This window comes from Accipiter gentilis, chromosome 24, assembly GCF_929443795.1.
Source record: "Accipiter gentilis chromosome 24, bAccGen1.1, whole genome shotgun sequence".
NCBI lineage: Eukaryota > Metazoa > Chordata > Aves > Accipitriformes > Accipitridae > Astur > Astur gentilis.
This window is the reverse complement of record NC_064903.1, coordinates 23,632,234-23,699,679: the sequence shown is the minus strand read 5'-3', so window position 1 is coordinate 23,699,679 and position 67,446 is coordinate 23,632,234. Positions and strand designations below refer to the sequence as shown.

General features: G+C 56.1%; 1 protein-coding gene across 1 annotated transcript; it reads left to right on the top strand.

The window, feature by feature from the left end:
- Positions 1 to 20,975: 20,975 nt before the first annotated feature.
- Positions 20,976 to 53,109, top strand: NALF2 (NALCN channel auxiliary factor 2). Its single transcript, XM_049827756.1, has 4 exons — positions 20,976 to 21,940; positions 44,370 to 44,541; positions 45,120 to 45,819; positions 52,154 to 53,109. Exons 1-3 carry the CDS (start codon positions 21,122 to 21,124, stop codon positions 45,542 to 45,544), a joined length of 1,416 nt encoding a protein of 471 aa, XP_049683713.1. The 5' UTR covers positions 20,976 to 21,121; the 3' UTR covers positions 45,545 to 45,819; positions 52,154 to 53,109.
- The last annotated feature ends 14,337 nt before the right edge of the window (positions 53,110 to 67,446 follow it).

Here is a 67,446-nt window from a genome sequence, read left to right as displayed (position 1 = left end):
CAGCCCTGCCTGCCTGCCGGGGCCAGCCCTGCCCCAGCAGCACCCGGACCCCCCCTGCACCCACCGGTGCTGCTGTGTCCCCCTCCACGGCTTGGAAACCCAAGCTCTGCTTATGTCCTTGTCCTGCGGGAAGCTCATTAGACGAGCAGGCTAATTTTTGTCCAGACTTCGCATGAGCCCAGCATTGCCTTGGGCAGGGGCTTCTGCTCTTCCCAGCCATCGCCATACGAAACGGGTGTCACTGCATCCTCCAGGCAGCCGGAGAGCAAGTTACGGGGCTCATCTGTCAGCACGAAGCCAACTCATGCGTAACTGCCACTGAATTCTCCCAGAATCGCAGCAGCTCCCATTAGCGCTCTCACAGGATCACTAGCTCCAAGCCTGTACGAAGCACCTTCAGACAGATATGAAAACCAAATTCAAGTCACAGGTTTCTTGTTTTTTCACCAGGAGCTTTTGCAGCTGCTGCCTTCCAGCCTTCCTTTGCAAGCACAAGAAAACGGAGGCAAACCATCCCGGCTGCATGCGGAGTGAACGCGGAGCATCCGCACACCCCCCTGTGCCGGGGGGGGGGACTCGGAGGGTGCAGGATTGCAGGAGCAGGACGCCGTGGCTGGGTGCTATGTGCTGCGACCCAGCGGGGGCTCAGCACCCCCCGGCACCGCTGACACCCAGCCCGGTCCCACCGGTCCCACCGGGAAGCTCCGTGTCCGTACACCGGCAGTGCCGACCCTGGCGCAGCCCAAGGACGGATGCGATCGTTCATGTCCTGTTTAGCCCCAGCCTGTTTACGGACCGCCAGCAGTGTTTACCGGCCCACCCGGACCCTCTGCAAACCGGAGGCAGCTGCAGCTGGAGGAGGGATGCGGGAGGGGGGTTCTGGGATGCTCTCCGGAGCCGGCCGTGCGGGCGGCCCGAGGAGCGAAGCCTTGTTTATCCTGCTGTGGCTTTCCTGGCCGAAACCCCACGGCTGAACTCTGCACGGGGATGCATGGAGCGCTCTGGCTTGTTGGCTGCCGCAATCTGTGTGCGTGTGGAGATCTCGAGCCCCTTCCACGGGAGAAGGACAGATGTGAGGGCTGCTAAAGGCAGGAACGTTGCTCGGATCCTTCAGCCAGCAAAGCCAGGCAGGTTTTTATCCGGCAGCTATTTCCAATGCCACATTATATGCTGGTAGCGTCGTGGAGAGGACCCCAGAGCTGTGTCACCAGCCGGGGCTGGCTCCTGCAGCACCCGCTGTACCTGCAGCATACCGGGCTCTGCATTTATAAGCAACAGATTTGCTCTGCCTCTTAAAGAAAAGCCCCTCATAAAAACTGCCAGCCCTGCAGAGAGATAAGCAGTCTCGGGGAGCCCTTGGCTCAGAAAGGTGCCGTGGAAGGAGCGTCTGTGACGGAGAGCCAAGTGTGGGGGCAGCAGACGGAGGGGGACGCTCTCGGGCCACTGCAGAGCATTTGCCAGCCCCCAAACCCCATCTCTGAAGCCCTTCTGGAAAGCTGCGTGGTGGGATCTAGTGCAGCACAGGGAGCACGAAGCCGCGCTCCTGCCACCTCCCCACGCAGCTCCCCGCGTGGGACTGTGGCCATCGAGGGACCCCAGCGGTCCCAGAGCATCAGAGACATCCCGGAGCGGTACAGCAGCTGCTTTATCGCTGGTTTCTAGAGCGGGACCCGAAGGGCAGCACAAACACACACACCAACACTCACACAAACACACGCGCGGAGGCATCGCCGCTCACAGCACAGCCCTGACCTGAATTTGGAGCTGCTGGATGAGAGGCCAAAAGCAGCTGCCTCCCCTTTGCTGTCCCCCAGGGTCTCATCCCTCTGTGTCCCCCTCGGGCAAACGCCACCGGACCTGCCTGCAAGGCTCTGACACAGGCTGGTAAGGGCTGATAAGGAGCAAGTCTCATCGGGACAAGTGTTGCAGGGGAAATTGGCTGCGGGAAATCGCAGCGTGTGGGGGAGCTGGGAGCATCTCCCATCAAATGAAGCCTCGGGAGGCAAAATTGCAAAGTGGGACACGGCCGCTCTTCCTCTGCAAGGCGTCGGGCTCGGGCGGGTGGAGCGTGCGGCAGCTTCACGTGTTTAAACAGTCATAAAAGCTGGGGTGGGGTAAATTCCCTTTAGAGCAGCAAGGGCAGAGAGCAGCTGGGGCAGCCCCGGCCAAGGACGGGGTGGGTGGCCCCGCTCTCCTTGCTCCGTGCTGCACCGGAGCTGGGGGTGGCAGAGCCCCCTGCACCCTCCCTATGCGCAGGGCAGTTTTAGGGGTACCTTTGGGTGCTCCGCAGCTGTGCTAAGCAGAGCAGCAGGCGTTTTGGGGAAAGGCTGATGGAGCTTCAGGCAGCTGGTGCAGGATGGACCAGCCCAAAGGCTGCTCTAAGTTACCCGATGGGCCGGTTTGGGCTAGAGCTGGGGTGAGGGTGACCCCTTCCAGGGTGATGCCAGGGTGCTGCAGGCAATGGATATGGGAAAACAGCCACAACGCTCAGGTTAGAAACTGCTGTGAGCGAACGCCCTTGCTCAGGACCGATTTTAGGGATGCTCTGCGTCTTTCTGACTCGCTACGCAGCAAGAGCAGGGGGAACCTGGGCTCGGATGCCAGCGCGATGCCGCCGGTGCTGCGGGGGAACGGGTGAGAGGAGAGGGGTGGGAACGCAGGGCAGCACGGAGAGGAGGCAGCGCGCTCCCCGCAGATAAGGGAGGCTAAAATGACTAGTTTTACACGCACGGAGATACAAAAAGCCAAACCGTGGAGGATAATTGCTCAAAAAAACAAAGGGGCGCTTCATATTTCTTGGCTCCCTGACAGAATTAGCACAGTGAGCGTTCCCTGGCTTTCCTTTCATTCTTCTCCAAAAACATCACTTTCCTCGGGGGGGGACGACGGGGGAGGGAGTGGGAAAGAAATGAGCATCGCCGGGCCCCCGGCAGCGCATCGCGGCCAGCTGCGTGCGGGGAGCGGGGCTCTGCCCGCGCCCCTTCCCGGCTGCCCCCGCAGCCCCCCTCGCCCACCCGGCCCCGTTGCCCTCTCCCAGACCCCCGTGCAGGGGGGACAGCCGTGCCGGAGCCCAGCCCGGCACGCCACGGTCCCCATCCCACCCTTCCTCGCCGGCAGCTCCCAGCAGCGCCCGGGCTTGCGCGTGTCCGCCGCAGAGGTGGTATCGAGAGCGTCGGGGAGGCAACGTGCCAGCGGCGTGGTCTAATCCACCAGTCTTGGGGAGGCAAACAGCTGGGGAAGAGCCTCGGAGGCTTTTTCCCAAGCTCGGAGAACTCTCTGAAGCCGTGTGCTGCTCGCCCCCGTACCCAGGTGTCCTTTGAAAGGGAGCAGGCAGCCCTGGCTCCCGGCAAGCCGTGGCACGGGCAGCACCGGGGAGCGCCCGTGCGGCAGGGCAGGGCGAGCGGGCTGCGTGCGGGGGCTGCTGGGGAACGGGTGGCCAGAAAGGGCGATTTATTACAGGACTTTGAGGTGGAAGGTCACCTGCTACCAAAGCCTCAGCCTCGAAAACGAACATTTATAAATGGGCAGGATGGCGGGTTTAGCGCTTTGGTGGAAGAAATGGTGTAAAAGGAGGGCGGCAGGCGAGGCGGGGAGGGGAACGGGATGGAAAAATGAAAAGGCAAGGGGGTAAGGTGAAGAGGAGAGCGGTCGTGCTGGACATCACCACGCATCACCCGCCAGCGTTCCACCACGGGGTGACGGGTCCGGTGCCACTGCCCCAGCCCAGCACGGCAGGCTCAGCACCCTGGGTGCCAGGGCATCCTTGGGATCCAGGCACCTTTTGGCTTACCTCAATAAAAACGCACACGTGAAACCCTTTTATTTATCAGTCCCTGCTCCCCAGGTCTAGTTTAAAGATGCCCAGTGCCACCCGTCCCATGTCCCTGCCACCTGCAAGCCCCATGGGCACCCACCGCAGCCCGGCAGCAGCCCCATTGCACCTCCAGCTCCCTCCTCCCCATGCCGCAGGGCTGGATGTCAGTAGGGTCCCAGTGGGTGCCAGGAGCAGGGGCAACAGCCGGGGGTCCCCCCACACCCCCCCAGCAGCCCTGCTCACCCTCCACCCCTGGGGCAGCTCAGTGGAGGCTGCGGCTTTTCAGGCCTCCCCATAAAGAGTGTTATTCAGAGCTGGAATTGAAAAGCTTAAGTGTAAAAGAACGCTAAAGGGAGCAGTGGAAGAACCGGATTTTCTTTTATTTGATTTTTTTTCTTTTCTGAAGGATGCTGTATTGAGCCGAACATGACAAATATGCCAGGAATGTTTGCCCTCAGGGCCTGGGAGAGCAGGGAAAGGCCCAGAGAAAGGCACCGCTGGCACCTTATCAACACACCAGCCCCACTGTTTGAGCAAAAACAAGTGCCAGGGGCAGGCCCTCGGGGCGGCAGCTACCCGCACCCCAGAGCAGGATACCAGCGGGTACAGTGGTGCCAACCCAGCACACGGGCACCCGCTGTGCCGTGGGGGGCACATCTCCCCAGTGGCAGCCCTCCGGCTGCACCCAGGGCAGCCCCATGCCCAAGCCCTGCCTCGTCTTCCAGGGAAGAAGCTGCAGAGCCGAGCAGCGGCAGCGGGCGATGCGATGTGGGGTGTGCAGCTCCCCGGGGTCCGTCTCCCTCCTGCGTGCCCCAAGGGTGTGCCAGCATCATGCCCCGGTCCTCCCCATCCCTCCTGGGCTCTTCTGCTGGCTCCCAGCAAAACCCTTCCCAGAGAAGCATCCTCTTGGGAAGAGCTTAAAGCCACTTGCTTGGTGCTTTTTAGGATCTTGGTGTTTGCACCAAGGAAAGAGCTGCCGCCAAGCTGCCACGCTGCTCCGGAGAACCCCGGCCCAGCTTCGAGGAAGCCATGCGCAGCGGGCTGGGGCCGGGGCTAATTAACAGTCCTCGTTAAAAATATATTGTGGTTGGTTTAAACAAGGTTCCCCCAAGCCAGAACAAGCCGGTGAGGGACTGCAGAGAGATAGCGAGTGAGCGAGGCGGCCAGGGAGGGGGAGGTGATGCCTGGGTGCATTTATTTCTTTATTTACTTCCATTTCTAAAATAAAATAAAGTGCCTCTCTGTAGCTGTAGGCGCCCTAACGTCTATTAAAGTACCACATAGGAAATTGTAAAGTACAGGAAAACAACCCAATCAGCCTGACCCCTTAACAAACTCCAGCCATAGCCAAAGTTGCAGAGTAAACAAAGCAAAGCTGCCGCCGCCGCCAAGCATCACCCGGGCGCTGGGGCTGCGCTCCCGGCCCCGCCGGTGGCTGGACGGCCCCGCAGCCCTCATCCCGGTCCCCAGCCACGGGGCTGCCCCCGGTGCTCGCCGAGGATGCTCCACGTGCCGCCTGTCCGAACGGAGGATGCTCTGCTGCCACGGCTGCAGCATCACCCCCAGGGCCGGCATTGCCGTGCATGCTCCGGAGAGCATCGCTCCCGGGGCGCAGGCTCGGCAGCAGACACCGCATTTCAGCAAAAACCCACCTTCGCCCAGCCCCGGGGCAGCACACGCGGCCCCTGCCCCTCTCCGGGCTGCGAGGAGCGAAGGCAGCTGGGCTACGGCATTGCCTGACCGCACTCTTCCAAGTTTCCTTGGCCAAGAAGGGGATGATGTTAAATGAGTCAAGCGTTGGCCTGAGCACTGGGGTTGGGAGGGTAATGTTTTCTTCAAAGTCAGATGCTTCTTCTCCTCCTCACTGGAGATGATGATGCTCTGGGCCAGCAGTGAGCCTCGTCTCTCATGGACAGGGCAGGACTGGTGTGCCTCTGAGCCTCGGGGTTTGTCCCAGGCCCCCTGAGCCCTCCTGACACCCACAGAGGGGCACCGGCACCGCTGCAAGCCATTAGCATCAGTCCCACCGAGGTATTGCTCCGTTTCCCTGGACACCGATAATTCAGCCAGAACCTGAACAATTTTCTGTGCATAATAGCCCGAAATTTGCTCTCAGCAGCAGGCTCTGAAATCAGCATCCCAGCAGAGACAGCCTGGATTAATCAGGCTGGCCACAACTCGGAACAAACCTGCTGATTAAGCCTTGGCAGAGGCGGCGGTGTGTGCTAAGGGCCTTCCCTTCGCCTCCTGAACAGGCACAGCACGAGGGTTCAGAAATCTTTACAAAGCGATCGAGCGCATTCTTCCGGAGCCGTCTGCCACCAGCGCTGCAGCCGCCTGCCCCGTGTCCCCCACGTCCCCCACGTCGCCCACCGCGGGAGCCACAGGAGCACACAGGAGGTGATGCGGGGCCACTGCCCCGGCTCTGCCTCCGCGGGGAGGGTAGCGGGGTGCCAGGAGTGCTGCAGGGAGGTAGGAGCCCTGTGCGCCCGAGCTCTCTCTGTACAACGAGGCTTGGGGGGGGGGGATGTTCCTGATGACCTCCACGCTCCCCCTCAGACCCCGCAGGGCTAGAGACCCCTCTCCTTTCTAGGGACTGGGGGAAACTGCTAAAGGAAGAGTGCCCGGTCATTGGGATTCAAATCACGGGACTGGTGGATGCTGCCTGGGGCACCCTCATGGTTAACGCAGCCGCAGACCCCACCGCCAGGGTGCCGGTGCCCCTGGCTGGAGTATAGGGGGAAAGGAAAGGAAAAGAAAGGGGAAGGGGAAGGGGAAGGGGAAGGGGAAGGGGAAGGGGAAGAGAAAAGGAAAGGGAAAGGGAAAGGGAAAGGGAAAGGGAAAGGGAAGGGAAGGGAAGGGAAGGGAAGGGAAGGGAAGGGAAGGGAAGGGAAGGGAAGGGAAGGGAAGGGAAGGGAAGGGAAGGGAAGGGAAGGGAAGGGAAGGGAAGGGAAGGGAAGAGGAGGAGAGGAGAGGAGGGGAGAGGAGAGGAGAGGAGAGGAGAGGAGAGGAGAGGAAAGGAAAGGAAAGGAAAGGAAAGGAAAGGAAAGGAAAGGAAAGGAAAGGAAAGGAAAGGAAAGGAAAGGAAAGGGGAAAGGGGAAAGGGGAAAGGAGGAAAGGAGGGAAAGGAAGGGGGAAAGGGGAAAGGAGAAAGGGAGGAAGAAGGAAAGAGGAAAGAGAAAGAGAAAAGAAAGGAAAGGAAAGGAAAGGAAAAGGAAAGGAAAGGAAAGGAAAGGAAAGGAAGGAAAGGAAAGGAAAGGAAAGGAAAGAAGAAAGGAAAGGAAAGGAAAGGAAAGGAAAGAAGGAAAGGAAAGAAAGGAAAGGAAAGGAAAGGAAAGAAGGAAAGGAAAGGAAAGGAAAGGAAAGGAAAGGAAAGGAAAGGAAAGGAAAGGAAGGAAGGAAAGGAAGGAAAGGAAAGGAAGGAAAGGAAGGAAGGAAGGAAAGGAAAGAAGGAAAGGAAAGGAGGAAAGCCTCGGGGGTACTTGGAGCAACTCCACACTTTCAGCGCCGGTCCCAAATCCAGGTGCTGCTCTTGTCTCTCTCTGAGCCTCCCCCTGCACACTGCGTCCCACACGTTCTCCTGCTGACCCTCCGCTGCCCACGGGCTACAGCAGGCACCGCACGGATTGGTGGCATTCCCTGGGGCATCCCAACCCGCTGCCCCCAGGACATCCTCCTCTCTCTTCCCCCCAGAGAGGTACTGCCCAAAAATGCCCCGATACCACCTCCTCTCCCTCCAGGCAGCCTGGGCAGCCCCTGCCTACAGGGAGAGCGTGAACCATTTTTTGCAGGATAGTCGGCAGTTGGCCGCTGTGCTCAGGGCCGGGCAGCCCTGGTGTCTTGTGTTTTCCTGGGGACCCGTGGGGTCACCTGTGCACCCTTCACTGATCCGGCCCCACTGCCGCAGGGACCACACTGAGCTGGGGGGGGGATGTCAGGACCCTCCTGTGCTACCTGGTCCTATGGTGGGTGCATGGGTGGGTGCGCAAGAGGGGCAGCCCTGCAGAGCGGGAGGCGGGACGCCTCCTCCATCACCACGTTCTCTCCTCCTGGAGAAGCAGCAGGATGTTTACATGACGGTTTCTGGCTGGTGAAGGACACACAAAGCCTCAAAAAAATAAAATTAAATAAAAAAAAAAAGAAAAATCCCCCGTTGTTCCCTCCAGCAGATGGAAAGTAAACACAGCTGCTCTGCTCACCCCGAGCAGGGTCCGTGAACCCCGGCCCCCCTGCCCTGCCCACCCCGCAGCGGTCCCCATGCCGAGCCGGTGAGGATGCGCTGCCCAGGCAGCCGCACGCCCATGGGCCAGACCCCACGGCAGTCCTGAGCCCCCAGAGTGGGTGGCAGCGTGGGCAGGGGACACCCAGCCTCCCACGCTGGGTGATGGGTGCAGGTGCTGAGGCAGTGCTGCCTGCGCCGGCGAGGGGACGGGCTGCGTGGGAAGGGGTGTCCCAGCCCCGAGAAGCCACCCTAAAGGGGTGCCTGTCCAGCTGGTCCGACCTCTGCTCTTTCCTTGCAGGAAGGAATGGATGCGCAGACCCCTCTGGAAGGAGATGCGTGGGAGAGCAGCGTGACCCGTCACCCTGCGCAGCCTGGGGACAAGAGCGGCGGAGGAGGGAGCGGGTGTGCGGGAAGAGGACGCGCTGGTGAGGGAGGACGCGGCTGCCCATATCCACGTGGAGGATGGGGTGAAGTGGAGGTTAAACATCAGGAAACACTTTCCGGCTCTAGATGGGATCTGGGCGGCAGAGCCTGTTCCCGGACCGAGCTGTGAGCCACCTCTGCGGGGACAGGCTGCGGCTCAGCGGGAGGCTGGCTGGGGGGACCCCCGGCACGGGCTGCATGCCCGCCACACCACCGTGGCTGGGATTTCCCATATCCTTTATTTCTTCCTTAATTTTAATGCAAGCAGTAGCTCCTGGCAGCAGGGCCTGCTGCAGCTCCTCAGCTTGCAGAGGTCCCCACCCCGTCTGACCTGAAACTGAGGAGAAAGGAAGCATTTCCCATATTTACTATGCAACGGCATCAGCTCCGGGGCAGAGCCGTGAGTGGGAACCTTCGCAACTGCTTCCCCCAAAGTAACGCTCCCGGTTCCGGATTTAAATCAAGCGCAAGGATCTCTAAACCCCACGCACAAGCAGAAAAACCAAATCCCCCCCCGATTTCACCTTTGCCATGATTCGCTCGGCAGAGTTTTAGGAACCGGCATCAGCGTCCAGGTCTGGGAGCCCTGCGAGAAACTGGACTGTGCTCGGGGCTGGGGGATGCTCAGAGCTCCAGGGATGCTGGCCAGGGATGCTGCCAGGGATGCTGCCAGGGATGCTGCCAGGGATGCTCGGGGCTGCCAGGGGTTCTCTGGGCTGCTCGGGGCTGGAAGAGCGTTGGAGGCTGGCAGGGATGCTCGGGGCTGGCAGGGTGTTCAGGACCGGCAGGGATGCCGGGGGCTGTGGGGATGCTCGGGGCTGCGGAGTGCTCCCGGCCAGGATTTTCGGGGGCTATAGAGTGTTCCCTGGCAGGGCAGGGGGCTCCGGGGCGGGGGGGCTGCTGGCAGGCAGCGCAGAGAGTGCGGGGGCTCCTGCCCGGGCGGCTTGCGTGGAGCTCGGCTGTCCTCTAGTGCACGCCCGGCTCCATGACACGGCTCCGTGGGGCCACGGCCGGGCAGGCAGGGCAAGGCAAGGCAGGGCAAGGCAGGGCAAGGCAGGGCAAGGCAAGGCAGGGCAAGGAAAGGCAAGGAAAGGCAAGGAAAGGCAGGGCAAGGCAGGGCAAGGCAGGGCAAGGAGGGAGCCCTGCCCCACCAAGACCCACATCCCACTTTTCAGCCTCCCTCTCCCTCTCAACCTCCACATTTCGGGGGGGGCTCCGCTAATTATTCGGCATCCCACTCTTTGCCCTTCACTTTTTTCCCCCGCTTCCCACACCCCCTTAGGCTTCTACCCCTATTTGGCCTCAGCTTTATATTAGCCTCCACTCTTTTTAATGGGCTCCACTTTTTCTTTAGAGTCCCGCTCCTTTTCAGCCCCCCATTCTTCAGCGGCCTCCACTCTTTGTCAGACTCTTTCAATCTCAGACTCCATTTCATCCTAATATTTTATCGGCCTGCCACCCCTTTTCAGCCTCCGCTTTTTCCTGGCCTCTACTTGCCCTCCAGCCTCCCACTCCTTTTCGGCCTCCACTTTTTTTGACCTCTACTTTTCCTTTGGCCTTCTACCCTTTTTAGCCTCTCCATTTCTTTCCCCCTCCCACCCTTTCTTGGCCTCCTACCCTGTCACAGCCTCTCTTTTTCCTGATCTCCCAGCCGTGTTTTGGTCTTGCACTCCTTCTCAGCCTCTGCTTTTTCTCTGCCTCCAATTTTCTTTTTGACTCCACTTCCTTTCCAGCCTTCTCCCAGTTTTTAGCCTCCATTTCTTTTTCAGCCTTCTTTGTTTACTCCATCTCCAATCTTTTTTGGCCTCTACCTTCTTTACTCAACCTCCCACTCTTTTTCAGCCTCCCACTCTTCTTTGGCATCCACTCTACATCAGACTCTTTCAGCCCCAGATGCCATTTCCCCCTACAATTATCTCAGCCTCAAACTTTTTAGGCCTCCACGTTTTTTTCAGCCTCCCACTTTTGCTTGGCCTCCTACTTATTTCAGCCTCCAATCTTTTTTGACCTCCAACTTATCTGTCTCCCACTATTTTGGGGAGGCTTTTTTTTTCCCCGACGGGCGGGCAGAGGGATGCAGCAGCCACTCACACGGTGCCTGGGGAGTGTCCTGGTTTCAGGTGGGATAGAGTTAATTGTCTTCCTCGTAGCTGGTATAGTGCGGTATTTTGGGTTCAGTATGAGAAGAATGTTGATAACACACTGATGTTTTCAGTTGTTGCTAGGTAATGTTTAGACTAAGTCAAGGATTTTTCAGCTTCTCATGCCCAGCCAGCAAGAAGGCTGGAGGGGCACAAGAAGTTGGGAGGGGGCACGGCAAGGACAGCTGATCCCAACTGGCCAAAGGGATATTCCATATCATGGGACATCATGTGCAGTATATAAACTGGGGGGAGTGGGGCTGGGAGGAGTTGCCGCTTGGGAACTAACTGGGCATCAGTCAGCAGGTGGTGAGCAATTGCATTGTGCATCACTTGTATATTCCAATCCTATTATTATTATTATTATTGTCATTTTATTGTTGTTGTTATTATTATCATTGTTATTTTCTTCCTCTCTGTTCTATTAAACTGTTCTTATCTCAACCCACGAGTTTTACTTTTTTTCTTCCAATTTTCTCCCCCATCCCACTGGTTGGGGGGGAAGTGAGTGAGTGGTTGCATGGTGCTTAGTTGCTGGCTGGGGTTAAACCACGTCAGGGAGCCAACACAGGCATAAGGTAGGGGGAAAGGAGAGACCTAAGGCAGAGGGATGGGGCTGTAAGACCCTGAGCAGCCCCACCTGGGGATCCCCACCCCTGCCTGTGGCTCCATTTAAGCTCAGCCTGGAGCCCTTAGCCCCTTCCTCACCTTGGTGCAGGCACGCCTGCCTCCAGCCCTGCCTCCGGAGTGGACCTCAGCTGTGCAGGTAACTCATCTCTGGGGTGGGATGTGGATGTCCACTGTGGCTTGTCTCCAGCCCCAGCTTTCTCCTGGGGGCCTTCAGAGCTGTGTTGCGGCCGTGCCTCCAGCCCTGCCTCCCTTTGCTCCTGCCTGGATGGACCTTGGGCCTGGATGGACCTTGGACCTGGCTCGGTGCTTGCCTTGGCTGGGGCTGCTGATGGGATGAGCTGTGTTGACAGCATTTGGCTCTGCCTGCCCTGGGGGGTTGCACCCTGTGGGTGAGGGTGCTGCCTGTGCTGGGGTCACCCCTGGCTCCCAGCTTGGCTGTCCTTGGGGAGCAGCCACCCTTCTGCTCCCCGGTAGGGCTTTGGGGCAGCAGGGGCAGCTCCCACAGCCCTTAGCTGTGCTCCAGCCCCATCGAGGTGACACCAGCCCCGTCCCCGCTGGGGCTGTGGGCACAAGGGGAGGCTCTGTCACCGCTGCCATTGCTGCACAGAGGGACACCCAGCCCTGAGCCACGGGGATGGGTGTGAGCCCCCGGCCCTTCACCACACTGCCCACCCGCTGGACTGGGTGCTCTGGGCTGGTTTTGGGGCTCCCCTGGCCCTGGTGCCCCCACACTGCGCCTGCTCTCGCACCGCACCATGTCCCTCCCTGCTGTCCCAGGGTGATCGCTGCAGGTTTCAGCAGTGGTTGATTGCTTTAGTGGGAGCGCCTGCTTGGCGCTTCTGCCGGGGGCTGTGCTTGGCTGGGTGAGAAGGGTGAGTTGCTCCTGCGTATGATGCACACCGCAGAGATTAATCCTGCTGGGCCAGCCTGGGGGCTCTCCCGAGAGGTGAGGGCGCTTTCTTCCTGCCCTGCCTTCCCTAACTTGCAGTACGCTGCATTCCCCTCTCCGCTCATCCCCCCTTTCCCTCCCTGCACGGACTTTGTTTTCACCACAGCCTTCTCCATTCCTCAGCCCGACTCCTGATGAAGTCCTCCTGGAGTGCAGGGAAGCCTTGTTTCCTGCTTTCCTCCTGGGACCATTTCTCCAGCATCCCTTGGGTTTTATTATATTGGAGACAAGAAGACACTGTAGAGTGGGGCAAATGCTTTGGCCCTTTGTGGAGCAAAGGGATGGGCAGCGCAGGGATGCAGTGGGGTGCAGGGGAACCTGCCACCCTGGAGGAGCTGGGAGCCCTGGGCACACTGCGAGCGGGAGACGGGCACAAAGGTGTGGGAGGCAGGTGGCCAGCATTCAAGGCAAAGGGCGAAGCAGAAAACAGCACGGATGCGTTCACAAGTGTTGTTGGAGGAGAAGGAAGAACTAGAAAGCAGCACACGTGTGTTTGCGAGTGTCGTTCAAGGTGAAGGGTGAACCAGAAAACAGTGCGGATGCGTTCATGAGTGTTGTTTGAGGAGAAGGGCGAACCAGAAAACAGCGCAGATGTGTTCGCGAGCATCATTCAAGGAGAAGGGTGAACCAGAAAACAGCGCGGATGCGTTTGCGAGCATCATTCAAGGAGAAGGGCGAACCAGAAAACAGCATGGACGTGTTCGCAAGCGTCGTTCAAGGCGAAGGGCGAACCAGAAAAAACAGCACAGACACGTTCACGAGCGTGCGCTGGCTGAGCACCTGGGCAGAGAGGGAGGAGGGGGGTGCAGCACCTCTGCTTGCACACGCGTGTGAGCAGCGTGCGTGGCCCGAGCACACCCAACCCACGCCGGGAGCCGCTGCCGGCACGCGGCGTCTCCGAGGGATGCCCACGCGTGGGCGAAGCTTTGTGCTGGGGTGCAGAGCTGCTCCCCGGGGTGGTGGTGGGGGGACGACACACACGACACCCCGCAGCGCCGGGGGAGCCGGCTGAGCCCCGGTGCCGCTGCGCGGCCGCGCAACTGGGCGCGCAAAAAGGGCGCAGCGGCGGCGGCGGCGGCGGCGGCCCGCGGGAGGGCAGCAGAGCGGCGGGGATGGCTCGGCTTCGCCCGCCGGTTGCAGGGAGCCGGGACGGGGCGGGGGAGAGATGCTACGGGGAGAGGTTGTTGCAGACGAATGCGGGTAGCCGGCCCGGTGTTCTCAGCCGGAGCCTGGGGGACACCCGCGGTCACCCCGCGGGGACAGACGGCGAGAATGGCACGGGGGGAAAGAGGGAAGGCGGCCGGCAAGGTGGGCAGAGTTGGGTACTGGGGAGATAAACTCAGGCTCTAACCCAGCGTGGCCGGAAAGGTGAGGAAAGGGAGGTCGGAGGGTTTGGGGAGCAAAGGGTGGCTCTGTGATCAGAAAACCAGCTGGCCAGGGGCTGTGACTACTGGCAAGCAGCCAGGCTGGCGGGGAGGATGCTCTGATCAAGTCAGATGGTCAGATCCCCTCTTCTTCCTAGGCAGCTCCAGCACCTGCCATTGCTAACGAGGGCTTCTTCATCTTTAACCATCAAAGAAAATAAAAGGGAAATGAGTAGCCACCAGTGTTGTAGGTGCCACCTTCCCTCCTGTGCCGAGGCATGAACCTGTCCCGGCCCAGATGTGGCTGAGGAGCAGATGTGAGGACCCTCACTCCAGGGCTCCTTTGCTCCAGTGGGATGAGCTTCTCGCCCCAGCAGCCGCTGGTGCAGAGACACGGGTCTATCAGCCTGGCTGCGGGCTGTGTGCCGAATCTGATAGGCATGCATGGCCTCCCCCTTGCCAGCCCCCTCTCCCACCCCCACCGTCTTCAAAGCCAGTGACCTGGCAGTGGTTCTGAAACCCGGGCAGAGCCTCCATGCCATGGCTTGGCATGCAGCTCAAAGGCTCAATTAGCAACATCTGCTTTTGTGGGCTGTAAAACCCTCTCCCTGCTCCCCTCCCTTGCTCTGAGCACTCACAGCTGGGAGCAGCATGGGGCTGCAGCCAGCCCAGGCCAGGGGAGCTGTGCCGGGCAGCCACAGAGGCTGTCCCTGGCTGGGCGGCTGCCCTGCCGGCATGGCGTGGCGTGCCACCTCTGCCACCGCTCTCCTGACCCCTTGGATCCAGAGCCTGACTGGAACTGGGGGCAGCGGAGCAGGTGGGGGGCATCCAGGTAAGAAACATCAGGAAAGGAATGGGAAAAGCCCAGGGTGGAGGTCTGCAGGGGGAGCAGATGGTGCTGCATCCCACCCCACCGCTGCTCCCCTCTGAGGTGGGGAACCCTGGCCCGTACTGGGGTGCAGGGCAGCAGGACCTGGTGTGGGATGGACACAGGTTGGGGTTCACACAGGGAGGACCCACAGGAGGCACCTACTCTGAGGGCAGCAGCACCGGGAGGGCGATGAGTTCTGTGCTCTCTGTCCATCCCCACTCCTTCCTTCTGGAGATACTGGTGTGGCGCCAGGCTGGCCGCTTCACCCCGTGATGCCTGGGCTGCAGAGCGAGCAGCTGGGACAGGCTGGGCAGAGAGGACCACCCTGTGCTGGGCCCCAGGGGACCCAGTCAAAACGCTCCCAGCAATGCCGTGGGGCAGGCAGAAAGGAGAGGTGCTGGGGCGAGGGGGGTCAGAATGGCCTGTCTCCTGCGGGTGTAGGATGGAAACCCAAACTGATTCCTGCCTCATCGATAATGCAAGAAAAGGACCCAGCGAGAGGGCAGGGAATGAGACAAGTAACAGGGAGATGGGGAGCTCAGCCATACTCTCTTCTCCAGCCTGGTGAAGCACTGCTCTGGCACGACACGAGTGTATGAGGTCTCAAGCAGCTGCTGGGTCCCTCTCGCCACTGGCACAGGCTCTTGTTAAGGTGCCACCATTACAACCCCCCTTCTGGGAGCACCGGCAGTGCTGGGAGCCCAGCCCTGAGGGCTCTTCATCGGCTGCCATTGCTGCCACAGCTGCCACCTGCACCCAGCAGCTCCCCTCTTTCCCAGGAGGAGAGGCTTGCGACCGTGGCTATTCCCAGGAAGGCAGCTTCCCCCTGGGCTCTGTACCACGGGTCCCGGGACGCGGGGCTGTGCTGAGAGGTGATGTGGCAGCACCAGCCATGGGACCTGATGGGAAAACCAGCCCGTGCCCTGGAGAGCAGCTGAGAGCCCCCACCACCGCCCATTGTTTGGGAGCTGAAGAAATAGGAGCCCTTGCCCAAGGAGCCGGGGGCCTGGCAGGTCTGGCCAGCAACTCAGCTATGTGGTCTGAAGGCTTTCCCAGGAGGGCCGTATAGAATCAGGGCTGGACGCTGTTGACATCATCCCGGGTATGTCTAGAAATGCGACCAAGCGGCGCCGCACGAGGGCCACCGAGGTCAGGAGGGCGCAGAGCCAGCCTGGGGATGAGGATTTGTGAATGAGAGCAGTGTGGGCAACGCCAGTGGGGTGAGATAGCGGGGTCCCCCCTGCAGAGGGGCTCCCTGAGTCCCCGTCCCTGCAGGCAGCCGTCCCCTCACAGCTTGGTGCAAGGCAAGAGCAAGTGAGTCCCATGGGCGATGCCGGGCAGGAGACTACTGAGGTCTGACACCAAAGTGGCAACCCCTGGGCACCAAGGCATGGCTTCCCTGCCTTTGCCAGCCTCATTGCAAGGCGGCGCAGGTGTGTACATCCACTTCTTGCCCACCTTCCGGCTGTTCCATCTGATTGCACCTGATTTACTTGCTGCCAGAGCAAGGGCTGCTGTGGCTGGGGAGCTCTCAGGGCCTCTCTCTGTCTGAAGTAACCCCAGCTGCATTCTGGCTGCAGCAAACCATCCCACACTGGGGCATCCCTTAGGGGATCCCCCTGAGACCCCAGCAGTGCTTGCTCCAGCTGCGGGGTCCCTCACCTCCCTCCTGGCTGGGAGCTGATAAGCAGCAGGGCTTGCTAGGTCTGTCACTGCAGATGTGCGATCACGACGCAAGGCTCATTCCAGCTCAGCGCATGTAACGCTCCTCCGATGGGGAAAGCATCTCCTGCCGCCAGCCTTCAGCGGGAGCACAGGGTCTGCGCTTCAGGGTGGGATTTCAATGACTCTGAGCCAGACATCGGCCACCGCAGCCAGGCAAGGAGTAAAGGGAGGGGGCTGCAGAGCAGCACCGGGAGGCAGGGAAGGGGTCTGGGCAGGAGAGTTCACACACACACCCACGCATGCCTGAGCCCAGCTATACCCTATACTGAGCCCTGGCAGAGGGGAGGGCAGAGTCCTGCGGCTCAGGGGCTTGGCTGCAGGATGCACGGGACTGCTCCTGGGTCAAGCCCTCGGGCAGGACTGCTGCCCCTGTGATTCCTCTGGCTGCAGGTCCTCCCTCTGCCCCCCGAGGCAGGGGCTGGCAGTGACCTCCCAAGTCTGGGCTCTCCTCTGGGGCTGCGCCAAGCAAGGATTCTCGCTGGGCACACGAGGTTACCTGCCCTGGCCCACCCTCTTGCTGGCTCAGGCCCCAAAGCAGCCGGCCAAACTCTGTCTCTTCTCCATCTGACTTTAACCACAGCGAGCAAAGGTTTCCCTGCCCCCTGGGTATTTGGGGCTGGTCTGGAGTGGCCCTTCCCAAATGCTGGCTGGGTGCAGAGGCGGTTGCATCGCAGCACTGTGTGTGCCTGTGGCAGGGTGACGTGGGCGCATACACGTGTCTGGTGCAACCGTCCCCTCTGCCACCCCATCGTGTCTGAGTGTCTTGTTCACGGTGCTGCGGCTGTCCCTGGGGATGTATGTCCCTCGGTGCCTCTGACTGCTGCTTGGAGCTTGGGGTGGTCCTCCTCATCCCTTCCTCTGGTGCCTGGGCCCCCTCCTGTTGTGGTTAATAATTTGCCTTTCCCAGCAGAGCCTCGAGATCCCATAAAAGCGCATTGTGGAGAGCCCTTCACAAAGACCAGGGCAAGCCTTGTCTGCTGCAGCATGCCGTAAGAAAACACCGGCCTTACGCTGGTGGTGACTTCCTTGCTGGCTTAACCCCACCTGAGGGTCTGCCTGATTAGTCAGCTAGCTGATTAGCATCAGGTAAGGATGGGAACTCTCCAAATCCCCAAAGATGCCGGTGCTCCCCGGGGAAGCCTCTGGAGCACTGGGGCAGAGGCTGGTCCAGAGCTGCCTCTCCCAGCTGAGGAACCCTGGTCCTGAGAGCCAGCCTATCCATCTCTGCTTGGCGTAAGAAAAACATCAATAAACCATGTTGTCCTGCGAATACCAGCAGCAGCAGCAGCAAATGGAGAGAAACCTGAGGAAGGCTGAGCAAAGAACCTGTTATCTCACGAAGGGCCATGTGTAAGCTGCTGGTTTTGCAATGCAAGAGCAGGGAGTGGGAGGAGCGGTTAATGTTTTCCCAGCAAGGGGAAACTCCCGGGTGGGAATAGCGCTGTGCCTTGGAAACAAAGCCCTTCACCAAACAGGGCAGTGCCTGTGCGGCCTCATCTCAGCTCGGTGATGCTGAGCAGGGTACAGGCTCTGCAGAGGAGAACTGTTCCCAACGGGTGTGGGACCGACGAGCTCCTGTCCAAGCCCTGCACGAGCACACAGGGAAGCTGAGGCCGGGGACGAGCTGAGGCTCACAGCGTCTGCCTGCACGGGTGGGCTTCATGGGAAGTCCTCCCCATGCCCTCCTTGCTGCCCACCCTTCTGGTTGCATTCAGCCCGCAAGTACTCGCTCGCCCCAGGTGCACAAAAGGACCGGGAGTGAAGGGGCAGGGAAAAAAAGCAGAGTCCTCTGGCTGGGGAAAAAGCTGAAATAGGATGGGAACAGCGGGGCTTTGGGGAGGTAAGTGGGAAATAAGACAGAAAAGGCTTGGAAGAGGCTTAAAGAGACACTCCCCACTGAAGACAGAAGGAAGAGAAGATCCACTCTGCTGACATAAATAGAACCTAGAGCCCTAGCCGTAAGAGGGAGCCAGCTAGCCTTTAGCAGGGGCCACTAAAGCCACTGCTGGCGATCTGGGATGTTGTCTCCCTTCCCGTTCTGAGCTTCCCAGCATCAGCATGCAGAGCACTAGAAGGAAAGGAGCTGCCACCACCAGCCAGGGCCAAAGGACAGCAGGGCTCGGTGTCAGAGACGTAACGCGGTATGCAAGGGTTTGAGGGGCTCTGTTATTGCCTCAGCTCTTTCGGGGCCTGACAACACGCCATGCTGATGGCCTTCAGCCTGGAGCACGCTCCCTGAGCCATTTTGGATGTGCAGAGCATAAAACTTAAACCCCCTCTGGGCTGAAAAGGCAGTACCATGGGGAGGGAAAAATCCCTCAGGCAACACAGCCTGTCAGGAGTGTGGAAGACTGAACTGGAATCCCGAGGCTGCTGCTTCTTGGCTAGGCAGCACTGCTTAGGGAGCTGAGGTCCCTGCCAGCGTGCCCAGAGCCTGTACCCAGTATTCTCGGACTGCTTGAATTTTTCCCCAGGTGCCTGGTGCCTCAATTCCCATCAGAAAGCAGGATGCTCGGCTCTGCCGGGCAGGCTGGGGCTCTGTTCCCAGCAGCAAGGAGTTGCTGCGGTCACAGCCTCGTGCTTCCTACCTGTTGCTCGCGTGTTGGTGAGCTCTGCCCGCGCAGTGCAGGCGCTGGAGCTGCAGGACGCGCTGCTCCCATGCCATGGACAAGACGGTGAGGCGTTTGTACCTGAGGTATCGGAGCCATTTCATCACAGAGGGAGCACAGTTAGCCTTTATTTCCAGAGTAACAGCTCCAGTGCCCCAACCCTTGGTCTGATCCTGTGTGTACAAGGCAGGTGCTGGCAGTCCCGGGAAAGGAACCCCACCAGAGAAACCCCAGACCTCCAGGAATAGCGCTCTCGGCTATTCCAGCATGTCCTTCCCAGCTGGGCCACGGGTACGCTGGAGGGGCAGGAAAGGATGGGTGGTAGAGCTGGAGGAAAGCTGCCTGCTGAGCTCTGCCCTGCGCTCCAGGAGCTGCAGGTGTCTGTGCCACGGCTCAGAGAAGTTCAGCCTCCAGCCGGGGTTGCAGTCTTCCTTATATCACTTTCGGTGATGTTCGACATTTGTTCGTTCCGGCTGTAAAACCTCTCCTGGCTCTACACCAGATATTTTCTCACCTCAGTGCCTTAGCCGGAGCAGAGCTAACTGTTGGAGGATGTGCAGCTCAGACACGTCGGCCTTCGTGATTAACGCGCTTTTTGCTCCGGGCGTGCTGCGTGGCGGGAGGGGTGGGAGTTCGGCTCCAGCTGTGCGGCCCCCCGAGCTGCCCTTGCCGTGGCAGGGAGAGGTCGGTGGCGCTTGCCCCGTTGCGCAGGGCCTGCCTTCGGAGGAGGGTGGCTTTAAACAGGAGCGCGTGGCCACAGAGAAGCCAAATCCTGATCTGCTGGCCTGGGCGTTTGGGACCAGGAGTGCGGTGGGCAGGAGGATTTCCACGGCTTGTGCTCGCGTCGGAGCGGTGCTCTGAGCGCCGGCTGAGACGCCAGCCCTCCTGTGCGTGCCCGAACGCCGTGAGCTCCCCGTTCCCGCGGGGCTCGCTCTCCTCGCCGGTCAGGCTGACAGACAGAAGGACGAAGCCCCCAGTGACTTTGCCCGTGCCTGCGGGATCCCACCGGGGCCGGCCCGAGGGAGCCCAGATGACCAGCTCCAGCACCTCCGTCGCGGAAGGGCTGTCGGCACGGCTGAGCGGCACGAAGGAGCTGGTTCACTTTGGGACAGAGCTTGATGAAAACCCCAGAAATAGGAACACTTGAACCAGTTCCCTCCGCCAGGTTAGTGCCCGAGGGTGAGGATGGCTTCGCGTACGGAGAAGGAGCCTCGGAGCAGGGTTTCGTGTTGCAGAGCTCTGTTTATTTTTTCGCTCCCAGCGAGCTGACGCTCTCTTGTTTAACTAGCCCAAGAAACCCCTAACGGGGTGCCAGCAGGGTTTGGGACACAAAGCAGCGACGTTCCCGGGAAGCTGCCTTCCTCTTCGTTTCGGTGCCCGGTCGGAATTCTCTCTCCCCGTGACCCCAAAACGGAATTATTGGGGGCTCTTCCCAGGCCGAGGGCGAGCGGGCAGCGAGCGCCCAGGGGCCGTCCGACCTCCGTCTGCCCCGGGGAGAGCGGCGCGACCCCCGGGGACACCGGGGTCCCTCGCCGTTGTCGGCGGAGCACCCCGCCACCCCTCTCTCCTCCCGCGAACTACCCCCCCCCCCCCCCCGTTAACGGGCACCCGAGGGCGGCGCGTTGCCCGGCGGGGCCCGACCGGGGCTGAAGAAAACCACAAACTCCGGGACACCGGCGAGGGGACGGGGCTCCCCGCATCCCCCCCCCCCTCCCGGGGAAGGGGGTCGGGGGCAGTTCGGGCAGCGCTTTCCCGTCGCCGGTAGCGGCGGGGCGGGCGGAGCTGTCCTTCAGCACCACGGCACCTGCCGCCGCCGGTAGCCCGGGCCGGGCGGCGGGGGGCGGCGGGGAGGCGGCGGCGGCGGCGGCGGCGGCGGCGGGGAGGGAGGGGGGGGGGGGAGAACCGGGCGGTCGCGCAGGCGCAGGGCGGCGCGGCTCCTCAAGGTGTTGGCGGCGCGGCCGAAGATGGCGACAGACTGAGGGCATGGGGCCCGGCGGCGGCGGGCGCGGCGGGGCCCGCGAGCTGGCGCAGCCGACGGGGAAGCGGAAAGCCGAGTGAGCGGGGCCGGGGCATGCCCCCGAGCGGCGGGCGGCGCGCCGCGGCCGGGGCCGGGGCGGGGAGCGGCGGCGGCGGGGCCGAGGAGGCGCGGCGGCCGGCGACGGCCTGTAGGCGGGGGCGCGGGCATGGCGGCGACGGCGGCGGCGGCGGTGGTGGCGGCGGCGACGGCGGCGGCTCGGCTCGGCGGCCGCAGGTGACGGCGGCGGCAGCGCGGCGCGCCCGGCCGCCCCGGCCGCCGCCGCCGCCGTCGTCGTCGTCGTCGTCGTCGTCGTCGTCGTCGCCGCCGCCGGCTCCCCCCCGCGCCGCCCCCGCAGCATGATCCGCGGCGCCTGGATGTACCCCCGCGGGGGCGCCGGCGGCGGGGCGGTGTGCTGCGCGCCGCGCCGCAGCGACAAGCCGGTGGCCGACCCGGAGCGGGCGCAGAAATGGCGCCTCTCGCTGGCCTCGCTCCTCTTCTTCACCGTCCTCCTCTCCGACCATCTGTGGCTCTGCGCCGGGGCCAAGCTGCGGGCGCGGGAGCGGAGCGGAGCCGGGCGGCCGCGGAGCCGCGGGCCGCGGGCCCTGCTGGCGGCCGAACCGGCGGGCGGCAGCTGCGAGGCCCTGCTCGGCAACCTCAGCCGGGGCCCCGGCCCCGGCCCCGGCCCCGGCCCCGGCCCCGGCCCCGGCCCCTGCCCCGCCGCCACCGCCGGCCGCGGCGACCTGGACTCGGCCTGCGCCCGGCTGCACGCCCTGCAGCGGCCGCGGGGCTCGCCGGCCGGCGCGGCCCTCCGCTCGCCCCCCGCCGCCGCCCCCTTCTTCGCCTCTCCCTCCTCCTCCTCCTCCTCCAAGAGGACCTTCCTGCAGGCTTACTTTAGGAACTTCAACCTCTCCTTTTGTGATACTTACACGATCTGGGACCTGCTGCGGGAGATGGCCGGCCCGGACGGCCTGGACTGCAGCGTGGACAACCTGATGGTGGACTTGGTGGTGGCGGCGGCCGGGGCGCTGGGCGGGGAGGCCTGTAGCAGCTGCGTCCAGGCGTACCAGCGGCTGGACCAACACGCTCAGGAAAAATACGAGGAGTTCGACCTCTTGCTGGAGAAGTACTTGCAATCGGAAGACTACTCGGTCAGATCCTGCCTGACGGACTGCAAGGTACGAGGGGGTGCTCCGGGGCTCCATCGTCCCCATCCCGTGCCGCCGGCTGGGCAGCCCCGGGCTCGAGCCGAGCCGAGACCCGCAGGGGCCGACGGAGCCGCGCTCCCGCCTGACGGCGGGCTGGGGGGGGTCTCCCTCTGCGCCCCTCCACCCCCTTTCCCCGAGACCCAAGGCTGGCGGGACGGGGCCGGAGCCCTCGGGGCAGGCGGGAACGGGGGGTCGGTGGGAGCGTGTGGGCGCTCACGAGTCCCTTCGTGCCCGTCCACGGGCAGGCGGGCTCCTGACGCCCCGCTCCCTGCCAGCCTCACCCGCGCCCCTTTACAGAGCCCGGCCGGGGGTAGGTGTGAGGTCCCTCACCGCCGCCTCCGGCCTGCCGCTGCTGCGGAGGGGTGCTGCGCAGGGCTGGGGCGGCCCAGGGCTCTGCCCGGCCGTCGTTAAGCCGAGGCGTGTAGGCAAAGCGGTGACCTGAGATGAACCGTGGTGCCGGAGCCCCTTCCCCGCGTGCGGCAGCCGTTTTCCAGCCCTTCCACCCCTTCTCCCCCGGGGAGATGGGCCGGGATGCGCCTTCCCCTCGGCGTTCCCCCCAGCCCTGGTGCACGGTCCACGTTCCGAAAGCGAATGGGTTGCCTTCCCCAGCACCAGTCGGATCAAGCCTCAGCACGGTGCCATCTCCTCTCCAAAACGAGAGCTGTGGTCGCGTCTCCATCCAGAGCCCGGCGCGGTTCTGCTGGGCGCTCCCCTGCTTTCTCCGGAGCCCCGGTGCCGCGGCTCCTCCAGCCTCCGCCTGCTCCAAGCTGCCTGGCTCACCTGTGCACGCTCCCTCCGGACATCGCCTCTGGGAAGCGTAACGGTCTTGATAATTAAACCTGCTTTCCCTCTCTCGGAGCCATGTCTTGGGGGAGAGGCAGTGGGATGTGTTACAGCATTGTCCCCGGAGGGACGGTGGCAGAGCATCCCCCCCGGTGACAGGACGGGGCTTGGCCACTGCTCTTCTGGGAGAGTTTTGAGGGACACTTGGAGCTGCGGTGGCAGCGCGGGCAGCTCTCGGTGCGGTGATCGTGCCCTGGGAAAGCGCGGGAGCAGCACCGGGGCATGGCCTTGGGGACACCGAGGTGGTGTCTTTCATCAAGGGCACAACGGCGAGATCCTGGCCGCCGCTCTCACGCCCGCGTTTACGCATTGCTTTTGTAAGGAGCCGGTTTTGGAAAGGAGCTAGTGCTGACGTTCTGGGCCGGTGCCAGGCCAGGTAATTACAATCTGCTTGCCCAAATTCCCCCTGCGGTTTCAAAGGTACATGGTATTCAGCCTGCACCGAGTGGTTTGGTCCTGCTGCTCCGCTTCCGCGGTGAATGAAGGGATTCAGCGCTGCCCGCCATTGCGCTGCTCCCACTCCCGGGGGCCCAGCAGAAGCAGGGTCTCCTCGTGCTGTCTCCTGTAGCGTGCACAGACACCCTCACTGCAGGCTTAGCGTCCATCTCTGCTGAGTCCGTCTTGCTTGTGCTCGCTGGTATAGAAACCTCGAGAGAGTAGCAAAGAAAGATAAGAAAAAAATCATTACCTTTGGGTCTTGGGCAAGGAGTTGTTCCCATGGACTCCAAAGCATCTAGAAACAGAGCCGTGCTTAGATGCGTCTTCGTTAAGTGTCCCGGGTCTTAACATCTTTGATGGGAAAGCAGGAAACAAGCTTAGACGATGCAGAGCTGAAGGTAGCAGTGGCGAGACACGTACCTCCTAACTTGCTCCGTGGCACGTTGACGGTTGCATCCTTAGAGCATCTGCGAGACCAGCTTCGTGATTTCGCAGGCGGCATTTGGGAAGCAACAGGAGGGCGCGAGCAGCAGGGCCAACCTGTACGCGCTCGCCCGGGCCACCCGCGAGGAAATTTCCAGTGCGGGTGCCCGAGCCTGCGCGCACCGACCCGAGCCCTTGCGGCTCCCGCTCGTTTCAGTCTCTCATGAAAATCAGGCCACTTATTTAAGGTGCTTCAATACGTATTTAGGTGCCTTACTTCAGACTTTCACAGCTGCGAGTCTCAACGTTGCCCTCTCGGTGGCTGTTCCCCATCTGCGAAATGAGGCTAACGTCAGACTCATCCAGCGTGGTGGTGACGAGTGAGTTTTGGCCTGATTTCGAGTCCCCTGGACTTCAGCAGGGGCTGCAGTTACTCGTTGCGTTGAAAAAAATCTGGCTGGCGGGATTTCTGAAGCAGCCTGAATTTGTAATTCCTATCCAGATGCTGAACAATGCCCGCTTGTAAGCGACAGCGGAGAGCTACCGCTCGATCGTTGGAGCTAGATGATCTTTAAGGTCCCTTCCAACCCAAACCATTCTATGATTCTATGTTATGAGAGCAAATGACAGCAGCATAGGAGAGCAAGTGGAGGAAAATACAGCAGACGGCTCAGCCAACGTGAGAGGCTCCTGCAAAACCCTTGTAGCGGCACTCTGGCTGCGGAGAGCCCTGTAGGTGAACAGGTATTAAATAATATTTCTGGGGCTGGGTGAGTATGCGGGGCAGGGGACCATGCTCGCCGTGGGAGGTTAGTGCTGGAGGAGTTAGTGCTGCCTCCCATTTGCATCCTTCCTATTCCATAATAGCGGCTGGAAAAAAAGGAAGGCGGGGAAACAAAGCAGCTCCAGCTTACCTGCACACAGCCTCCCTCTGCAGAGCCACGTATTCCCCTGTAATTTTGTCCCCGAGGAGCTGTGCGGCTCAGTAAACAGCACACATAGAGCTCTTTGGCAGCCGAATCACCCCGGTGATTTTGGCTTTTTATTGTATCTGCTTTAAAACGACAACAACATCAAAAGCTCCGCCGGAGCAGCCGGTTCCTTCGTACGGCAGCAGGTTTGACCTCGAGTTAAAAACTTGGAAATGGCTGAGCATTGCGGGTTAGTTTCAGGAGACGCGAGTCCTGTCGTTCCCTGTTAATAAAGCATCCTGAGGGCTGCTCCTGGTTTCGGGGTGCTGCGCTCAGCGGGGGGAAAAGGCAGGTGCTGCCAGGGGGGTGAGCAGCATCCTGAGTATCCAAACCCTGGATCTGTCGGTGCCCGGAGCTTGGGGGAGCGCTCAGGGAAGGCTGGGCCAAAATCTCCCCGGGAGCTGCAGGAGATAGAAATACCATGAAATGGTGGGGTCTCTCTGTAATTCAGCTGCTGAGATTACTCATTGCTGTAATACTCTCCTAGGCCTTTTTATTTCCTGCTCGGAAATAATTCCCAGGCAGATCCCACTTTCTGCATACGTTGTTGTTATTCCCGTGCAGCATCCTCAGCTTCCAAATCACACTCTGAAAATGTTTCGCTTATTGTTCCTACAACTAACACCAAAAATCCCTATGGCTGGGATGGTGAAATGTGTAAATACGTTTCTCGGGTTTATTGTTTGTTTCTTTTTTAGATGTGATGGGGTTTCATGGAGGCTGGCTCTCTCGGCCCCTTGCAGGCAGGGTCCCCGGCACAGTGTGAACAGGGGAGGGAGAGGGCAAAGCGGATCCGCAAGGTCCATCCGTCGTCTGAAATACATTTCACCTCTTGCAGTGAAGAAGACCTGAGTGCCAGCTGCTGGGGTCACGGTGCTAGTTAGCGGTGATATGCGTAAAAGAGATCAAATATACTTGTGGTTTTCTGCCTATAAGAGGGAGAATTCATTAAATGAGTTGGGAGCAGCTGCCTGCTACCTCTATCTCCCCTCTTCCTGCATGACTTTTACCCTTTGTCACTGCAAGACACGATGCACTTTGTGCACTGAGCGGTTGTGGTGACACCTTGGTAGCACCCTTCAAAAGGGCTCAAGGAGGTCGTGGCCTAGGGATGTGGATGTTGCGGCTGAATATCCCTCGGGAAACGCAGGGCAGCGGCAGCCCTTGCAGCATGCGAGCTGTCAGCTCAGGCTTTGCAGGACTTAGTGCAGGAAGAAATCCCCGTTCCTCCAAAGTGACGCCCTGTGGGATGCTTGTGGCTGCTTTGTGCCTTTTTTCCATCTTTCTGAACAGGCAAAAAGCAGCGTTGCTCCTGCTCGGCCACCACCAGAGGAGAGGTTTGCTTCTGTAAAGGCAGAGCACTGTGTTTGTGCACCAACAGCCGCTGTGGAGAGCTCTCCCTAAAAGTGCGCACTCCCATCAGTACTAGGGCAAATCAAGATCTATGGGACAGAGCCTGCTGAATTAAGGACTCATTAGGTTGCAAGAAACAGAGCTGTGGAGAGAGGAGGACTGACAGCCAGGAGCTGCAGGGCCGGGGCTGGTAACAGAGCACTGGTGGGAAGGCGAGGATGGACAGGACCTGTAGCATCTCAAATTATATTAGATTACCAGGGTTTCTCTGCGCGTGTGGGCCAGTGGCTGTTGCATCCTGGCTGCAACCCTGGCCAGATCTGTTTCTGCACCTCTGCTTTCCCCATTACCTACCAGAGAACCTGTCTCGGGGAGCCTGGCAGGGCAGGATTTGACTCCCGAGGCTTTTGCAACATGTCGGTGTTTCCCTGCCGTGGGTGCGCAGGCGATGCGGTGAGAGACAGAGGCCGGTCCCCGCTGGAAGGTGCCGCGGCATCGTGCCTGGCACAGCCAGTACCGAGCAGCACAACCTGCACCGAGCAGCTGGGGAGCAAACCTGTTGTGCCTGGGTTCCACACCTTCTGTGGGTCCTGTTTTCTTGCTCTTGTTTAGCCAGAAATAGCATCAGCGATTGGCGCCTCCGCTGAGCATTCCTCCCTGCGGAGCATCTTCTGGAGACCCAAGCACGCCGCGGCCAGGAGGTTTGGGAGGGCCGTGTCTTGGGGGTATCCCGGTGCCAGGGGTGCCTCTTGGGGGAACCAAAGCAGCGTTTTATCTTCACAAAAGCAGCTCAAGTTGAGTTTGTCTGGGCTGGGCTTATCCAAAACGTTGCTCAACCTAGTGCACTCTTGCTCCGAGCCTGGATGGCTCCTTGCATGGAGACCCGTGTGCGGAGGGGAGGTCTCTGAGACCCATAGCAAAAGTGGTTTCACCAAAATCTTGCGCTTTGTTTGTTTGTTTGTTTTTAACAAAAAATGTGGGGTTACATTAATATTGCGGCTTCCAGAGAATCCGCTGATGGGTGACTGCAAAACTGCCCCCTGGGCCTGGTCCCCTTTTGCAGCATTAGTGGGTCTGTGGGTGCTGCACCAGGAGCAGCAGTACCTGGGAGGGGAAAAGCTGCTCCCAAGCATGCAGGCACCTTTGGTGTCTGCATCTGGAGCTTTTCCTCAGGAAGAAGCCTGGCCGGTGAGGTGGAGCTTTACTGGCATTTCATGAGGTGAAAAAAGTTCCAGAGTAAATTCCAGAGTAATTCCAGTGGATCAGCGCAGAACGTCATTTGGCGGCTTTAGCAAGACCACATGCACGAGCTTAGCCAAGCGGCCCCACATTGCACGCCAATTCCATGTCAGCAAAGGTAATTTTTTTCAGCCGTGCACAAAGATGTGATTAAATTGTATAAAGAATTTGAACGAAAAGAATGTGTGGGTTTAGGCATGCAGTTACTGCAGCCACAGCCTCTGGCATGGCCCAATTCCTGCGCCTTGTGTCGGGTGTCAGCTAGATGCTTGAAAACAGAGATCAAAGATTGAAAAACAGAAGAACCAAAAACTGCCTGATGAAAGGAGTTTGCTCTGTGATTAAAAAAAAAAAGTGTCAAGGTGTCAGAAATGCTCCAGCGGTGCCCAGGGTGCGTGGGAGTGCTGCAAGCCGGGAGGGAAGGGGGATGCTGAGCCGGTGCGTGGTCAGTCCTGAGCTTTGCTTGGGGTTGAGACATCTCAAGGTGCCTGGAAGTGTGCAGTGGGCTGGCAGCCGGACCCCCACGATTGCTGTGGAGTGAAGCAGCCTGGAGTGGGGTGCTCCCCCCCAGCGCTCGGCTGGGCTGTTGGGTGGGGGCGTGAATGGGGGGGGATTTACTGCTGTTTTCAGTGGCGTTTGGCTGCCTGCTTTGGGCTGGTTGGTTATCTATTAGTCCTCGCCTGTTAACGTCTGTCGGTGGCGCTTAAGGGAAAAAAAAAAAATAGAAGTTTATGAAGGCGGCAAGTCTCCATGCAGCAACAGGCAGGTCAGCAAATGGTGCGGGGAAGAGCGCGAGGGAGGGCGAGAGATCCGTCTCCATCAAACTGTCACCAAGTAGCTACAAGTGACGCAGGTGCCAGCGCCTGTTCCTGCGCCCGTGTGCTCCCGGCTGTGCCTGCTGCCGCCGGTGCTGGATGCACGCGAGACCGGGTTCCTCTCCGCGTGTGCCCGTCCTCGGGAGCACGATGTGTGCGGGGGCTTCACCGGTGGGGTGGAACGAGCTCCTCGGAGAAGGAGGCTCAGCTCCAGCGGCAGAGGCACGGTGCGATGCTTCGGCAGTTAACGATGCCTTTTGGAAAGCGTCCGGCGTGCCGTGGTCCTGTTGGGCACGGGCAGCCTCTGGGAGTCGGTGAGCTCAGCAGCATGTGCGGCGGTATCAGCAAAATGTGTGACCCAGTAAAATGACACGACCCCCCCCGCCTCGCGGTACGTTTCTGTTGCCACGGGCTGCCTGGCGTGGCCCAGATCGGGGACGGCTTGCGATCCTGCTTTTCATAACAGGCAGCAATACGCACTGTCCCCACGGACAAAGGGATCTGCTAGTGTCACGCCGGCTGCCAGCCGTGCGAGCATCCTTTTGCTGCCGGGGAAGAGGAGGCAGCACCCTCCCCGTAGCCAGGCACCGAGAGATGGAAGGGGATGCTTGAACGCAGGACTTCATGCGGTCCCTGTCTGGGGACAGGCACCTTTTGGATGAGGAAAGGAGCTTTTTCTGCGCGGCAGGCATCACGCACAGCCTGGCCTCTCCCCACGGCCCTTCTGCACCCAGGAGGCAGCAGGGTCTCCCCGAAACATCCCACAGCCCCAGGGCTGGCCCCACAGATGCCCCACGGGGCTTTTCCTCTGCTGCCCAGCTCCAGAGCTGTCTGCCGGGCTGGGATGCAGCAGAGGCAGGAGTGCAGGATATACCTGGCTGCCAGGGGCTATTCCCGCTGTCACCGGGATGCCATTAGGATGCGACTCATGCCTGGCTCCTCACGGAGGGAGCTCGGCTCCGCTGTCGTTTGAAGGGCAATGACTCAGGGACAGCAGATCTGTGAATGAGACACGGAGGCTGCTTGGGCAAGAAGTGGCCGTCTGTCCACGCTGCCTGCAGCCCCAGCTCCTGTGGGCAGAGCCGGCAGCTGCCTGCCTGGGGAGGCTCGACCAGTTCGGCCTCGCTCCTCTTCCACGTGTCGCTTTTGGTCTTGGGTTCTCCCTGGGACCTCTCTCCCAGCCACGCTCCCGCAGTTTCAGAGGAAGGAGCGGTGCTGGGTGCACGCAGCCAGCGTGGGTTCCCCCAAACTGTGCTCGTAGGGCTGTTGTGTTAAAAAAGGCAGCGTGAAACAGCATCACCTGGCAAGTTTTTGGCTTTCCAGAGCCCTGCCTGCGTGAGCATCCCGGTGCTCCTGGTCCCGGCTGGGGAAGGAAACGCTGCCTGCCCTGCTCATCCCCTCGGGAGTAAAAGATACACGTGTTTGGCATCTTGGCTGACGTCTTATCTCTGCACGGCAGCTTCTGCAGCGCTTCTGGTGAATGGAGGCTGCGGAGGGGTGGGAGGGCGAAGAGGTGGTGCCATGGCGAGGGGAGCTGGACGGGGGGACCGGAGCTGGCACCGGTGGCAGGGACGGAGGCTTTCCTGGCGAGGACTGTGCCGGTACCGGTGTTTCCCCAGAACAGGGAGCCCGGTGCCCCTCGTGCCCGCAGGCACCATGCTGCACTGGTCCCCAGCGCTGTCCGCTGCTGCTCTTTATGGAGGGAGAGGAGACAAGCAGAGATTTTCTTGGAAGTTTCTGAACAGACATGGTTTGGGAAGGGTGGTAGGGGCTGACCAGTGCGGGGGGAGCAAGAGCTGTATTTTTGTGTTTAACATAGTAAGAGTGCAATGTTCAACCCCCACCAGACCTGGCTCTCTCCCTGGCCTGCCTCTGGTCTCCAGTGTCGTATTCCATGGAGCTGGACAGTGGAGAATAAGAATGACACCGTAAGCAAGACTTAAGCTGTAAAAGGAGATAAGTCCTCATGCTTGAGGATACAAAGCAACTACTGCCAGCCCAAAGTTAGATGGGAGCTCTGCTCTGGGTGGTTTATTCCTCGCAACAGGGTCCCCAGCATCATCCCCAAAGCCCCTGGTTCTGGTGGCTGCTGGGGACCGGTGGGGGCAGGTCCTGGTTTCCCTCATCCCAGCCTGGGCCCCATCCAGCCTCACTCATGGGGGCCTCCACCTGGTTTCACTAGAATTTCCATTCTAGACCAGGGAAGCATCTCTGAGCTACTGTCTTCCCATGAGATGCTTCAGTTTCCAAGAACTGGCATTTTCAAAAAGTGGGAAAAAGACCCTTAGGCAGAACATTCCCAGGCAGCCACCTTACCAACGCTGCTTCAGCAGCTCACCCGCTGCACAAAGCTGCCTCTGGAAACCAGGGCAGGAGATGCTCATGGAGGTAGGGAGAAGTCCTCACCTCCTCCCCTGCGTGTTCCCCACACCTGGGGGGGTCCCGGCTCTTTGAGCCCTGGCTGGGCAGGAGGTACAGGCAAGCAGGCAGGGTCTGGCAGCCCTGGCTGAGCCCGGGGCAAGCAGGGTCAGGTGTTGGTGGTGATTATTTTCCTGCTCTCCCCCTTGCTGTGTGTGAGTCGTTGCTAACGGATCTGCAGCCCCCAGCATGGGGAGAGGGGATATTTGGGTGTGCGGACGCTGGCTGGGTTTGCAGAGCTCTCCGAGGGTATGTTTGAGGTGTTCCCTGCAGTCCTCGCTCCCATCTCCATCCCAAAGGTCTCTGAGGTGTCCGGTGCTCCTCCTGGTCCCAGCCAGTTGCTCGGGCTGCGTGGCAGGGGCAGGCAGGGGTAGGTGACAGGAGAGGCGTTGCTGCGGTGGAGAAGCACCGCGTGTTTTGCTGGCTCCCAGCACTGGCTGCCTAGTGCTGTCGGGGAGGGGGTTTGCTCCTGGATGCGGTCTTCAGATCCTTATTTGATCCCTGGGGTTCTTCAGGGCATGGCTGCTGGCAGAAACGCCATCTGTAGAAATGCTGTTTGTGTTTGGCAAAATTTTGTAACCCGTCCAGCGCACCCATCAGCGCGCCCATCATCCCCCCCTCAGCCCAGCTCTGCTTCCCACAGGACTGGCAGGGATTGCAAATCTCTGTGTCCAGGGAGTGCGTCTGCCTGCCTGTTGAGGAGGGATGCTTGTGCAGGCAGGGCATGTGCAACACCAAAGTCCTGTGATTTTTGCTGCCTGCTGCTTAGTCTGTAGGTGAATTCTAGGTGCGTGGTTTGGATCTGTACACCCGTAAGTTATTTTGATCCTTGTAATGGCCCCATGAGGCCATTTCTCTTAAGCGGGCTGCAGTTTCCTTGCCCCATGCCCTAAGCCCAGCTGTGCCCACAAAGCAAACCTGCTAGCTGTCATACCTGGGGCTGGAAGCACTTGGAGCATTGCAGCCCAGTACTGAGCTGGTTGGGCACATGGAAAAAATATATCTGAGGAGGTGCTTGTGAAAATCAAGGCATTTGACTCCATGGTGTTTATGAACTTTGCCAGGTGTTCCCCTGTTACCTCTGCAGCATGGCCGGTGAAGCAGTGTCCGCAGAAGTCTCTACGTACATATGCAAGAGCAGCATTTATTTGCTGCGATGCGTTACTTGTTTGTCATCGTTCATTGCTCTCCTGTTAAAATGAGATTGTCGGGGAACAGCAGTAGCTGATGGGATGGAGGACTGGCTTGGAGGCAGCGATGAGCCCAGGGCATGGGGCAGGTCTCTGGACACTTCTTGCTCATGGAAATGCAGGGGAAGCACTTCCACCCTCCAGAGGATAATTAACCGTCACACCATGCTTTGGACGTTCAAGTCTCTGTGTGTTAGTGTTGCCAAAGACGCCGACCCCTTTGCTCACCCCCTTGTCTTGCAGCACCCTGCCTGCAACTCGCTGCCTTCCCTCCCACACCCGTTTGCTCGCTGGGTGACGGGGTGCTGGGCATGCAGCCCCCAAGGCTCCAGACGCTGGCTGTTTTTGAGGGTCTGGCATGCAGCAGCGGCTGGGGGAGCCCCTGGGGCTTGCCCGCATCCTGGAAGATGGAGCAGACGTGCAGCTGCGTTTGTGGCAGCTTTACAAAGAGGAGAGGAGAGCCCCAGCCTGTGCTGGGCTTGCTCCAGGGGAGAGCAGCAGGGATGGGGCTTTCCTGCAGGAGCACATTTCTTGAGGCTTGCTGCCTGAGGAGGAGCGATGCTGGCTGGGAGCATCTGCCTGCTGCTCACCATGGAGACCGAGAGTCATCCTGGGTTTTTCCCCACCTCCTTGGGTGTGTTAAGGCCCCACCTGGAAGGGAAGAGGAGATTTCTGCAAGTGGTGTTCAGCGAGGGGTAAAAAAACAGAGGTTCCAGCTCTCAGATCTGACACAAGCCATGTCCAGTCTTGTTGTCTCCATCAGTAGAAGCTGCCAGGAATGGTGATAAGCATCTAGGAAATAATCTTTTGCTGCATTTAAGGGACTTCTGCACACAAGTTAAGCATAACAGACCCTTGTAGCCGCCTCAACAACCCCCGCATCAGCGTGGGAGACTGTGCATCTCCCTCTGACTGCAAAACGTGCCCGGGAGCCGGGCTGCCGAAACGGGATGCTCCTGTCTCCCTGCCGTTTGCTGCACAAGGGAGCTGTGATGGGCCAGATCCTGCTGCTGGCTCCCCTCCGTGAGGCACACCAAGCATGGCATGATGCAGGCCAGGTTCCTCCCGCGGCAGGGTGTCCCTTAGACCCTGTACCGTGTTGTGCTCCCATTCCTATGAAATTGGACCTTACGGGAGGCTGTGCACCATTCAAGCACTTGAGTGAGAACAAGGGGCTCCTGCAACGTGCAGAATCGGGCCCTTCCGCGTGCATCGTTTGCGATGGCAGCCCCATCATGACAGCCCAGCGTAGCCCTTGCTGGGCTGGGCACTCGCACCCTCCTGAAAATGATGCTCCAGCACCCGCTCTGCCGGAGAAACTTCTTCCTCGCCCCCATCAGCCGGTGGGTAATTTATGGCTCGTGGCACTGAAGTGTCTAGCCTTTATTTTTTTATATCCTATCTAATGTAACAGGATGTTCTCATTATCTGTATAAATGTTTAATCTACTTTTGAATCCTGCTAAGCTCCTGGCTGCAGCACTATCTAATGGGAGTGAATTCCTCAAGCGATCCTAATAGATTGCAGGGACCTGACTTTCCCTCTGTCCTGGCTCAATCATGTTCATCCTCAGCTTCATAGTGGTCTTTAATTACTTTTTAACTAATTGGGCTGATAGCAGACTAGGCTGCTAACTAACCCACCGGTTACCTGCCACCTCACCGGGGGGCTAACCGGTGAGTGATGGGCAGGTGTCTTTCTGGAGCCGTGCCGGCTAGTGCAGCTACTGCAAAGACATCACTGTGCTCGTGAGCAGCCCTCCTGCCTGCCTCGCCGAGCACCTTCTGAGGTGCTCTGAAACCCCCAGGAGTTATTTTTAGGATGCTGATTAATGGTCCTCTGGATTCCCTCTTCCTGCGGCCAGGCTCCCACTGCAGGAGACCAGCACTCGGGATGGGATGCTTCCCCCAGCCATGTCCACATTGTCTCCAATTTTTGTAGCTGAGCCATGGTTCAGTTATAGTTGCTTAGAGAAGTGCCACTCCGGAGCGAAATGCTCCTCTCCCAGCCTCTGCTTGGCTTTTTCTTGCCGCCTTCTGCTCTTCTTTCTGTTCTTGCCATCTCTTGGCATTAGTGTTTAGTCCAGCCCACTCTGCAAGGCAACCAGGCAGGACCGTGTGCTGGGGGGGCTGTTAAGGAGCCGTTTATTCGGTTGCCCTTGCAGCCAGCATCTGTCGCTGGAGCTGCTCGAGCCTCCCGTGGCCTCAGGCTGGCTGCTCGGGGGAAATTTAATTTCTCCTTGTTGTCTCGTTATGACACTTGACAAGTCTGTAGGTGGGTAGCTGGAGTCGCTCATCCTTTATTACTGGGTTATTTGGGTTTTGTTGCTGTCTTGAGCCCCCTCAGCATCCCACGCTCCCGACCCCACTTTGCCAGGGGCCAGCGCAGAAACACTCCCCACGTGGCTGCACGCTGGCGAAGGAGTTCTCTGCCTCCTCCGCTTCCCACTGGCCTTCCCACAAAAAGGTGTTGTGTCAGGAGCTTCTCTGGGAGGCTGAAGGCTTAGTCCCGGTGCAGGGGTGCAGCCTGGCTGCAAGCACAGAGCGCCGGGCTCCTCTGCCCAGACGTGGAAGCTGAACTTGAGGTCGGAGCATCCCAGCGGCATCGCTGCCCTGTGGCAGGAGAGGGAGAAGAGCTGGGGCTCCGGGGACCTGCCGAAATGCATCCGTGGCTGCACAGTACCCGGAGTGTTTTTGGGAGGGAGGACTTGGCACATCCCCAGAGAGCGATGGCTGGGTGACCAAGCCGTCCCCTCTCCCTGCTGCTCTGTGGCCAACCCACAGAGGCTGGATGGGGGTGGGTGCCCTCGTGCCGGGGTGGCCGAGGAGTGTCCAGTCTGGTTTGGCATGTCTGGGCCAGGTGACGCCGGTCTGTTTTGGTGTTTCCCACCCCTTGGCTGGGGCCACGATGGTGTGCCGGAGCCCTCGCGAGCCGGCAGGATCGGGTCTCCGGGGAGGGGGCTCGGTGCCTGAATGTCCTGGCCTCCCCGCAGCCCCGGGACACCTTCCCCCTTGGGCTCCGGCCATGCGGTGTCACAGGGGAGATGGAGAAGGACAAAGTCCCCCAAGTGCTGAGGAGAAGCTGCTCACTCCCTGGCCACTGGTTGTTTGTCCCAGTCTCCCGGCCGGCTCTCCCGACGTCCGTCCCCTTCCCATGCATACCTTCACGCGCCCATCCTGGCCTCGCTGGTCTTCTCCTCCCTAAAACCCAGCCAAAACCCTTCTTGAAAGGAAAGCATAAAGCAGGGGTCTGGATTTACTGTTGCCCCTCTCGCTCGGTGGGCTCAGCGTGGGAGTGCCGGTCCTTTCTGCCTTTACTGTGCTCTCGGGCTTGTGTGCATCAGACGTTTCTCAGGACAGAGAGTATCTACTGCTGGTGTTGTGCAGCCTGTAGCACAATGGGGCCCAGTCCTTCCTTCCAAGGCACTTCCAGAAGGAGCAGGCTCCATGTGCATTTTGTTTGGATTCAATACATTTGTTTTACAGCAGCGCCTGCAGGCAGCCCACCAAGACTGGGGCCACGTTGTACTAGACACTGTCCAAGCACGGGTAGTCACTGCCAGAAGAAAGCACAGGGCAAATAGAGGGGACAGACCCGGGGTGCGGGGAGGGGGGGCTGAACACGCCGCCGACATCACGTATACTGGAGCGGGAGCTGGGGTCTGTGGGCAGCAGCGAGCAGAGCGCTTACGCAGCCCATCATCATCCTCTGTTGGAGGAAGGATGTGTCTATCCCAAGGTGGTGTTCGATAATGAAACGCAAATATTATTTCATGGGAATTGTGATGTTTTTGAGCAGTGATACGTATCAAAAGCCTACCGCAGTGGGCTGGGGTCTGCAGGAGCAGCTGTGCAGGGCTGGGTGGCTGCGGGTGAGCGGCTGGACCCCGCGGGTAAGACCCGTCCGGGTCCCGATGGCTGCGGGGCCACCGTGGGAAACCTGCACTGGGCAAAATGGGAGCTGCGGTGGGAGGGAAGGGGCTCCGGGCAGCGCTGGGCAGGGAGCGGGCAGCACCGCCTGCCCTGTGGCCCCGGGGTCCCGCACCTCTGCCCCGGACCCCCGCGTCGCTGCGGCTGCAGTGGCGGCTCCTGTGCCGGGTGCTGCGATCCTGCACCGGGTGCTGCGATCCTGCGCCGTGGCGAGAATCTGTCCAGGGTGTTCTGCTGGAGGATGCGTGGGGGTGCGGGGAAATGGGGTACCGTAGGTACCAGCCGTGGAAAGCGAGGGGGCTTGGCAGTGGTCACAGCCTTTCCATTCGCCCAGCTGTGACATTAATTAGTATGATTATTTTTTTTCTTGCTTGCTGTGTAATAGATAGATGCAGCCACACAGTCGTGCTGGGATGGCAAGTGCCGTGTCTCCTAAGCGCAGTCCTGGCCGCAGTGCTGCCGAGGGCTGTCCAGTGTCTGAAGCGAGACCGCTATTCCAAGGGATGCTTCCCGTTTTGGTGCAAACTGCAATTACGGGCTATTCCTCCTGGGTTTGTTCCAAGGTGAGAGTTGCATCTGCTGGGATGAGACGAGGCTTTTCCCTGGCCTCTGCACGCAGCAGCCCTCGGTTGCAACGAGCAGATTAGCAAAGAAATGAGCCTGTAAACGTGGTGGTCATCCTCTGATGGCATCCCCTGGGCTGGGTGCTGCCACTGGCCCAGCACACCCATGGGCGTCGAAGGTGTGCGTGTGTTTGGAGAGGCAGGTTGAGATGCTTGTTCTCCTGTCCTTTACCTGCTCCAGGTGTTCCCAAGGTGTGTGTCGAGCTACCCGACATCGTGAACTTTAGTGCAGTAGGATTGTTATTGGGCTTTTGAGTGCATAGGGCGCATGGAGGTCATGCTTTAAAGCTGTTTTCTCTTTAGTTTTGAAAGACAAGAGCTTAGGGAGTTGTGTGTGTCTCAAGTTGTTTTGAGTAGCTTGGAGGGAGGTTTATTTTGGGAGGGCTTTTTTTCTGTTCCCCTGTAAAAGAAGGGGCATTCAGATCACCTCTTTAGTCTAAGAACTGGGAATTAAAACTAAAATGCTAAAACCGATGAGCTTCTTCATGAAGTCACTGAGGCGTTGTGAGGGAGTAGCTCTGACTTATATTGCTTCTGCATAATTTGGGAGTGACTTCATCAATGAGGTCAAGAGACGTGGGTCCGGTCGTGGGACATGGGTGGGAAGCCGTGGCTGGGGAGCATGGGGGGCTTCCCCTGCCCAGGACCCTCCCTGAGGATGTGCCTGGTCGGTGCCGGACCCGGCTCAGCCCCCCTTGTGCCCATTCTGCCCCGGCACGGGATGGCTGGGGGAAAACTAATGGGAAAACAAACCCTGGAGATGGTTGGGCTGCAGGACAGCGGAGACCCCGGCACAGGCACGTGCCAGCTGGCCCTGGTGGGCAGCCGGTGGGACACCGGTCCAACGGCACAGCGTTTCCAGAGATGTTTGAGGAACACGGGCTCTGGCAAGCAGCCGGCGTTCGCACCGGTGCCGTTCCCAGCACCCCACAGCCTGCGTGTGGCCGGCCCCGTTCCCACCGAGCGCTCGTCCCCATCCCACGCCGTTCCTGCTGGCAGCCTCTGTCACGATGCCGGGAGCCGCAGACGCTGACTCCCCTCCGTGCCCTACAGTGCCGGGGTACAATGGGCAGCGGCGCTCCGGTCTTGCCTCCCCCGGTTGTGAAACGGAGGATCCACGGCTCCAGCGCTGTCATCGCCAGGCATAAGTCAACTTCATATGTAAAAAAAAAAAAAAAAGAAAAGTAAAAACAATACAAAAAAGAAAAAAATCGCACACAGTTGTTGGGTTTTGAGGTTGGGTTGTGTTTTCCTGCCCTCCACCCCCACTCCAGAATAGAGCATGTGAATGTGGCAAGGCAGGGATAACACAGCTCCAGAACTATCAAAGAAGTTACCAAAAAAACAGCTGTTACAGATATGATGTTAGAACAGCCTATAGCAAGACTAATTTAAAAAAAAAAAAAAAGCTGTTTGAAAACCTCAGCGTTGTTAATGTCAGAATTGCAGGCAGCAGTAATTGAATACAATGGTAATTGGACATTGCAGCTTGTGTTTGTGACTCCTCCTGGCCGGCCGTGGACGTTAGCATTCCCTTAATCCTCTGCCATCCAAGGGGGCTCTTCATTCCCCCCCTGCACGTCCTGCTTCCCGCACCGCATCCTGATGTGCCAGAGCTTGGAGAGGTGCCCGAGCGGCTCATTAGCAGTACTCATTTCCCGGTGTCCAAGATTAATGAGGCGCAGCCGCTCCAGATGCTCATCTCGGGCCATGATGGAAACGTGAGTCCCGGGAACCGCTCTGGGAGAGGAGGGGGCAGCTCTCGGCTGGGGAGGGGGGGTCTGGCAGGGGTTTCTCCTCTCGGCCCGCCTGGAAGCTGGTGGCTGGGAGCACATGGTGTCCTGATGAGCAAGATGTGAGCGAGGTCCCGGCTGGTGCAGGTGAACGGGACGGTTTTGGGGGAAGGGTTTTGGGCAGGTTCCCTGGCGCTGCTGGGGGTCGGGTCCGAGGGGGCAGCGAGCCCGGCGGGGGCTTGCGGGATGCTCGTGCACCTTGCCAGCCCCACGCAGCTGCGGCCGGGTCGGGCACTCGTGGCCTCAGCGGCAGCGAAGAGAAGGAGGAGGAGGAAAAGTCGTGATGGCAGAGCCCAGCAGCTTCCAGTGCGAACCCCCAGCCACTGGCCCGAGCACGCTCCTGGGTCTCCTTCCAGAGCTGACCCCAGCGCTTCCTCAGATTCGTCAGCAGAGCCCAATATTATTGCAATTAAATACAGCCCCGGGCAGCTTTGCCAAGCTATAAACGCGCGCTTGGTTTCTCAAAGCATCCAATTTGCCTGCACCTGGTGTAACCGCTTATTACTGCTGGTCAGGGCTCCGCTCTCCTCGAGCGACCCCTCGGTGGGAGGATCGGCCGGTAGCACCATGTTGATTTCTGCTCTGATGGGAAAACGGCGGCTTGTTGGGTTATTTACAGCTGGTGGTCTCAGCGGGCACCCAGACTATCCCGAACACTGCGTCCTCTGCAAAGGTGCTGCATCCCATCCCTGCCCCTTGGTTCTCCCAAAATTTAGCTGGAGTGGTTTGACAGTCAATGCCGGTGTTTACTGGTAGCAACTAGATTGGTGTTGAAATGGCCAAATTAATTTAAAAAAATGAGTACGTTATTTTGTGCGGAAATTCTAAGAGCGCAGAAAGGCTCTGGAAAAGCTGTTTGATGGGGGATGGTACCCTGGTACTGACAGCAGTCAGCGGGAGAAGCACAGGCAGCAGAAGTGCAGGCAGCGAGGAACTCAATTTGGCACAGAAGTGCCTGCAAAAAGGCCATCCCTCTGACTGCTGCTTTCAGATATCGGTGGAAGTGTGAGCAGGCAGGTAGCTTAATTAGATAGCTATTGGAAATCCAGTTCATTTTGTTTCTTTTTAATGTCTTTTATGATGGGGTATTTCGGCACACCTGCAAAATTCAGATGCAGATAGATAGCCTGTCCTCCTCCTCACATATAAATTGGGTGTCTGAAGTTGGCCCCTTTCCTAGGCAGCAAAACTCCTTGTGCTTTCTTGGAGTCATCTAGCCAGTCCTCGGAGCTAAAAATGCAGGAAGAGGGCACCGAAATAGAGCTTTTTGGAGTTCAGGTCACTTACATTTGCTTGGCCAGGCTGGAGATCAGCCAAAAGCAAAAACAGAATGGAAGAAACGCTGATTGCAACCAAACTCACTTCCTGAAGAAACTATAAAGGGCAAGGATGGAAAACAGGGAGCTTTTCCCATTGATTTAAGCAGAGAATAAATTTCTTCCTGTCCTAAATTCTCACACATCCTTTGTAACAGCAAGAGAAAGCAGGTTGTGTGGGGTAAGATCAGACATACCGAAAGCTGTTGAAAAACCAAAGCCATAAGGCTGCTGCTTGAGCATCCCGGGGAGTTTGCTCCTTGCCTGTAACACTGATTTTTGCAGATGGGTGACAGGAGGATGCTGGTGTCTCCCAGAGATCTGCCCACATCTCGGCCTCATCCCGGTGGAGCAGGGCAGCTGCTGGCCCAGGAGCACCAGCAGGTCTTCGGTGGCTTTATTTTTGAACAGATGTGGGCAGTTTCCATCACGCACAGCTGCAGGAATGCCTGCTGCAACACCCGGAGGACCCACAGCCCGGCAAGGCGAGGGCTGGCTGGGACTGGGGTAGCCGCACAGCTCCGGCGCTTCCCTCTGGGCAAGTGGGTGCCGTGGAAAGGGAAGGGAAAAGGGAAGGCACTTGGGAAGTCCTGGTGCCTGGTCGCAGTTTCTGGGTGAGAGCACCTCTTCTGCCTTCTCCGGTGACTGAGGTATCGCCAGCTCTTTGCAGCCTTTCACTGAGGATTTTCATTAAATTCACGGGAATGTTGTTGTCCGAGACCCCAACCCTCTGATGAACTTCTCTGATAGGAGTCAATAGAAACATTTTAGGGGGAGAGCATACAGATCTGCGCAGAGTCTGCATGTGCAAGTTGTGTTTCCTCAGGAGAGCGGGATGAGCCCGACCTCCTTCCTACCAAGCTCTCAGGAGTCTCCCGCAGCCCAAAGCTGGGGCTGGGACAGTGCAGGTGACAGCCACGGTCCTCCGCCATGGGATGCGGTGTAGCATCCTTCCTCTCCGGGCTGCACGTGTTCCCAGGTGGGAGCCGTGAACGCAGCCAGGACCTGGGAAGCATCGCGGGGGAGAGTCGGAGATGATTAAAGGGCTGGGAGGGAGACTCGCAGGAAATGTGAGAGAGTAAATCAGTCAAGCTTGCCTAAGTTATGACTAAATGGGGAGCGTGATACATCTGCAAATATTAGAAATGTGTAAACAGAGAGGAGGGAGAAGGATGGTTTATGGAATGATTGAAGGGAATGAACTTTTGGGTGGAAAAATGTAGGTCAAGTATGAAGGAAAACTTGTAGGCAGCGAGACGAGTGCTTTCAGCAGTAAAACAACCTCCTCCAGAAACACGAGGAAGTCCCATTGATGGAGACGTTTAACGCTAAGCCGGAGGAGGGCCTGGAAAACAGGGTGAGCGGGAGGGATGGACTCGGTGTGTCCCATGTTGTCCTTCCACCTGCACCCACACACATGTCTGGGTCCGTGCAGCCTGCGCCGGGCTTCGGGGGGGTCCTCCGGGGCTGCCAAGGGTGACCTCGTCCTTAGGGAGCAGTTATCCTGCAGCCATCGCTCGTGAGGGTCCACGTGCAGCACTTCTGTGCCCCCTTGGCACCGGGGAAGCGTGGAGCAGCATCCTCGCACCGCTGCTCGCCCTGGGGAGGGGAGCACCCACCGCCGGCCCCGGGCAGCACCTTGGTTGTGGATCACGTTGCGGATTTGATCCCCTTCCCATTCCTGACCTGCTCGTGGATGGATGCCGGGGTCTGCTGTTGCGTGTGCTGTCACTTTGGCACTTGAAACAGAATTTTTGTGAGCAAATGCAGCACTGTGAGGTGTATATAAATGCTGCACTTCACCTGTTTGCTATTTAGTGTTCATTACGGTGGAGCACTGAAGAGCGTGTGCAAGAAGTGACTAAAGTGGCAGGGCACTGTTTGGTGCTATGTGACTGCCAGACTTGTTGCATAGAAAAAGCCCAAATGATTAATCACAAAAAGGGGGAGGCAAGTTATCTTCTTCTGGTACGTATCTTAATTCTTGTTTAAATTTGCAGGCTGTTCGTGGTGTAGTTAATGCGTCCAGTTTTTAATCCCAAAAACTTTATGACTTTGGGGAGAATTCATCCCACCCAAGTTCAGCCATTTAAAATTCAAGCAGCTAGTCGACGCTAGCTGTCAGAAATCCTCTCCAGTCAACAGGGAAAGAGAGCAGCACCTCCAGCCTCCTCGCTGTTGGGTGGTCGGGGTGCTTCGGAGGGTTGCGTTGTTCTCAGGCTGCCCTCTCTCTGTTGCCAATAAAGGCAGCCCAAATAACTAACGCAGATAATTAATCATAATTAAAATAATAACCAATTTTTAGAAGATTGAAATTAAGGAAATTCACCCCTTCCTGAATACCTTAAATCTCCAATAGACCTAAAAACTCTTTGGAAAACGTGTTTCATAGTAATTTCCTCGGGAGTGCTTGCTGAGGGCAGGTCTGCATGCCTGCCCGCTGCCTACCTGGCCCGTCGGGGCTGCGGTGGGATGCTTGCGCTCTCTAACAGGGAGAAGGGGAAGGCATCACCTTCAGCCCGGGGAGCCGGTGCTCCTGCCTGCGGGGCGGCTGCCTGCCACCCTCAGTACATCCCTCCCAGAGGCATCCCCACGTTTCGGGCTGTCCCATAGCATGTCTTTGCAGCTGCAAGCTCTTTGAGGCAGGGACCTCTCCGGTTTGCTCCAGATTACGTGCATGTCTGTAGTTGTGCATAAACAACAGCATCATGTCGAGGTAGGGACTTGCCGAGTCCTCGGCCTGAAGTAAGGATGTGTCCCATCTGGCTAAGTCCTGGACAGTCAGTGGATGGTTTGAAGCCTGTTTTACACCTTCTGGTTCTCTGTCCCATCTATCGTAAGGCATCGGTGTCCACTGAGACGTCTAACCTTCCTTTACATCCCGTTGAGGTCCCGTGGATGCTTTCCCAAAGGAGAAAAGCTCATCGCGCTTGCGGGGTGTCATGTGCCACCCTCCCGAGGGGTCCTCCTGTGTCCTCCTCCCTGCCCCAGTGTCCCCTCGGGAGCAGAGGCTGGTGGGGAGGACACACATTGCAGCTGGGGCTGGGGCATCTCTGGAGCATGGGCCATGCTGGCCTGTCTCCCCTCCTCCTCCTCCTCGGTCCTGGGGGAATCAGCTTGGACAGATGCTGATCCAGACCTCGAAGCTCTCCCTCCCGGTTGTGTCCTCACAGTCTGCTTGCAGAGTCAGTCCCTTCTCTGGAGCCGTTCCACTTTGTCTAAGTAATTAACATCCAACAGGCTAGGGAGAAAAAGCAGGACCGCAGCTGAATTTCCCACATCTCAGCTGAAAGCCCTGACCACAGGGCTATTGACTGCTCTGAAAGGCTTGCTCCATATGTTGTGTCCTGGTCCTGATTAAACTTCTTGTGATGAAAGTTTCACCAAAACTAACATGCTTCCATGAAAATTCTGGTTTTCATGATTTGGCATTTTCCAGGAAAAAAAAAAAAAAAAAACCAAAAAGAAACTAAAATAACTAGCCAAGAATTTCCCAACCAACTTTAATCCTGAGACACTACCATGGTCCAAACAAATGATGATAAGGATCTATGGAAACATGGGGAAACAAAGAAGTGATGTTTTTAAAGCCTCCAGAAAATAAAAATGCAGCTGGAAGGAGGAGCACGGGTTTTTCTCCAAGCATGCCGAGGAGGGAAATTCATTCCCTTTGAATCACGGGGAGTCCTTTCTAGTTGGTTTCAAAGGAAGTTGGATGTGGTCATTAACATGACCTTAACTCTATTGCTAGTGCCTAGATATATTCATAGATGAGCTGGAAGTGCCACGGAGGGTGCTACTCTTCCCAGCGGTGTCATGGGTTTCTTGCAGCCTGAGGAATGACTGCTCACCACGAGAAATGAAAGATCTCCCTCCCTTTTACAGCGAGCGAAGACAAACAATTTCCACCCGTGCCTGATGCTTTGGGAGATAAGGGGGGATGCGGGAGATACTGTCTTAACCGAAACCATCTGGGCTGTGCCCAGCCAGCTGCGATGGGCACGAACGCACAGAGGGTGGAAGGGAAGAGCTGGGTTTTGCCGAGGAAGGTCATCTCAGTCGGCTGCAGATGAAAACTGCTTTCTCTCCCCTGCTCGCAAGTGGCAGTGGCGGAGGACCCGAGGGAGGGGGATCGGGAACTGGGAACCAGGCAGACTGGAGAGGTGGGGGCTGTGGCACAGCCGTGCGGTCGCAGGTGAACCCCCAGGTTGCTTTGGCTTCTGGAAATGTTGGCAAGTACAGCTCTAACCAGCGGAGAGGCGAGCAGAGCGCACGGGGGCATCTGTACCGCTCTTTGGTACATTTGTCCGAGTGTCAAAATATGCCTGTAAAATGACCGTGTTCCCCTGCAAGGTCTGCCCATTTGAGCCAAAAGAAACAGCGCAGCGAAAGGTGCCAGATGTCTATGAGTTGGGAATCTCCCCCAGAACCAGGTAGATGAGTGGGGAAGGTGAGGAAGGCGTTACTTGGTGGCAGAGAGGGACAAGCCTGAGGCTGCAGCGGCCGCGGGTACTGCATCCCAGGCAGCGTTTCTAGCAGGCAGAGACCTTTGAAAATTTCCAGTAAAGGATCAGCCCACGGTCTGTTTTGCTGTCCCATGTTCAGAGCCAACAGAGACCAAAGTGCTTCAGAGGAGGCATAAATCCCTACCCTGCCCCGGGGGAGCGGCAGGGTGTCTCTGGCAGGAGGAAGATGCTCTGGGACAGGGGATAAGCGGCGCTTGAATTTTTCGCGTGATGGACCGAGCTCTCGGGCCACCTGCCTTGGCAGAGTCACGGCGGTCTGTCGCAGTGCCTGTCTGTAGGGGACGTTAGTCCGTGTGGTTCATTCGCTTTCTTTTTTGGTGGATTTAGTTCGTTAGATGAGTTCCACAGTCCCAACGCTTCAGCGGTTTATTCTATTTGATCGGTGAGTTAGGTAAGCGACCCCGATTTCTCACGTGAGCCGAGAGGGGTTCTCCTTTCCCCTTTTTACCCCGTGTCTCTGCGATGCTTCGGCTACCCCGGCGTTTGGGGAGGTGACATGTCCCTCTCGGTGGCTTCCCCTAGGCTGTCTACAAGGCCTGGCTGTGCTCCGAGTATTTCAACGTGACCCAACAACAGTGCCGACACCGGATCCCATGCAAGCAATACTGCCTGGAGGTGCAGACCAGGTGCCCGTTTGTGTTACCGGACAATGACGAGCTGATCTATGGAGGTTTGCCTGGCTTCATCTGTACGGGTAAGGAGGTCCGGGGAGCGGGGCCGGGCTCCCGCACGCCCCGGGGGGCACGAGGGGACAGGGCAGGGGTGGGTGCTGATGAGCCCCGTCGCACTTTTGCAAGCCATGCACCAGATTTTGAAGGCTTTTTGGGGGCGGAGGGGGAGGAGGTACAGCCTGGAAGCACTGCCTGACTGCCGAAACGTGGCCGTCCGGGGGTGAGGTGTGAGCGGTTAACGGAGACGCAGCAACAGCCCGACAGCTTAGCGCAGGACGTGACAGCCCTACCTCTAACTGAAGGCTAAAGCAAGCATGTAGGGGCTGAAGGTGATGGGATTGAAGCAGGGCCGGGACGTTTAACTGCGACAAGCGGCGTTCGGGGAGTCCCGAACGCGCCCCGAGGCGGTGGGCTCTGCTTGCCGGTCTGCAGGCTCGCAGCCCCGTCGAGGGCCACTCCCGGGGGGTCTCTGGGTGTCCCGGTTCTCAGGTTCTGCCTGTCCCGCGGTGCGCGGCTGGCAGGCACCGGGGCTCGCTCCCTCCGCAGCCCCGTCCGCAGTCTCCCGCTGACCCCCTCCTCTTCCTCCGCTTCCTTCCCGCAGGGCTGCTGGAGAACCAGCTGCCCGACGAGGAGGCCAAGTGCTGCGAGGTGCAATGGGACTCCTGCGACCACCCCCCAGACAGCAACGGCAACACATCCCCCAAATCCACCGCGTCAGAGTCACTCCATTTCCACCGCCACGACCCCCACCTCCATCACCAGCGGCAGAACCACTACCACCTCTACCACCACCACCACCACCACCACCACCACCAGTACCACCAGCCCCACTCCCCATCCTTGCTGCCGGTCTCCGCAGGGTCTCGCCTCGGCAGCAGCAGGATCAGACTGTGCGTGCTGGTCCTGATGCTTCTCCACACCATGGTGTCCTTCTCGAGCGTGCACGGCGGCGGCGGGGCGGCCGGCGGAGGGCTGAGCCTGGAAGCCCTGCCCGCCCTGGAGGAGAGCGTGGCACGGGACGAGTGACACGGAGGGGAAAGCCGACCTCCAAGAAGAACGCCAGATCTTTTTCCACTAAGGGGGGCACATGCTATTCCTCCAATGGGAGGCACGGGATTGGGGGTGACGCACACACACACACCCCCGCACATACCCCCAAGAGCTGCTCGCCGCGGGGCATCCCCGTGATGAAGAGTCTCTAATGCGCACAGGGCTGCGGGACTCGGCTTTGAGAAGGGTTCGGTCAGTAGCAGCCGGGCAGTGTGGCGTGCCCGGCCTCGCCGAGGCACCGGCGTGGGAAGGTACGGCACGGGGGGGAGCGGAGGGGAGGGGGGTCCCTTGGGAAGAGGTTTCCCCGTGGGACGGCCGCGCATCTCCCGGCCGCCTGCCGCGAGTGCCTTGGGCGCCCGCACCTTACCTGCCAGCGACATGCCAAGGGTTTGACGGTTGGCCCAGCACCCATTTCTTTTCCTCCTCGGTCTGTAAATCCCAAAGGGCCAGGCGGGCAGGGAGGCAGCCCCTCTTGGCACAGCCTGGCCCCCCCCACACCTTCCTGTCCCAGGGGACAAACCCACCGACTCAAGGCAGAACCATCCTCGCGGGGTGCAGCGTCCTCAGCGCGGCATTCCCCTCGCTGGTGGGATTTGGGGGGCAGGAGTGGGACGCTATTATGCTACACTGTGGTACTACTCGGGGTTCGTCTCGTTACGTCCCCGACCTGCTCCTCCAGCCTTGCCTCTCCTGCTCCTCTGTGCAAGGAGGTGGAGAGGGAGAGGGTAGGCATGGAGCAGGAGGGACATCCCCAGCATTCCCACGTCCCACTTTGCCAAGTGTCCCCATGATTTGGTTTAACCTTTTTTGCTTTCTTTCCTGACTGGAGTGGCTGGTCTCCGAGAGGAGTTAGGGAGATGTGACTCCAGCAGTGCACAGGCTAAGCGAGGGAGGGGAATCGCGCGTGGTTAACAATTGGGACGCGGGGCATCAGAAGGCATCCTTCCATGCTTCCCAGCTACAAATCATCGACTGGATGGCAGAAGGACTGGGCAAAAAAGGCTGGAGAAATCTGGCTTGTAGGGAGAGTCTCCCACACAAAGAAGAGGCGCTAATAAAGCCCAGCTGGGGAAGAGAGTTTTTATGAATACTTTCTATCCACGGATGCCCCCCAGATAAGAAAATTTCTAGGAGCCCAGCTGGGGCAGCTGGACTCAGCCGGGCAAGGTGCTGGCTGGTGCAGCCTCATTTGGCTCACTTAGTGGTTTTGTTTGGTTTTTTTTTTTAACCTGAGCTCAGCCTATCCAGGAATTCCGCCCCAAACAGATCCCGTTTTCCTAGGAAACTCCCAAATTCTCCACCCACCCACCGGGAACTGTTCCCAGCATGAATACTGTGAGGTGGTGTGCGGGGGACGGTGCTGCGCCGCCGGGCCAGGCACCAGAGACGAGAAAGTTTATTCTGGCTGTGGGCGAGGGGAAGGAGGAGGGTGCGTTTTAGCACTAGTCAGCTGCAAAACGTCCAGGTCGCGATTCAGATGTGAACCTGCTCGTTGCCTACAGAGGACGTGTGACGGTCCCTCTGTTTCTAGGCTGCCTCTTGACGGGGAGCCGACGGCAGAGCCCAGGGTGGATCGCTGCTGGAGCAGGAGGAATGTCCTGCTGCATCTCAAACCGATCCCAGATCCCTGCGAGGGTCCAAGAAGTCATGGAGTTGAGGACTGTAAGAGCTTTGTGGTTTCTGGTCTGTTGAGGTGAAGCAAAACCAAGCAGAGCCCCATGAGCAAAGCTACTTCCTACCCGGCTGGAAGAAGGAAGTACCGGGCATCTCATGGGAAGGACGGGTTTCCTGACGTTTCCAGCCCATTTCCAGACCAAAGAGGCTCTGAGAAGCAGCTGAACGTTTGATTTCTGCTTTGACTTGAATCTCAGAGCTTTGGGGTGATGTTTACACATTATCAGTTGCCTGTTACCAAAGTCCCGCAGATACAAAAGCCTGTGAACCCGCTGTCCCTTGATTATCGGGCTAGGAGAGGTGATGGTCACGGAAGATGCAGAGGGTGTTTCCCGAGCAGATTTCCTTGCTGTTGCTGCCCAGAAAAGGTAGGATGATTCTCGTTTGACTATTCCTCACAGCGTCCGTCTATTTTCAGTCTAGTTCACACCAATCTGAGAACCTGGGACGTGCAGCAGTTCAGCAAACAGGGATCCGAGTCCTCCGTTTGCTCTGCTGCTAAGACGTGAGTCGTGTAGCTGCTTTGATGACTAGCAAAAGCATACAGCCAGACCGAGGGAGGGAGCACAGTCCTGTGCCTGCCTCGAGACAGCCGGATCCGGTTCGCTCTTAAGGAAATTAGATTTTTCATGTACTGCCAAGAGTTAAGCTAATTCCAGGCGCCTCTCTCAGAGATAGGCTGCATCCAATCTTTGAACGACTCATCTAGAGAGAGAAGAATAGCCCAGTGTGGTGCGTCAGCAAGTGGCCCTGAGTCACTGGCCCTATTCATTGTCTGCTGGTGTGACGCTGAGCAGCGCCGGAGCCCGCACGCTCGCAGGCGACGTGGTGTTAACCGGCTCGCTCTTCTGCACCCCGCGTGCGTGTGTAAAACCCCGCGCAAAGACCGTTCTTGAGGGGTTCGTGCCCTTCTGCTTGCCTGGAAGCTCTTCGGCACCGCCGGCGAGCGGAGCGATGGACCGGTGACGTTGGCGTCAGTCCAGGCTGGGGCGGGTTGTGGTGGCTCCGAGCGCGGAGGTTTGGTGACGGGCGATTGCCACAGAGCTGCCGGAGTGAGGTCAGATTAGCCCAAGTTATCTTCAGGGACTAGGGGAGGCTGGCAGGGTTTTGCTGGAATAACCTGGGAGCTGTGACAAATGTCGTCACCTTCCGTAACACCAGCTGATGAGCTTCGTCTCGGGAGGCGGGGAGCCCGCGCTCCATCCCAAAGAGTCTGAAAGCTGAGCCATTTCCAAAACGGGGGTCTTTAGCGAGATTACTGAGGAGGTGTCGTTGCGTCAGCCGGGGAGCGAGGAGGCTCTGCAGGGCAGTTAGGCTGTAGCCGGAGGAGATGGGCACGTTTTCCAAGCTGCGGCTTCCCGGGAGGTGTTCACGTGAGGATAACGTGCCGGGTCGGCAGGGATGCTGCCGGGTCCGCGGGCAGGGGGAGCGCGCGGGGTGCGGAGCCGCGCTGGCAGGCGCGGGGCTGGGATTTTACCTAGTGTGACTGGAAGGAAAGTGCTGAGTCTTCACAGACCAAGGCTTTTGGAAGGAGTTCTTTTATTTAGCGAGTCTGGGCTGCTGTCAATAAGTTCTGTGGTTTTAGGGCACCATATGCTGTATTCAACACTTTGCCAATCTCGTTAAATGAATCCAGACTAGGCTGTTCACAGAACAGGACGGAGCAGCTGGAAGCGGTGTATGTCGCAGTCCATCATTATAAGGCCGTCGGATAAAAACCTTCTCTTTGGTCTGACATTACAGCCTTAATAATCCTCCATCCATATTAGCTTTCTTTTTGCTATACAAGAGAAAAGTCCAGAAAGGAGACGTTAACATGTCTCCGTTAATACCACTGACATTATTTTTATTAAAATGTGGAGCGAATGTGCCTGGGATAAGGAGAGAAAGGGTTTCTCTGCCCCGTGCGTGCAGGTAGGCTTCAGCCCGAGCCCCTCCTGTGCCCAAGACAGCCCTGGGACCGGGAGCAGAGCCATGCTCCTGCAGCCTCCTGGGACCTTGGAAAACACCAGGATTTATCCTGCCAGGAATTTCAAACCAAGGTGCTTTCTCCTTTTCAGTTCAATGCTCTTATTTTCTTCTCCCCAGAGAAGGCGCCACGCATTAGGATTAATATGTAAACCTCAGCCTTTCCTTCAGTGGATAAACTTCTCTCTGCTCGGAGAAAAATGCCCATCGGAAAACAGTGATTCCTCCCTGCCCTCCTTGGCAAGAGGCTTTCTCTGCCTGGGGGAGCCGGGGGGTGATGCTGTCCTGGGGGTGTCTGGATGCAGGAGCGTGTGCGGGCAGAGCAGACGGGGCTGCGGGAGGAAAGGTAGCCGGGTCCTGCCCGGCTGGAGCGTTAGTCCTGGGTTTTGCACTTTAATGTAACTGCCAGTTGTACAAATTAATTAAAAATAACTGAAGAAAAATCCCAAAGAAAGGCCCTGCTTCCTCTGGTGAAGATTAATCATTAGTTGAGCCTTTTTCTTATGAAAATACAGATCCATGGTAGCCCCAGGCAAAAGATTCCCAGGGAGAGCCCTCACCATTCGTGCTCTGAGTTAGGGAAATCGCTTTGAAAGCATCTGACAACTAAAGCAGAACATGTTGAGTAACTTGGCAACACTCAGAAAACATCTTGAAATGGTTTTTGTTCAACACATTTTGCTTTGCTTCAATAGGAGATGTCAGGGCAGTTCATTCACTGCCACTCAGGACTGCAGGCGATGCTGGGAGAGGGTTCCTCTGCCCGCGTTTAAAAAAAGAAAAAAGAAAATCCCCGATATCTGCTGCTCCCAGGGCAGGATCCTCCTCGGCGATGCGACGGAGCTTCCCATTGCCGAGCTCTGTGGGTCCCTTCTGGCCGGCGAGGTGTCCCCGTGCCGCGTTTGCCAGGGAGGGGGGTGAGTTCCAGCACGGAGCGGGGCCGTTTGCGCTGCCAGTGGGACAGGGTCCCCCCCGTCCTGCAGCGAGGGGGCACTGCCTTGTGCTCAGCCTTGCGATTGAAGGCTCTGCCCTCAAAAAGTCATGCAGCGGCTTGTGATAAATTATAACATGATACCTCGCTACCACCCTGGAAAGGAATGCCTATAGACATTGGTAGAGACAAACATAGTTGGATTCTGCGAAAGTCCCTATTAAAATCTATGTGATGTGGCAGACAATTTTGTTTATGGACTTTTTGAGCTGCCCTGTGGCTTCCCATCCATGGGGGTATAAATGTCTCTTAAATTATATTTGGAAAGTTAGGAAGGGCAGTGGCTAATGTTTAGGCGGGACGTTAATAACGATCTACTTTAGCCCATCAAACAAAGTCAGCTCTTGGGCATCCCAGCGGGGTGACGAAACCCCGTGATGGCCCCTTCTCCCCCCAGGAGGAGCCTCCTTGGAGCTCCTGGATCACGGCAACTCGGGGGGGACTGCACAGGTCCAAGCATCCTTTAGGTTTCTTTCAGGAGTGAAGGTTTTCACCAGCAATTTTGGGGTGTTCTTGGTCCATATGGCTCTTTGGGTGACTGCTTCCAGTCCTGCGCATCGCTGCAGGGAGGGGGATAGGAATACGCCTGCTCTGCTTGTCCTCTGAGTGCCAGCCAAGAGCCAGCACCTGACTCCTGAAAAATCCCAGCAGTTTACACCATTCCTGCAGCCCCAGGCTCCATCTCAAACAGCGAAGCCAGCACCAACCACGCTCCTCACGGCTGAGCGGAGAAGAGCATCCTCCCCAAAATGAGGCTCCCAAAAACACGGGCTGGTCCTTGGCAAGGGAGGGGGGGGGGGGTCCCACACGTGGCCTTCCACAGCGTGGTCCATGCAGGACCTGCAGCTACCTCCTCCCGGGACGTAGGCTGGTGGATGCTCATCCCGCTGGGCGTAGGGGAAGGAGGAGGTTTTCCTCCATCCCGGGTCGTGCAGGGCTGCGCTGAGACCCTGCGAGGGAGGTCACCGGCATCAGCCGTTTCCAAAGGGATCTTCAGTTCTGCCCTTCTGGGATGAAGGGAGCAAAGGAAGGGCTGTGGTCATACGCGAAGGATAAATCATTTTCAAATAAGGATCGTAAAAAAAATTAAATAATTCCTTTTAAAAGTTGTTGGGGATTTTATCAAAGCTCTCAGCCCTCGCTCGCAGGACTGGGTGTTCACGGGCAGATGGGCTGAGTTACTAAACACCATTCCTCCAGTTTCCTTTCATACGCTGCGTATCTAGTACTTTTGTTCGAAACAAGGTCAGGAGTGGATTCCAGTCTCGTTAGCATTTTATGATGATTCTTTTTCAGCCCGGGAAGTCGACGACTTTGCTTGTTGTAAACTGAAACTCCAAAAAAAAATTAGGTTTGGCTTATGAAATTTGGGGTTGGTTTTACCATTTTTAAACGTATTTGGGAACTGTACGTGCTTGAGTTGTGAAACAAAAAGACATTTCAAGCCAGACAGTTATTTTTTTTTATTTTGAAACTTGTCAAAACAAGCCATATTGATAATTATGACCAATTTTTTTCAAATTGAGAAATGTATCAAGAACAGCCCTTTCCCACAAAACCTTTCATTTTCAAAAAATAAAATGAAAAAAATCAATCACACTTTTTCTGCTCGCACAGTTGGAACTGGTGGCAGTGGATTCGGAGAGAATAGCAATTTGTAAGGAATTCCAACCAGCTCTACTTAAAATAGCATCCAGCCAGTTTCTTGGGGGCAGTAGGCTGAGCGGCTCCGTGGTGAAAGCAAACTGGAGAGCTGCCTTTCTTACCGGGATGGTTTCAGTCCTGGATAACACACCTTGGGAACCACAGGGGCACGTTCCCCGTGGGAATTCGCCGCTGAGATGCCCGGGAGGAAGCATCTCTTCTTCCCCAGGTCCTCGGCCGGTGGCGGGTGCCCCCAGCCATCCCTCTAACCAAGCTCTCTTTTCTTTTCCAAACCAAAATGAATCCAGCTTCTTCTAGCCTTCAGTACATTCAGACATCACAGTTGCGGGATGCCTTCGAAACCAGAGATACTCCCGTACGTTCGCGGGAGTTTAAATTTGGAAGAAATTCAATGCGCTGGTCCGGCGGGGATGCCACAAAGCGAGAGAAGGAACCGCCGCGGTTCAACAAGAACCGTTTTAAGGGAGAGCACCGAAGAGAGCCCCAAAGAAAGCGTCCTTGCCCTCTTGCCCTTCTCCGTTGGGAGCGCGGGAGATGCCGTTTCTGGCAGCCGAGGCGAGGTCTCTCTCTGCCCCTCTGCTGCCGGCCAGGGCCGGGCTGGGGGGTCCCGGCACGCCGGCGGGCACGGGGGGGACCTCGGCAGGGACCGGGATGGCTTTGCCTGTGTGTGTGTGTGACCAGGCTGCTTGTGACCGAACCCTTCTCAAGTGCTCGTGAAATGTCGGTGGTTACAGAGCTCAGACCTACAACAAAAAAGGTCCTTTTACAGTACGTGGTGGCGGGGTGAAAAAAAAACAACAAAACCAACCATACTGCTGAAGTCAAAATATTCTTTCTAATCCCCCTGCCCGGTTTCTCTTTCTTTCCAGCTTTCTTCCTCTGCCTCCCGGACCCTCCCTCTCTGTTCCCACCCCCCTTCTGTTTCTCTTTCTCCCCTCTGTCATAAGAAAGTGACTGTGTCCTCGAGGGGACAGTTTTCTTATGCCATTTTATACACTGTGCTTCATGTTTAGAACTTTTTTGCACTAGTTCCTATTACATTTATTTTCCAAAATGGTTTGACAGAAAACAAACAAAAAAAACCAACAAAAACACAAAACCATGCTATAATTCAGTTGTATTAAAAATATTATCCTACTACTCTCTGTGTTCAATAGTCTCTGTACCTGTAATGCTTTCAGTTCTGTTGTATTTTGGGGCAGAGGTTTTCTCCGCTCCTTGTTTAACCCAGTAAAGAAATAAAATGTTAAGAATTGATGATAACATCCTCCTCCCTTTCTCTGCGGTTTAATTTGGGCCGTGTAGGTCCCGGCGTGCTGCTCGCTGTCCGGGGAGACGCGGTGGGACGGGCTGCCGGCCCCCTGCTCCCCACCAGAACCTGCCCTGCAAACTCGGTCTGTCTGTCCTACGGGTGTTTTTTTCCTGCGAAATCCAATCTCACATGGAGGACAGAAGAGGCAGAATGGAGGGACAATAACCCTGCCTTACTGAATTTGATTTCGTAACCTTTCTTTATATTCTTTTGTTTCTTGCCTTCACATTTCTTGCCATGGGGCTCACCTCAGAACAATAGGGGCAAAGACTGTCACCAAGAGATTCATCAGAGAATAATGACTAAACCAGGGTATCCAAATTTTGCCCAGCTGAAGTCCACACCCACATATAATCTGGAATTAATTCATCTGGACAACAGATCTCGGCATGCAACAGAGCTAGGACACTCCGCTCCAAATTGAATGCTGCATGCCAGGCTGCAAAAGGCCATGTAATAAAACTCTGAAGTTACACTTTGGCCATTCCTACCCCGAGCTGAGAATTCTCAGTTTGGAAAGAAGACGAGGAAAAGAGAGCAAAAAAAGGAAGGACATTGGACGGAGATAGAAATAATTTTTTAAAAAGCAGATTGGCGCAGAAGGCGAATGCGAGGGGAGGGCGCTGGGAGGCATCGGCTCTGCTGTGAAACTGGGGCAGAGAAGAAGAAGTGGTGGGTGCAGGCGGGGAGGCACGGAGAGCACGGCCAGGGAGTGGGGTGTCCGGTATGTAACAGCATGCAGGGCTGGGTGGGTAAATAATTAGCGGGATATATCACGGCTAGAACTGAAGGCGTCATTTTCTGGCCTCTCCCAAGGTTCTCATTCCCCTCTGCCCACACCAAATCGTCTACAAGAGACCGTTTTCCTTGGTGGCTCAGAAAGGGAAAAAAAAAAAAAAAACCAAAAAATCTATTTACTCGAGTTCCTCGAATTGAGGAGCCGGCCCAGGAGCGGGATGCTGTGCTGGAAGGGTTGTGCTCAGGCGTGGAGCTGGGGCTGCTGAGCCCAGGGTTCCTGCTGCTGCACCGTCCCCTTTCCTCTCCCTTCGCCTGCGGGGACACCGTCGGCTCTTCTCTCCTCTTTGCCCCACGTGGAGCCAATATCCATATTCAGCCCTTCAGCTGCAAAATCCAAAGTATTCCAGGGCTGCCTGTCCCTGCCGGCAGCCCGCACACCTTTTTACGCAGGTACGCATCTCTCCCCTGGCCACTAATGGTAGCAGATGGAGCGGTACCTGATTTTCATTTCCACAATGCTTTGCTCAGGGTACCCACTAGCTGGGTAGAAGATGGCATCGCACCTCCTTTCAGAGGGAGCCATTTCATTGACGCAACCGCCTGGTTGTCTCTTTGTCCACAAAACCCAGAGGCAGGAGGTTCGGGACACCGGGACGGGCAGTCGGGATGGTCACGGTGCTACTCCCAGTTTGGGCAACTAGAGATCAACATTATCCCAGCCCTTTTTTAACTGAAACCGTGCTGCTCGCTTGTTTCTTAAGTCACATTAAGTCATCTACTACCCCTCACAAGGTCTCCAGCAGCAGGAACTGTGTGAATTCCCACCCAATTTCTCAGGAAACCTTCACAGCTCTGGTAGGGAAGTGAGGGGAGAGTGTAGATGCTGTACAGGAGCACTGTTGATGCAAATCAGGGATGGTGGGGTCCTTCTTTCTAAAATCCTTTTGTCCTGCTCTGTGCCAGCCTATTGTTTTGATTTTCAGAGAGTACCATGTCCTGGTGCCGCCAAGGTGTAAAGATAAGGCAAAGGATGAAGTGTGAATTTGTAATGGAGGAGCATGATGGCCAGCTAACAGAACCAGGGGGGTCTCTTACTATTTGCATAGAGGGGATCATGCTTAGCCCCACAGACAAACAGAAAAGCATACACCAGCGGCTCTCTCCAGAATAGCACTCAGGTGTCTCAGGTTAGCATCTATCCTGCTCTAGGCAATTAAATCCAACTCAGCCATTTCCTAACGTTTGCAGGGCTCCCCACTTGCTTTTAAGGTACTTTCAATAGTGGTTCCTTACGGGTGTGTCCTGAACTGCCCCAATTTGAGCAGCTCTGGGCCTCAGCTGGGCTCTAGAAACTACAACATAAGAGTCCTGCAAAGGGCTTGAGCTGCTAAATAGTCTCAGGACACAGACAGCACCAGATTTCTCAGAAAATGTGCTTGGGATCACTTTTTCCTTTGGGAGCGCTGCTGGCAGGACAGGTCCCAGCAAACCACGTACCGTTTGTTCCTACCAACCTCGGGCTGCAGCGATGAGAGAGCACCGGCCGGCATCTCTGCCGCTCCGGGTGGGTGGCAGCCGTTTGCTCCGAAGCCTTTGAAAGTGGACCTGGGGCTGGAGATGAAAAGGTTGAGTCTCTGGTCTGGTAGGGAGAACGCAGGCGTTTCTGAGCCAAATCAAGGCATTTCCCGGTATCTCTTTATGTACCAGCTCTGCATCGATGTTTAACTGCTGAATTTGTGTAGCTGCGTTCTCGGACCCAGCTACTCCGCCAGTATCCCCGCTCCCACGGCAGTGACTGCTGGAGTGCCACGGCGCGTGCTTGCGCAGTTATTTGTTCTCGGCGGCTCCTTCTGATGTCCCTGCATCGCCTCGTCTGAGACCCCGCATCCCTCAGCCAGCCTCTCCAGGCCGCCCGTGGTGTGACAGACCCCAAGCATCTCTCCCCTCGGAGGAGAGGTACCGCAAGCGTGCCCTGTCTCCCTGCCTCCAGGATGCCCTGAAAGAGGGACCTTGTTGGGGCTTGGCTGCCATATAAAAAGACCTCAAGATTTATGGGGCTGGAGAAAGGGGCAAGAAGGTACGTGCCTGCCCAGCCCGGGGAGCAGCGATGCTGCTCCCGAGCGTGCAATGAGCACCGGGCAAAGCGTGGGGAAGGGTCTCGGTGGGCACGTGGTGCCCGAGCTGATGCAGCAGCCGAAAATCCACCCAGGAACATGCCGGTTCCCAGGGATTTCATTAGCAGGGGGTTGAAGTTGACGTGAGTTAAGTTGAATATAAATTTTCATGTCTATAGGCCTGCAGACATCAAAGTTGGAAGGCAGCATGGAGCGAGAGAGAAGTTTCTCAGCTGTAAATTTGCCTTGTGAGTCCATAAAAACTGAAACGGGCAGTGTAAAAAATATTTCTGCTGGAAAGAGGATGGAAAATGCTGCACCCCTGAGAAAACATTACAAAGCGCTGCAGACCCAAATCAAACTCCAGGCTTGGAAATGCTTTGAGGTGCAAGATGGGACTCTCCGGACTCTGAAATCATGGGTGGGGTCTGGATTTCTAACATCATCTCTTCTGGATGTGAACTAGGAGTTCCCTTTGTTTCTCTACTTATTTATATAGTGCTTATTTATACATTTATATAGGTTCTGCATTCTGGTTTATCAAAAAAGTATCATTTTCAAGCATGTGCATGTAAAAACCATGCTAACTGTGTAATTCCATTTCTGAGCAATTTCAGAGCTCCTGAAGCTTCCCTGTCCTCCCTGGGTGGAGAAGTACTCGGGACTCATGAAAATCAGGCAACTTGTTACCGCAGATCTAAAACTGTGCTCAAGAGCCTTGTTTTTCACAGCAACATTTGAATACGGGAGAGTAAGAATCCTGAAGAGAGAGCCTGTGTTTTCTTGTCTTTCCGACTCTTCACTGTAAGGATGCCATTTCAAGCTCTGTTTTCTACCTACCAGGAAGCTCAAGGATGTTTCTAGGACTTTCAAAGTCTGTATGTTCTGGGTATATTCAAATGGAAGCGTCCTGCTGTTGGTGAGGAGATCTTTGTTTATTTTTATGTGGCCAAACAGGTATTTTTTGTGGGTTTATGGATTTTGTGACCGGGAAGTTAGTGTGATGCCACCTCAGAAAACTGATGAAAATCTTGTAGTTAAGAGTTGAAGAAATTATTAATGATCATAATTTTCCACATTTTTTTTTTTTTGCCTGGAGGACTCCTTTGTTCTCTTCTTTTTGTCTAAAATTTGCATTAAGTAAGAGCTTACAATTTATTTTTTATTAGCAAGCCCTTTGCCGTAGCAGAGCAGGAGTTGCCTAGATGAGCTGTAGAAGGTGGGTTTATCTGGATTTTATATGCTAGATGCTATAAGCCAGGTGGGTTTTACTGTCTGACTTCTTCCTCTCTCGCTGTTTTTCCTGGTCTGTCTGTCTCTTGCCCACTTTGGATCATGGCCTTGACACTGCACGATGGTCTGTTAGATCTCTTTTGGTAACTGAGGCAGATCAAGGTCATACTGATGTGTCTCCTCCACTGAAAGCATCAGTGTCCCTATTAATTCAGCTTTAATTGTATGGAAGTGAAGCCCCTTGATGGGAAAGGGCTGGGAAGGGGCGTTTCTTCAGCCTTCATGTGAAAGCAGTGGAAATTCCTTTCCTTTCTTTCACCTATATTGATAGAGATGCATATTTCAAGGAGAGGGTCAGGCCCAGAAGGAGAAGGTGTTGCTGGTGCCACGTGGGACTTGGATGATTGTCCTCTTTTGTGAGCTTGCCCTGAGACAGGAGTTTACCTGAAACTGTGTTAATTAAACCACATCGGGTGAAACTGTAGGTCCCAGTATTCTGTAGGTCCCAGTATTCTGAAAACAAAAAAATAATTAAAAAAATATTGTTAAAGCCTGAGAGTGAAGCACTGGAAGAGGGATGGCCTCGGTCATTGTGTTCCAGCCATGACCCCTCAGATCAGTGGCCTGTTTCTGTCCTCCTCCACAAACACCTAATCCCTGTTACGAAATTAGCTGTACATTAAGAAAACTCACTCCTGGTGAGAGCAATCAGGAGTCTGCAGCTGGTGAAGGTGAGGGCTCACAGAAGGAGATTCTGGAGGTGAATTTGGCGTTGTGTTAGGGGAGCAACACAGACATGCCACGTGTATTCACCTAGTGCCATCCAACGTGGATCCATCCCTTGCACTGCCCTTTGGGCAGCTTCCTGTAAGGAAAAGTGTGTAGGATCTGGTTTCCCTTTGGAGAGGGAAGTGTTAAGTGCAAGCAAAGATCCCAGACCCGATAAATCCAAGGGATGCCAAATTACACCAAATTTCCGCGTCTTAATGTGGAAATAGCAAGACAAGTGCCTTGAACGGAGTAACAGAAATTGCTGTATGCAACGCCACATTAGGGAGAGGTTATCTTTGTATTATCCCTGGCACATCACCTCTTTTACACCCTGCTTTCCTTTTCCCTACCAGTCCCTTTCATGTTTTTAGCATAAAATGAGTCCCTTGTGTGTGATAACTAGGATTATAGCTTCCGTCTCTCTCTCTGGCTTCCTAGCTACCCTTCACATTTGATCTGTCGCCTTTTCCGAGGTTTGCTCTAGCTCTCCTTCCTCCGGTCTTTCTTGGCTTCTTCCCACCACCCTCCTCTCTGTCACTCAACCTTCTTGCCTGTGACTTGCTCTTTGCTCCAAAACTAATTGGTGTTGCCCCACACCTTCTCTACGCAGGGATCACTCGGTCATTTCTACCCCAGCATTTCTCTGTTCCTTGCAAAATCAGTTAGTGCTCTGTCTTCCCCAAAGCTGTTTCTCCCATCGCTCGGTGCTAAGCCCAGGTTAGCACCCAGCCTACAGTAAAGCCGCAGGTAAGCCTGAGACCAGCTCGGAGGAAAGTCTTGCCATCAGAAGATCCCCTGACATGTTTGTATTCACAAGCTTGTCAACATTTGGCTTTTTTTTTTTTTTTTTTTTTTTCCCCCCCTCTTGGCAAAAACTGCTACTGTTTCTAACATCATTTCAGATCCTCCGAGCCCAGTTGTGAACAAGTCTAGCATCACTGCTAAAACGCCAGATGCCGTGGAGACCCGTTCCGGGCGAGTCTGCGCTAGAAACTGTCCCTACATTGGCATTGAGGATGGTGGAGTTAGGAAGCCAAAGAGAGAACCTCTTTTATATAAACTGTAAGTTTTTCATAAAAGCCTTTCTAATTTGTACCAAAGAGACTCTAGCACACCCTTGGGACTGGTAAAAATAATAATAGCTTAAGTGGTAGAAGACTGTGAATTTGAAACAGAAGGTTATGAGATTTAGAAGTATTACAAAAATGTCAACATTGTATATCAATAAATGTAATTTAGATATACAAAGGAGATAGCAAAGATTTCAACAAAGAACTGTCAAATCTTACCTCTTCAGATCTCTTTGAAATAAAGCAGATGTCTTCATCCAATTGATCCAGAGAAACTGGCCTTCACATCCAAAAGTATGTTATTTCGAATCACAAATGAATTACTCCTTTCAAAAATTACATGGTTTGCTATTTTTCAATCACTTCTTTTATTCTGAGATGAAACACACATGTTTATATTGGCTGGTTTAGCCTAGAAATGCAGCGTTCCCCAAAGCTAGCAATCCAGAGCTCGTGGAGCCATGACTGCCGGACCTGTAATAAAAGAGATGAAGGCAAATGGCACTCATTAGAGCTGTATCTGTTCGCTGCTTGAAATATGCCTTTGTAATAAGCAATTTAATTTTTACTATTCCATACCTTAACAAATGGCTACTGCCCCTCTCCAAATCCTCTAACCAATGCTCAAATGGCATGTTTTATCAAGCCTTGATCTGACGTGGGCTCCACGGAGGAAATTGCTGGTTTAAGGCTGTGTTACTCTAGGATATTATGTCTGAGCCTTGTGATCTTTCTCCTCGCTTAAATCTGCAACGGCTGGGATGCATCTAAGAACAAACACTTGGGTTTTCCTTCCCCTGGTTATTGCTGTCATATAATATTAACAGTCTCGAGGTTGCAAATCCCTGAAATCCCACGTCACCTGGAAACTAAGCCCCTCGTGTGGAGGTCCCGTAGCTGGAGCAGGGCCTTGGGTGTGCAGTTTCCAAAAACTTAACAAGTGAGCAGAAAAGGACGGTTCCATATGTCCTCCTTATGACCGCTCCTGCTTTGATATAAATTCCTCGCATTTACCCTTTGCAAAGGCTTCAGTTCTTTACCTGGACTCACCCTACCTTACCCGAGATGCTTAAAAGTTCAAGTTAAGCCCAAAACTATGTGGGAAGACTCTGGTCCCTGGCTCCCGATAGCTACCGACCTCTCTTCCCCACTGGCACTTTTTGGGCGGCAGAGAGAAACACTTGCCCTTCAGGAACGCTGGAGCCGGTGGGGGGGGGGGGGTGCGAGGGGGCTTCGCTCCTCCATCTCCCACCCTGCACCTTTATTTGCTGGGTGAGCTCGGAGGACAGACCGAGGCCGCCCGATGGCGGGGGGCGAGGGCTCGGCTGGGACCCTCCGCGTCTGGCACCGCGTTTTGCACCGGCCGTCGAGGAAACGCTGCCGGGAGGCAGCGCGTTCACGTGGACGCCTGCGTGCATCAGGCACAAGGACACGCTGGTCACCGCGCTACCAAAACCCGCTGCAATCTGGCTGATTTTCCATTCGTTCTTCATTTTTCTTCATTAATGTTTGGGGGTTTTTGTTGGTTGTTTTTTTTTTTTTGCTTAGCCCAGAAGAGCTGCTTATGGCAGCCTAAATCGTCTGTGACCAGAGAGACGTGGCGTGTTACTGTACCACAACTAAAGCCGCCTAAGGAAGGAGGACAGTGCCAAGCCCTCCTCGAGACCTTTTTAATACTAATAATGACGCGCCCTTAGTCTATATACATAGTGCATCAGAGATGTGGAAGCTGCAGGCCAGATATGCCCGAGGAAGGGCAGGATGAGCGCTCCTTGCAGGGACCTGGGGTTCTGGAGGGCCAACGGGCTCCTGTGACGATCCCACCGGGTGACAAAGCGGAGACCCCGCAGCACAACGCTGCCCTCCGGACAAGTGATGGTGCTTCACGTGCTGACTGCGTGCGAGCCCACGGCCATCGGTCCTGCCGGTCCCTGCTCTGTGAGAAGGGATCGGCGAGGCGGAGATGGGACGTCGGGTCTGTCCCACCCCAGAGCAAAGCTCGGTAAGAGCCACGCCACAACCGCTGTCCTGATGGACGTCTAGGAATACCACGAGGAACGGCGCAAGAGAAGTCTGCGGCTTCCCTTTTTGGTGCGGAAAGCACGTAGGTTTAGTCTGGTGAGTACCAAACCTTGGGGTATGCTTAGCCATAGGACGGGGCCGTCAGGCCAGGACGATGTCGTACGGCTGGGCTGGGAAGAGCTTTGCACAGACTGGGTCGTATCAGTGGGAAGAGACGTGAGCACGGGGTAGTGCTCGAGCTCACGTGCTTCGCAGAAATTGAGCTTGTCTCATTTAGGCTTAACTCTGCTGACACAGTACCGTATTTTGTGCATAGGCTTACCCCTGCAGAGCAGGTTGTAACCCCGGTTTCGTGACCATCGTATCTCCTCCAGCCACAGGGAGATCTGACGGGACGTGTCCTGGAAAACCCCCCTGCCCTAGGTTTGTGGCGTGTGTGTGCATTTCAGCCTCTTTGCCTTCTGCTTCTCTTGCTTTAGAGATTTAAATTCTGTGGATAATAATTTAATCAGGATTGCTTCTCCAAAGAGGTAATTTGTGCCGTGCATTAACGGAGACCAATATAAAGTGACCGAAATCATTTGCAGATGGAGCGGGGCCACAGCTTGAGCCCGGTATGGGCAAAGCGTGCTGCAAAACCCATCTGCTTCTGCTTTGAGGGCGGTCGCCGTGTTTGGTTTAGGTGGGAAGGGATGTGCTTTGGAGGTCTCCCACCCGGACAGAGGGAGCGCGGCTCTGCGGGATGGTTTCTTCGTGTCCCGTCCCCCCCCCAGCCCCGAGGAGCACCAAATCCAGATTCGGGCTCCCCGGCAGACAGGTCGGGCAAATGCCTGCGCCAGAAATGCTGGAAACGGGGGAAAGCCCTGCCGTCCTCTGGTCCAGCGAAGCGTTAGCTGCACGGTGCAGCTCCCTCCTCCTCCTCCCCGTTTTCGCACGGGCTGTTGGTGAGCGAGCGTTGCTGCTACAAGCAGGGGGCAAAGCAGGCTGTGGGCTTTCTGAAAGGGTGTCTTTCACATAAGACATATATTCCTCGAGGCAAAGACCGTATCCTCTTTCCTTGGCAGCAGCGGGTCCCGAAACCGGTGCTCCGGGACAATAACTTGGAAGATTCCCCCGCTCGCCTGAGTGACCTGGGATGTGGGGAGCCGAAGGGTCGGGGGTGACGAGGCAGCGAGTACCGGGGAGGTTGTATAACGTGGTGTGGAATATCATTGTTCCAGCCAGGATGAGTAAGAGCACAGCTGACGCTGGTCACCGACTGCACTTCCATGTGTCTGAGGGAGGGGGAGGCTGAGAGACGGTTGCACAGTTGAAAATAAAGACAATAAGTCTATAAAAGTTTAAGAACTGAATAGATTCCTAACATTTGTTTTTCATTATCACCAAATAACATATAAATAAACATACAACAGAACCAAGAGCAACATCCTAGTTACCCTTTCTAGAAGAAGCTGTGTTTAGGTTTAACTTCGCCTTCTTTGGCCAAACCTCCTCCTTGTATGCTCTGTAATGAAATGAAATAGCAAAGCTGGCTAAGCAATTAGGCCTCCATCTTCCTGTAAAACAGAAAGCAAAGCAAGGACTTGTCTATACAGGAAAGCTAGATGTCAATGTGCTGCTAGTTCTTAGAAGTCAGTAGGACAGGGAGAAGAATGTGTGAAAATAGGCACAGTAAGAGCCCATAGACTTTTTTTTTTTTTTCCCCTCTCTGTAAAAAGGACACAAGCATACATAATTTTTTTTTTGCTATTATTATTGCTTGTTGATAATTATTAGTGCATCTCAGAAAATATGTCTGTCAATACACAGTGGTAGGTTTTGCTTTTCCTTTTTTCATGTTTACTGATGTAAAATGGACCCTGGAGTGATGCTGTGTGCACTGTGCTCTGTAAACACTGCCTAGTGCTTATGAGAAAAAAGAGAATTCAGGCTTAAAATGCAGTGGCTGTTTAGCTGACACCGGGATATCGAGGATTTTCTAATCATCCTCTCTGTCTTGCAAATCTCGTCGAAGCCTGTTACACTGACTGCCAGTCAAGTGGGGGGAATGGGATGATCCTGGTGCAGGAGAGTTTGAGGAGAGGGATGAGAAGCTCGGTAGGTGTAATTTTAAATGACAGTTATAAGAATTCACAGAGTGAGATGGGAGGGACAGATGAATGATCAGAGAAAGACAGTGATGGCCTGAGAGAGGGAAAATCTCAGAAGAGTCGTAGATGGAGCCAGGGAAGAGGCATCCCGTGAATGCAATTGCTTAGTACATGTTGCTCTCATAATGTGAACGTATTGTTCAATCCATGCCCCTACGGAAGCAGTCCTTTACTGCACGGGCAGAACTCACAGTTATTGAAAAGACAGTCTTAAGTAAACTAGATTGTATGAAACATCTCGTCTCGCGCCGAGGAAAAATAATCGTAATTGCAGTGATGTAGAGAGGCTTTATAAAAGTCAGGATCCTTTGTCCTAAGGGCTTATAAACGTACCTGAGGACACACTGTCGGTATGCTATGACTTCAGCTTTCAGGAGACTTTATTGTATTAATGTTGTTGCTAACATCACGGAGAGAGTAAAAGAGATGGCTTTCCTGAAATTTAGCGGAGCTTTCCTCAAAGGAAAGTCAGGAATTCCAAAGCTTTTAGGTCATACATGTTAAAATCTACTCTACTGCTGCTGTGAATATTACAGCTGTTGCCAAAACGTAAATGGGAAATGGGCTATAATCTTCTTTACAACATCCTTCTAAGAGATTCCCTGATCTGTTAAATATGCATAGCAACTGGCACTTGGACCTGCCATAAAGTGCCCTGTGTTATGCTGAGAGAGTTTTACCCATGCCAAAAGAAAGGGAGATCTTTTAAACTGACAAGGCTGCTATCACAGGTCCTCCTCCCACCTTTGGTTAAATCCTGCTGGGAGGGGAAGGCTCCGCTGCGCTGTGATGCTGGAAAAACCAGCAAGTTTAGGAAGCAAGAGAAAAAGTCCCGTGGCATTAGAGATGTTGCCTCTGTGTGTTCTTCTCCTCTTCGGCCTCTGCCCACCCTCCAGAGGACCCTGTCGGACTACATGGGCTGGAGGGAACAATGCCTTTATTTTTGGAAAGTTTCCTTTTTTCCTAGATTTCTCTCCATTGTTCATGGGGGAAAGAAAGCAGGGGCAGCTGGACCCAATAAACTCCAGCAGATATAAAGAGGCAAAATTTGGGTGGGGGGACCTCTTCCTTGTGAAAGAAGTAATATTATTTTCTGATTAAAAAGAACTGTTCTTTATTTTCCTATTGTGGCCCCTGCCTTTGATCAGCCCATCCAAAGCATTACAAAGCCGTGCCATTTCTGCAGCCGTTAGCTTTTCTGTCCTCTGGCTCCGGCCTGTCCTGCACCAGGACTCCTTGGAGCGATGAGGCTGGGCTACAGCAGAAAACTGAAACCTTTGAGGTTCTTCATCCGTGTGCTGAAGTTTATCAGGGATGGCACAGTAAAAAGGGACAAAACTTGGAAAACAAAGGGCACTGGTTGCGTTCAGCAGAGAAAGAGGACCCAAGGCTCAGAAAGAAAACGTCTGTGGGAGGGGAGGGCTCCCCACCACGCGCTCTCACCGAAGCCTGAAGCTGGCAGCGATGCTTTAGAGCAAGAGGAATTAAAATCAAATACTGGAGAAATAGTGCAACGCCTCCGTTTGTGGGGCTTGACCGGTGCCACGCGGTCGATGTGTGAGGACCTCTCTCGGGTCTGGGATGACACGTATTAATTATATCACCAGCTGGGATTTCTTTTTAGTTGGTGGGACGCTGCACGGTGATCTGCTCTAGGAGGCAGAAGTACCTCCAATTTGAGGATTTGGCAAATGCCCCAAATGAGATCCGAGCAGAAACGGTGAACTCGTTTCTTACGAACAGTTAATATTAATACCTGCTTGACCCAGCTGCGCAGCTTGGACTTAAGACATTTGCAATACGGACCCGTCTTTAAGACCCTATGAACATACATGGCACAAAGTATTTCAGGGAATTCTGGGCTACTTGACCTCTAAAATGCATCTTAGAAGTAACATAAATTACTCTTGAAAATGGAACTAGGCTATGGCAAGTCTGAGTAGGTCAATGAATGATTGTTTTTAAATAATTTGGATCTTGATCTTGAAGAGCAGTAACGACCCTAAGCATTCAAATAATTATAAACTCTCTGAAAATAATCACAGAGTTTTGTACAGAGGGTTCATTTGCTTTTATTTGCTTTTTGCTCTGGAGTTGTTAGGGTTGGCAGTGGTTAATGCTTCCAATTTTTTCTTCGCAAATATTAGGGAAACATTTCTTTCTTAAATGAAAACAGAGACTCTCATACAATTTCATGAGGATTACATAGAACTTAAAGCAAAAAAACCATACTGCAGAAAAATAAGGCTAGGAAGGACTACAAAGAGGTCATCTAGTTCATCCTCCTCCCCAAAGGCAGGATAAACAGATCCTATAGTATTCTTTATAGCTGTAATCTATGAAATACCGAGCGATGAAGACCCCACAAATTCCCAGGCAATCTGTTGCAGGACTTGGAAGGCTTTCTCCTGGAAAGGACAGCCTCGTGTAAAACTCACCCTACCCAGGGGATGACGGAGCCCGGGAACACCGACCTCCAAGGGACCACCCGACTCTCCGAGACCAGCCCTGAGCACCCTGCAGCAGAAGGTGGGCTCGCGGGTCCCGTCCCTGGGCATCAGCAGAAGGTGGGCTCGCAGGTCCCGTCCCTGGGCATCACCGGGCACACGAGACCTCCGGGCATCTCGTCCAGCACGGGGCCCAGAGCCACAGCTCTAAGCTTCCCCGGCACCGGTCACCCACAACTCCTGAGCCCAAGGGATTTCCTAGGTGATAGCCCTCGGTGCGGCTACCCTTCCTATAGATCTGAGGGTCATTATAACGTTCCCCCTCAGTGCTTGCTTCCCCAGCACTGATGATGTGCTCTGCGTTATCTGATCCTCTAAAACCAGCTGGAAGTGCTCCTCAGCAGTGCCACCTAGCCACTCCTGCCTCACCCTCTGCTTCTTCCTTCCATTAAGACCTTTGCACTTTTATTTTTTCTTTTCTTTTTTTTCTTGTAGTCTTTCAAATAGTATCCTATTTTCTTCAGGCCAACTCTCCAATTTGTTAAGACAATTTCTAACGCCGTATTCGAACTTCCTTGCAGCCTGTGGCGTGTAGGCATCGTACAGAATCTTACTAATCTCGTTCTCTATTTCATTATCCAGTAAAACCCACTGATTGGTAATAGAACCAGCAAAGACTTCTGCAGAGCTCCTTTGGAAACGTTGCTTCCTTGACTGTAAACTCTCGATAAACTGCTCGCCGCCGTGCAAATGCTCATTGAGGGGGTGTCCCCTGCTCAGCCAGGGGTTCCTGCCTTCCTCCCGCAGCGGCCCCTGCACGCCCCAGGGGCTGGTGAGCCTTACAGTGACCCAGGCGAGGGAACCGGTCAGCAGCAGGAATGGCAAAGCATCCTGGAAATGAAGATAAAGCAGTTGCCAGCTTTGCTGTACCTGGTCACCAGGGAGGTCAGATTGGCCTGACAAGGTCCCCCTCAGCCCCCCGCCGCCGTTAGCTGTCCTCCTTTCCCTCTCACCGTCCAGGTGCTAATAAACACCTTGATTATTTGCAATGTTTGGGGGATACTTAGCCAAGCCGTGTGGCCTCTATGGTAATTTTCCAACATTTTATTCATCCACACCCTGTCTTTTAAGGTCTGCCTGACCCCACGGATTCCCCGTGATAACCCCTAATGAGTTGGCTAAACCCTCATCTTCGTTAGGCCCAGCTATTTGCAAAAATCCTCCTGGTTCCCTCCCTGCTCCACCTCCCCTTCCCTCGTCTTACCTGTCGCCAGTGTTAGCAGTTGCCTGACTGAAACTCGAACGCCTTTTTTTTTCCAATATAATTTCTCACTAAAATAGTCCCGCCCCTTCTGTTCGCTTCCATTTCAGCGGTACGTGTTCCTCCTTGCTGAGAAGAACCACCTGGTTTTTCTCTCCTTGTTTACTGACATACTTGTTGATGTTTCCTTATCTCCCACGCCACTCGCTGTCTGTCCTCGCGCTCCCCCGCGATCGGAGCCTTCCTCCTTCCAGCTCTGTCCCCACATGCTTGCGCTATTCTTCTACGCTCGGTGTTAGGGATTGGTCTGATTTATACTTTCTGTGCGTGTTCCTTATTGTGTTGGAGATGACCAAGCTGATCTCATGCTATTCTTTCTATCTCGCTTCTGCATCGGGATGGTCTGCAGATGTGCCATTACTCTAATTCCAATAAGGAACTGGCAACTCCCTGGAAGTCTTC

Excerpts from the sequence above, each read along its gene's own strand:
- NALF2 (XM_049827756.1), top strand. The coding sequence starts at position 21,122 with ATGATCCGCGGCGCCTGGATGTACCCCCGCGGGGGCGCCGGCGGCGGG. Across the intron at positions 21,941-44,369 it reads CCTGCCTGACGGACTGCAAG|GCTGTCTACAAGGCCTGGCT; the intron begins GTACGAGGGGGT and ends GGCTTCCCCTAG. Across the intron at positions 44,542-45,119 it reads GCCTGGCTTCATCTGTACGG|GGCTGCTGGAGAACCAGCTG; the intron begins GTAAGGAGGTCC and ends TCCTTCCCGCAG.